General features: G+C 35.5%; 3 protein-coding genes and 1 long non-coding RNA gene across 5 annotated transcripts; 2 read left to right on the top strand and 2 right to left on the bottom strand.

Moving 5' to 3' along the window:
- Nucleotides 1–18,754: 18,754 nt before the first annotated feature.
- LOC145736504 (uncharacterized) lies at nt 18,755–22,820 on the top strand. 2 transcript variants are annotated; one of them, XM_081990950.1, is made up of 6 exons: nt 18,755–18,923; nt 18,987–19,129; nt 19,205–19,401; nt 21,562–21,915; nt 21,973–22,127; nt 22,182–22,820. In XM_081990950.1, exons 2-4 carry the CDS (start codon nt 19,002–19,004, stop codon nt 21,588–21,590), a joined length of 354 nt encoding a protein of 117 aa, XP_081847076.1. In that variant the 5' UTR covers nt 18,755–18,923; nt 18,987–19,001; the 3' UTR covers nt 21,591–21,915; nt 21,973–22,127; nt 22,182–22,820. The 2 variants fall into 2 exon arrangements, with proteins under 2 accessions (XP_081847076.1, XP_081847075.1); XM_081990949.1 differs by having other exon boundaries at nt 18,755–18,927.
- A 7,054-nt stretch (nt 22,821–29,874) lies between these two features.
- LOC145736507 (uncharacterized) lies at nt 29,875–31,897 on the top strand. The gene is made up of 3 exons (XR_014179986.1): nt 29,875–30,423; nt 30,829–30,915; nt 31,019–31,897. It is a non-coding gene; the product is annotated as an uncharacterized LOC145736507 (long non-coding RNA).
- A 19,012-nt stretch (nt 31,898–50,909) lies between these two features.
- LOC145736222 (uncharacterized) lies at nt 50,910–51,324 on the bottom strand. Its single transcript, XM_081990525.1, has 2 exons — nt 51,061–51,324; nt 50,910–50,996 (listed from the first exon to the last, which is right to left on the bottom strand). Exons 1-2 carry the CDS (start codon nt 51,322–51,324, stop codon nt 50,910–50,912), a joined length of 351 nt encoding a protein of 116 aa, XP_081846651.1.
- Nucleotides 51,325–56,482: 5,158 nt separating this feature from the next.
- Nucleotides 56,483–58,558, bottom strand: LOC145736608 (uncharacterized). Its single transcript, XM_081991039.1, has 3 exons — nt 57,606–58,558; nt 56,714–56,873; nt 56,483–56,650 (listed from the first exon to the last, which is right to left on the bottom strand). The coding sequence occupies exons 1-3, from the start codon at nt 57,702–57,704 to the stop codon at nt 56,532–56,534; spliced, it is 378 nt and encodes a 125-aa protein (XP_081847165.1). The 5' UTR covers nt 57,705–58,558; the 3' UTR covers nt 56,483–56,531.
- Between the last annotated feature and the right edge of the window lie 13,531 nt (nt 58,559–72,089).

Genomic DNA, 72,089 nt, shown 5'->3' with positions numbered 1-72,089 from the left:
TCCGTATCTAAGCTGGGATTCTAAATTTGCATAGTACATCATTTTCATAGTTGGCATCTTCACATATTTTGATACAATTCGAAAACTATAACATACTTTATGTAATTTTGTCACAACATAATCCACATGAGCATCCCATGACAATGTGTTATCCAGTATCATTCCAAGAAACTTAGTCGATTGTGTAATTTGAATTTTAACATTGTTAAGATTTATTGCCAGTGGAATGTCTAGATTTGACAAATTTGTCTGAAAAATTGTGACAGTTGTTTTTGAATTATTCAAAACAAGTTGATTTTTTGAAAACCATGTGTTAGCTTTTTCCAAGATTTTTTTAGTATCTCTGAAAACTGATGTGATGGAAGTGCCCATCAATAACAGGCTTGTGTCGTCGGCGTAGTTTGTGATTTCAAGTTTGATTCCTTCTTCTAGCAATTCTGTTATGTCATTTATGTAAACTAAAAACAGTAAAGGACCAAGTATACTCCCTTGTGGTACGCCTATTGACATTTCAAGCCTATCCGAAAGAACTCCACCAATCATCATTTGTTGCTGCCTGCCAGCCAAATAAGACCTTACCCATTCAAGTGCCGTATCCCTTATACCACAATTACTTAGTTTAGTAACTAAAATGTCATGATTCAATGTATCGTATGCTTTGGACAGATCCAAAGATACTCCCAGTGGTATGACTTTGTTTTCTAAGGAACCTAACACAGAATGTAGAAAGTGAAATACTGCGGTGTGTGTTGATTTGCCTTTTATGTAAGCATGCTGTGATTCATTGAATATGTTATGGTGAGAAAAAAAGTCGATAAATCTGTTAGATACTACTTTTTCAAAAATTTTGGAAAAACTTGTTAGCAAGCTGATTGGTCTATAGTTTTCGAACTGATCTTTGCTGCCTTTTTTGTGTATTGGAATTATTATTGCCAATTTTAACTGATGTGGAAATATGCCGAATCTAAGTGAATTATTGATTATGTAAGCTAGTGGTTTAACAATACTGGTTATTATGGTTTTGAGCAGATTTGTGGATATGTTGTCGTGACCGCTACTATATTTATTTTTTAAGGTCGCTACAGTGTTTAGGATTTCTATATCATCGACCATGTCAAGAGAGATGACTTCAGGATTTACAAGTTGTTCAGTTGTAAAAGAAATATTAGTGATGTCTTTTAAAAGATTTGTGGGCGCATTTGAAAGATATGCGTTGAATTCATTTGCTACTTCAAACTTCCGCTCGCTTTCCACGTTTATTTCTGACTTGCTGTTTTTATTTTTACCTAATATTTCATTCACAATGTTCCACGTTGTCTTAGACTTATTTTCCGATTTTTTAATAATGGTAGAGTAGTATGATGCCTTTTTGTTTTTCAATAAAGCATCATACTGCTTTTTTGTTCCGATATATCTATTGCTATATTCAATACTGATATTTTTTAAAACATATAGTTTGTCTAATTCTTTTTTACAATGAATTACTTCGGTGTCTCTGTGCAGACACTTGGCATTGCCTCGATTTCTAATTGGCATTTTTCTTAAAGGAAAACATGAATCAAAGCAGCCTGATATTATTTTGCCGAAGGAGTCCCATTGATTGTCAACTGCGCTGTTATGTAAGGAATACAATTTGTTAAAATTTTGTTCTGCAAGTAGCTTTTGGAAACGCAGTTTACTATCATCATTGAATATTCTTTTTTCAACATGGCTTTCAGTTATTTTTCCTTGCAATGGTAAGGATATTATTTGGGCAGAGTGGTCTGATATGTGATATTCTAAGATGGCTGTATTATAGTGACATTGTGCATTAGTGATAATGTTGTCTATGCATTTACTGGTATTACTTGTAACTCTAGTCCCCTTAGCAATCGCAAATTTGAAATTGTATGATGCCATGAGTGCTAAAACATCGAACGTTTTGCTTTCTTTATACAGAAAATCCACATTGAAATCACCAGCAATTATACAAGTTTTCTTTGCTTGCATGCAAATACTTAATACAGATTCAAATTTATTAACAAATACCTGATGGTCCCCATTCGGTGGTCTGTAGACACTCACTATTAGCATTTTTAAACTTTTGATTGATATCTCACAAGCACAGCACTCAAAGTTTTTTTCAACGCTCAAGCGATTCAAGTCTTTTCTTATAGTAGGTGACAAGGTGTTGCTGAGAAAAATGGCCGATCCTCCGTGAGTATTTTCGTGTTCCCGGCAGAAACTAGACGCTAATTGGAATCCTTCTAGTTGGTATTTTTCCAGTTGGAACGAAGTTTTCCAATATTCGGAGACGCACAATGCTTTGCAGGCTTTGTGATCATGAAGCATTTGTTCTAATTTTTCTATGGCATTGCCAATTGATCTTACGTTTTGATGTATAACGCTTATGGTTGATGTGTTACTTTCGATATCTACAGACGCAATACTGTCCTGTTTCTTTTGTGTTGACGCATATACATCTATAAAAAATCATTATATTTTACATTGTTTCTATATGGCAGTAGTTTGCGCTTGTAAATTTCGCAATTGTTTTGGTCCCTTGCGGAATGATTTCTATTGGCTATCTTCATTTTAGTACAATTTGGGCAGTTTAACGCTTCAATGCAATTGATTCCACTGTGTTTCCCACCACATTTAAAGCAGCACTCCTCTTGGCTCCAGTACTTGGAGACATGACCAAATCCGCAGCACTTAAAGCATTGAGCTAAATTCAAATGTTCCTGTACATGTACTGTCAGCAGATTAAAAAATATTCTTCCTTTTCTTAGGAACCATTTTGCTATCTCCGGTTTTGCTTGTAATATCCAGTTGCTTTTGGCGGGGTTTCTATAACATTTTCTCTTGGATATTACCTGAATTTTATCCTTCACAGTATATCCCAATTCTTCGACCACTTCGTTATTTAGTCTTTCCAATTCCTCTAGAAAAGTTTCATTAGTGAAACCGCAATCTTCGATACCAGTGAGCATAAACATTGGATCTGGTGTTAATGTCTCCTTCATAGTTAGGTTACTGTTCTCCACCAGGTTTGTTCTTAGTTTAGCTTGTTGTTCGGTATCAAAACTTTCAACAACAATTGCTCCTGTTTTCGTGTGCCGTATGTTTTTAAATCCTCTTCCTATATCCTTTCCCTCCAATTCCTTCTTGAACTCCGCTAGCGTATCTTTATAGTTATCTATGTCGTTGAAACGAATAACAGTTTCATGTCGTTTCTTTGTAGGTGGGGTGGTCCAAATTTCATAATCCATACCTGTATGTTGCCTACCGTCTTCTTCTTCTTGGTGATGTACAGTTTGGTCATCTTTTGATACTACGGCTTCCGCAAAACTTTTCTTTTTATGTGCAGTTTGTTTCGTCTCTTTCATCATTCTTAGTTTTAAATTTTCAATCTCCATCTTTCCTAATTTATAGACTAGTATAGTGAATTGGTTTTGTATCTGTGAGTGCGCCTTTCTCAGTTTTGCTTGCTCTTCCTGTCCGATTATGATGTTTCCATCAGGTGTCGTATCCATTTCTAGTATTGATGATATTGTAACATAGTAATTACACTATGTTCCGTACCTGCATTTGCTTCGGTCTCCCCCAATACCAGACTTATGTTAACCAGATCGGCGAATTGGGGTCATGATGTGGGTATAAATACAGCTTCAAAGCACGTACTAATCACGGAGCTCTGGGGTCTTCCCCAGAGGGAAGTCACTGACTGATCTCTGGGATAGTCTGGGATTACCATCTGTGTAGCTTTTAGTGGAACAGTTGGTAACCAAGTGCAAGCACCCGGTAATCAGCCTGTCAAAGGAAATAGCACGGGCGAGCAGCATTAGTTGCCGTACCGACTTATCTCCCTTTGACAGTACCAACGCGTCTTATTCGGCGTGGTGAATGCCCTGGGACACTAGTCTAGGGTTCTATTCACCCCCGGTAAGCGTGCGCCCTCCGCGAAACCCTTCAGACGCTCCTCACGTCATGATCCTCGCCTTCTTGGCAATCTGGGGGTAAGACCTTTTGTTGATTCATCTTAAATAAAAACGGCTTACCTGTATACCTGTGGTTTTCTTCGTCTGGGCAACCCCTTAACGTGACAATATAATACTCATTGATTGAAAAAAGTTTTCTATGATTTGTTCGGAACAGTTTGGTAATTCTTCATCTTTTGTATCAGATTCTTCTCCATTTCCATGCATATTCTTTGATTGCGACTCTATGATGTCCTCTTTCATCTGATTATTTGCGTGAATCCCGTCGCATAAACGTTTCTGCGATGTTTTTTCGGATGGACTTTCTTGTGATCTCAGCCTTTTATGAGCATCCTTTTCATAATTCTGAGAGCTTTGCATGATACAATTTTTTGGTAGGAAAGCATCATTATTAGATATACTATCGTTTGTGCTGATTTTGTTATTATCGCTTTGCCCTGGTATATTCGATGTTGGCGATTGTTTACAGTCTCTTATCGTGTTTTCGACCTTAGATGCATAGTTTGTCTGGTTTAACGCTTCTATGGTCGGTGTGTTTAACGAACCTATGGAATGACTTCTCATTTTTCTATCCGTTAATCTGGTTCGAGTTTCACCACTTTTTGTCAGTAGGCGATCATCACTGTTTTTCCTACTCATACGCGACACTACACACTAATCGATTTGCCCAAAAAACCAAAGAAAATTCGACTCAAACGCGCAGCACAGAAACTAACGTGTTGACTCTTCCACAATTTTATACTATAAAAAAGTGTGTGAGACAACAAGTGAGACCCATATAAAGATTTTGTGAATTTAAAAAGTTGTTTATAGGGGGGAATAAAGCTATAAAATTTAACACATGTAGTATGAATAAAAAAGGTTTAAAATTGAATAATTACCTGATTATGGAGAAAAAAATCTGACACTACATATTTAATCACAAAACTAAAACCTTAAATTAGACCCATTTTTAAGGGCTGGGTTAGATCCTATGGGGAGAGAAAAGATAACTTTAAATTTAATTCACCATCCACGGCAGAGGCGATCAAATAGGAAACCGCAATGATAAGCCGTTAATTCGAAGGCAGGGGGAGCGTTTAAGAGGGGTTACAATAAAATCAATAACCTAAGTGACGACAGGTAGATAGTTCTGCAACCCACAAATCAATCAAACATTAACAATAAAAAGGTTAAAGCCGCAACCATTCATACAACAAGATGCAAAGTTAAAATTAGACAAACAATGCACCAAACTAGCAAACAGGTGGCAAGTGGACAACGCAATGAGCAAGATGAGGGTAGCTAAGGGCTCAAATAAGGTGGTAAACTCCAGAAAAAGTGCGAACACCGGCCAACACGCTGTTGAGGGAGGGGATGGTATAAGAGGGGGTGCTGGGTTATTAACCTACCGAAGTACGATATCACGGAACACACTGCTTCGTTTTTCTTTTGCGAAATTAAAGCTTTGGTTTCATAATATAGCAACTAGCCTAATAATCTGTTAAAATAATTAACGCCGTGTACACGGTGATCATTTATAATGTTGTATTGTTTAATCTTCATTTAAACAATAGGTTATTGACATGACATGATTTAAGTGTTTAATTACTTTCAATATGGCTCAATCGAACTCATTAAGAAATAGTAAACATCCGCATAATGTGTTTGTACAAGCTATGGTATGTAGGACGATCAGTAGGCAGCATTTGCAACATCAGGTTTACAGCGACCACTAAACTGTTTTGTTTGTGAAACCAGTAAATATATTGTAACTTCTATTTGTACAACAGTTTGAACATCACTGGTAATACTGGTTAGTTTTAAGCGATTGTAGAAGTAGATAGAAAAAAAACTCAATTAAACACCCCCCCTCTAAACTTTTTTATTTTTCACATTAGAAAAAAATGATGAATAGAAAAGTTGTGAGATGATGTCAGCTATTTGCAGAATATATTGTTATTTATACAGCACGTTTCAGAAAGGCGTAACAAGTCAAAGTTATATTTTCAATTTTTTAGAATTATCAAACAATTCTGAATTTTTTTTTTATAATATGTCCTATACCTAAATGTAGTAGTTTTCGAAATATTCGCATTTTCACTAAGCGGCTACATTCGAAAAAAACAAGTTCTCGTTCTAGCTGTGAATAATTAGTGAATTGGTGAATTAGTCATCAATACGAGACCACTATTCATGACCTTTTTATAAAGAAAATATCAATGATTTTATTTTGGAGTGAAATTCAATATCTGAAACAACTATAGATATAATAATATATAATAAAGCATGTAGTTTTCACAAATCAAATTGCTCAACTGGGCCCCCGTTTTCTTCAATACATTTGATATACGTTCTTCGTAACCTTTCTAACGCGGAGTGACCGATTGGTTATAATCTTCATTCAGAATTTGAATTTCCATTCTAATAAGTTCTTTCAAATGTTCAGTATTTTCAATGCTATGTGCATTCACTCGATCTTTTAGCGTTCCCCATAAAAATGCATCAATCGAAGTCAGAGCTGTTAGGAGGCCATTTTATCGGTGCATCCCTCCCAATCCATTCATTGAACCGTTGACTTAGATGGTTTCTAACAGCTACGACACTGTGAGGTGGAGCGCCATCATGTTGGAAAACAATGTTTCTCTCTTGTTCCAATGGAAGCTCATCAAAAAAGTCCTCTACTGCTTGATGGAGAAAATTCAAATAAACATCTCCGTTCAAAGTAACGGTAAAGAAATGGGGACCTATTATTTTGTTATACAGGATAGCACACCAAACATTGACAGTTTGGCGACCTTGAAATTGAAATTCCCTGTAGCAGTGGGGATTTACTGTGGCCCACTGTCTGGTGTTTTTCCTGTTAATCATACCGCTGGTCGCAAATGATGACTCGTCGGTCCAGAATACATTTTTCAAATAATTGTTATTCAAGTTATTTCTTTCCAACATGGTTTGCCAAAATTCAACTCTTTTTTCCCTTTGTCTCGGCGTTAATTTTGTTCTGGGCCTTATTTTGAATGCTTTATATCCTGACTTCTTGAGAGTGTTTTGTATCCTCCCATAAGAGGTATTTTTTGAATCGCCATGCTCTTCTTCCAATCTCTTCGATATTTTTCTCAGAGAAATGTTTGGATTTTCTTCAACTTTTAGCAGAATATTCAAATCCATATTTTCATCTCTTTCCATTGTTATTTTTCGTCTCAATAGGCTGGATGTTCGTTGAAACTTTTCATAGATCCTATAAAATGTTTTCTTATCTGGAATATGCATCGGGGGTTAATTCTATGGAGTGCCCTTTGAGCAATTTTAACGTTATTATTTGTTTTGATAAATATTTGCAGAATAAATTGTTTTTCTCTTTCGGAATATATAAGGCATTTTAATAAAAATAATGTTATATTCCCGCAACGTGTAACTGTCACTACTGTTAGTAATAAACAAAGTTTTTGTTTTTTCGTGACCGCGTAATTCACCGCCACCTAGAACTGGAATCTATCAAATATTTTCTAGAATCTAGCAGCTTAGTGGAAATGCGAATATTTCGAAAACCATTACATTTAGGTATAGGACATATTATAAAAAAAAATTCAGACTTGTTTGATAATTGAAAATATATAGGGTGTTCCATTTGAAAAAATATAACTTTGACTTGTCACGCATTTCTGAAACGTCCTGTATAAATAACAATATATTCTGCAAATAGCTTGGATCATCTCGTACAACTTTTCTATTCATAAATTTTTTCTAATGTGAAAAATAAAAAAGTTGAGAGGGGGGACATTATAAATGACCACCGTGTACATATCACATTGTTCTCATTAACTAGGTATTAGTTTGTCCCACGAGGTGCTCTAAATTGACCAAATCCAACACTGCTCCTCCAAATCCACCTTTTTGGGAAAGCATACATGTGACTAATGTCCATTTATTGGTTTTAACATCAAACTCTTAGACCGAATTTAAACTGTCATGACGGTTATTAAAACCTGCAACAGCCAATAACCGACCATGCAATGATACTTGTAACGAAGTTACGAATATTTTTTTGCTTTGTTTACTAAGCCGTCCGTTAGTGCCGTTGGTTTTGCGGCGATATGCAGATAAGGGAACTATTAATAGAAGCCGTTTAGTAAAGTAACCAGTGCTAGTACTTTGCCAAAATACGAAAAGCCGTATTTTTAAGTTATTATATTTTCTCAGGATTGGCCAGTCCGATTTTTACCGTTCTTGTTGGAAACAATTGGTAGAATTACAGGGTTTACAACAACGCTGCAGTTGATAGCGCATAATAGGAAATTAGTGGTTTACGACATTCCTTGTAATTATAATTTGCGAGTTGACGTAGCCGGCTAGGTTGGCCGAAGCGTACCGTTTTCCTGCAGTACTGCGGTTCTGTACGCGTCACTCGAGTAGGGCCGTGTTTCCCACTACCCGAAAGTGGGGAATCGGACTGTCTATAAAACTGGCGTGCGCCGCCAGTTCGTTCTCTGTTGAGATCACTAGCTCTCCCCGAGCAACATCTCAACCTCCCAGAAGCACCGCCGCATCACAGTAAGTATACCTGTTTAGTGGCTAGCCCTCCTAGTGCACTGTGTACCTGTTATTTGAACACCGAGGCTCGCTAGACCGGGTGTTCGTTCCTTGTTTACTCCAACCCTGTACCGCCGTTTGTTGTAGCGTCGTGGTTCGCTAGACCTGGCGCTGCTTTAACGTTCACGTCACCAGTTTTCATTGCAAACGCTACATGGTTCGCTAGACCGGGCGTTTGCACCGTTAGTCCCAGCCCGGCCATTTTTCCTTCCCTTTTACTTCAGTAGCATCGTGGCTCGCTAGACCGGGTGCTACGCCATAGATCCGGCATTGTAGGTTTCTATACAAACACTACATGGTTCGCTAGACCGGGTGTTTGTATACTTTTTCCCGATAGGCCAATTTCCGGCCCTAGTTCACTCTGTAGCGTCGAGGTTCGCTAGACCGGGCGCTACACGATAGTTCCACCATCAACACAAACGCTACATGGTTTGCTAGACCGGGCGCTACACGATAGTTCCGTATTCAACACAAACGCTACATGGTTCGCTAGACCGGGCGTTTGTGTCATTTAGTAGTCCGGCCGCACTTCCTGGCCCTGTCTTTTGTTGACTACGCTACATGGCTCGCTAGACCGGGCGTAGGAGGCAAGTTTCTATTTCCTGTTGCCAACAAGAACCACTACAAGGCTCGTATAGACCGGGTGGTTCAGTAATACCCTTTTCCAACTCTTTTACCGACCCGTGAGACCGTAACTTTATTTGCACTAGGACGGTTAATTGCTTAGTTGTAAACATAGACCTGCTTTGTCCCTGTAATTAACTTGGAATCCGCTTGTATCTGTAACATTCATTGCATTGCATGGCTTTTTCACTTTTTGCATTATACCGTTGACCTGTCTGTCTTGCATCGCATCCGACCCGTACCGTAACTAAGTTGCACACTCCCACTCTTGTTCTTGTTTAATTAAGGGGAGGGGGGATTTAAGTTTATTTGCATAATTATTTGGTATAGTTAAGTTTGCTGGCATTTTAAGTTAAGCAATTAGAATATACGTTAGTTGATTGGTACTTTTGGCTTTTGTTAGCGTTGTCACCAACTGAACCACTGTTACCACAGATTGACGGGAACCTTGTCTCCAGCTGTTTAAAAGCTACCAAGGCATACGAATTGTGTTTCCTGGTTTACATTTCGAAAACTCTAAATACTTTCTTAAAACCAGGTCGCGCCCGAGGCAATTCTCATTAACTTTTGTTCTAGAACACACTTTAATTCGACCTCCCGAATAAATAGCGTCACATACTGTTACAAAGGCCTCATAGCCAGATTAAGATTTCCTGAAATTTAGGGAAAAACGAGGGGGTCACTATATAGAATTCCCCTAAATTTAGGGAAAAAGTGCACAACGTGGCAACACCGCATCCTAGTGGTGTCCCAAACTTACCCCCTAATACGAAGTCTCAACCCTCTAGGCCTTAAAATAAGGAAGTTACACATTTAACCCCATTTAAAATGCAAATCCACAAAACCGCTACTTTTGGACATATCTCGGTATCTTTAAACTTGGATCAGCGCATCGGATACAATAAACGTTTACTGGACGTATAGCGGGAACATTATGTGCATACAGGAACATTCGAGAATCGATCACCCACACATATACCAGGTGTCCAAGAGCACCCTGGACATAGGAGATTAACATGGGAAAACGGTTTTGATTTTTTTGCGCCTGTACGGTTGATTTGATTGAAAAATCGTATTAATGAAAGTTGTAGTACCTATCACGGACTAGTTTTCTGTATTTTTTTCAGATCTGTAACTTGAGCCCTTTCGTCGTAAAACACGAACAAAAATGAGAAAATGTAAACTTTTGGCCTGCACTGTATAGGCGGTTGTCGGGCAACGGGTAAACAGATCATTGTTGCTGGTACGGATGCTCGACAACCGCTTATACAGTGCAGGTAAAAAGTTAAAATTTTCGCACTTTTGTTCGTGTTTTACGACGAAAGGGCTCAAGTTACAGATCTGAAAAAAATACAGAAAACTAGTCCGTGATAGGTACTATAACTTTCATTAATACGATTTTTCAATCAAATCTACCGTACAGGCGCAAAAAAATCAAAACCGTTTTCCCATGTTAATCTCCTATGTCCAGGGTGCTCTTGGACACCTGGTATAAACGTACCGAGCCGACGGACAGTCAGTTGTGAGTTGTGAAGTAACAGTGGCGCGATAAAGCAAAGAGTGAAGTAGTGAAGTGGTAAAAGTGACTTTAGTGGTTTAAAAGTGATTTCTAGTGTTGTAAATTGTTGTGTAATTAGTAAATAAAGTTTGTTGAATTTATTCAAAGTCTCACTTATTAAAAAGAACCCAGTAAAGTGTAACAATACTAATTCATGATGGTACCTTATAGAAAGAAATATAATTAGGTTAAGATAAAATAAGTGTGCAATTTAGTTGTGCATGTAGTAAGTACCTTGCGGTGTGCATTGGGCGTAACAGGTACCCAACTCATAACCATTCCTGACACAGCAATCATGGTATCATTTGATGTTTTCAACCTCTTTCCTAGCATCCCACCACTCGATTGTTTAAACTTTGTCCGAGATCATTCACCATGGAATTAGAGTCATCCGATAAACTACTTTTCCTTGATATTTTGCTTTACAGGTCTTATAATCACATTGAGTTTTCCATTTATCACAAACCCACCAGTACTGACTGCATTATCCCCTTCCAATCCAATCATCCTCTCAATCAGAAGGTTGCGTCCCTAAACTGTTTCTTTAACCGCCTATTTAACATACCAATGTCTGAAACAAACTTTAGCTTAGAACTTTCTTGGATCAAAACAGTTGCAACCAACAATACATTTCCCAATACACTAGTCAATAAAATTTATTTTAACCATTTAAAAAAATTTGTTAAATGCGATGGCTCACAACAGCAAAAATATAAAGAAAAGTTCCAAAATAGCATAGACAGTGACGCAAACATCTTCCAGAGCTCATATGTGCCGCTGCGGCTCATATGCCACACTGATAATGGCCAAAAGTAGATTATTTGGCAAAACCCAGTAACTTCATCCACTAGATATTGCCGACCAATACGAATCCGCTTTGTCCAAGAAACTAAGGATATCAGAAATGAAGAAATCCGCTATGTGGATGATCAAATAAAAAACTTGAAGGAAACTGAAATACCGAAAGCTTCTGGTGGTGTACTTCAAATAAAACACATAATAGCCTTTACAATGATCGATGCAAAGGTTTGTAATGCTGCGACAAACAAAGCGTCGACTATGAGGTGCTATATATGTGGGCAAACTTCGAAAGATTTCAACATCTTAAGTAAAAAAAGCATAGAAAACCCCGATGCCCTTAAATTTGGACTCTCGGTACTACACGCAAGGATAAGATTTTTTGAATCCTTACTGCATCTGTCTTATAAAATACCACTAAAGAAGTGGCAAGCGTGGTCGCAAGAAGATAAAAAAATAGTGGCTAAGGAACCAGAATATTCAAAATGTATTTAAAGAGGAAATGGGTCTGCTGGTGGATATTCCCAAGGCAGGTTTCGGGAATACTAATGACGGGAATACATCAAGAAGATTTTTCGCAGATCCAGAAAGTTCTTTCCGTATCACTGGGTTGATATAAGTCTTATTAAAAAATGCAGTATAATTTTACAGGCTTTGTCAAGTGGACACAGGATAGATACTTTTGAAATTTGAAATGTTTGCAGAAGAAATCGCAAAGCAATATGTCGAATTATATGGATGGCATCCAATGACTCCAACAATGCATAAGGTTTTGAGACATGGTACCACAATAATTGACCACGCCATACTACCTATTGGCCAACTCACTGAAGAGGCAGCTGAGGCCAGAAATAAGCACTTCCGGACATATCGCCAAAATTATGCGCGAGAATTGAGCAACAGAGACATTTTGAACAGACTTTTGCTCAGTTCTGACCCTATTTTGAGCTGCTCAAGAAAAAGGCTTCAAAAAAAAAGTAAACCTTTCTGTAAGGAGACAATGGAACTTCTGCTACCAGAACCATTAGATGACGAAGAAATACATTAATAATAATAATAATTCATTTATTTCATTCTAGTAGTGAAGACGAGGACGAATCCACTGAAAACGAGTCTGATTAGTGAATTTAGATTTAATTTCAATCATTATTATTTCTTTTAATTATTTGATGCCTGACTGGTTGTTTTAAATACACTATAATACCTTGAAACAGTTTTTTATTTCATTTAAAATCCTTTATAAAAGCAAAATAATTTTGAGCAGCTTTTGAGGTAAAATACTCCTCTGTGCGTCGGTTACTTTTCGTTCGGGTCATAGCGATGTGTCGCGGAAAACCGCTAACTGATAATTACGTGGCTAATAAGTGTTACGCGGCCAAAGGTACAGCGGCCATAGTGCCGCAGTTAACCTGCAAGGTGTCCTGCCGGCACCCAGGGTGTGGCAGTGCGCGGTTCCGGTCCCCCATACATGGTACGTAGGTGAGTGGAGCATTGCAGGTGATAAAACTGGCCTGCACGTGGCAAACGGCCTCTTCCACCTGGGGTCAGCTCCCGAACCAGTCCACATGCTCTGACCAGAAAGCCGACTAGCAGTAAGTACCGTCAAACCGCTTATACCGGTACGGCATCTGTTTTGCTCCTATACCGCAACACCTGTCCGTTCCTTTTGGTACCCCGTAATATGTTCGTAAGACCCGACGGATTTCCCCAGTAGTTAGTACACCGTAGCTAGCCGTTGTGTGCTCGTAACGACCCGACGGATTTCCCAGTAATTAGTACACCGTAGCTAGCCGTTGTGTGCTCGTAAAGACCCGACGGATTTCCCAGTATTTAGTACACCGTAGCTAGCCGTTGTGTGCTCGTAAGGACCCGACGGATTCTCCTGGTTACGCGTAGCTAGTACCCAGAGTTCTCCTGTCCTTAACCACCAGGGCAGCTGCCGTAGACACCGTTAACGCGTACGCCTATTATTTGACCGCTTTTACTGGTGCGTTTAGCTGCTTTGTCACCCGCGTCCCGACTTACACGCTTCTGGTTGGAATAGATCGCTTATAACAAAGTTACACGCTCTCTTTCATCTTTCCGCTTGCATTTATTTCTGTTTAGGACTTAAAGAGACCGATAGGGTTCCGACATTTACTTTCCGATTGGTTCTGTGTTCGTTAACCACCGTAGGCCAGTAGACTTGAGTTATGTTCAATTGTTTAATGTGTTGATTTCTATTTAGTTCACTTGAAAACACGACCCGGTTAGATTGCAAATTAATTTCTGACTTTTATTGGGCCTGCCAGCATTAGAAAACCTTAGCGACAGTTTCCCTTCTTCGACTGTCTTAAAAGCTACCTCGGTAGGCGGAGCGTTTTCCTGGTTTACGCTCCGCGGTTATTTGAAACCAGGTGGCGCCCGAGGCAATTGACAGCAGACTAGTGTTAAAAGGGGCACTCGATTTGAATCCCCAACAAAAGAGCGTCACAACGTTTTCCAGTCACAACCATGGAAGGATGGCCCAACATCTGCTTCGTCCAACACGGACAACTGTATGGAATTGAAATCAAAACGTACGTGCCCGTGGTTAACAAAATCGTTTAGTCGTCCCGACGTGACACACGAAAGTGTAAGTTTGGGCGCACGCCATAAATTCCTCCCTTTACCTCTAAAACTCCCACATAAAATATAACAATATAATAACTAAATATAATCCCTGCGGTGTACCCTTGTGGTCACCCTAAAATAAAAATATCATTACTACTTCCTAAAATAAAATATAATAATATAATAATGTAACATAGTAATTACACTATGTTCCGTACCTGCATTTGCTTCGGTCTCCCCCAATACCAGACTTATGTAAACAAGATCGGCGAATTGGGGTCATGATGTGGGTATAAATACAGCTTCAAAGCACGTACTAATCACCGAACTCTGGGGTCTTCCCCAGAGGGAAGTCACTGACTGATCTCTGGGACAGTCTGGGTTTACCATCTGTGTAGCTTTTAGTGGAGCAGTTGGTAACCAAGTGCAAGCACCCGGAAATCAGCCTGTCAAAGGAAATAGCACGGGCGAGCAGCATTAGTTGCGGTACCGGCTTATCTCCCTTTAACAGTACCAAAGCGTCTTATTCGGCGTGGTGTATGCCCTGTGACACTAGTCTAGGGTTCTATTCACCCCCGGTAAGCGTGCGCCCTCCGCGAACCTTTACAGACGCTCCATACATCATGATCCTCGCCATCTTGGCAATCTGGGAGTAAGACCATTGTATCAATCATCTTGAATAAAAGTGGATTACCGGTACACCTGTGGTTTCCTTCCTCTGAGCTACCCCTTAACGTGACAATAACTAAAATAAATATAATCCCCGCGGTGTACCCTAGTGGTCACCCGAATATAATTCGGTCCCGTCCCGGCTCATCAGCAACCTACTGGAAACCTTCCAATCCAAAAGGATCGAGGGGCCATGATAATCTTCTCTGTGTCGCTCCAAGTTCTAGTATATGTGCCGCCGAAGTGAGTGACAGTAGCATGATGAACGTACAGGGTGATTGATTGAATTTTGACCACCCCCTTAACTTCCATAATTTTGATTTTAGCAAAAAACGTTAAATACAAAACTAGAAGATATTTAGGTCTACTTTATTTTTAGCTAAACAGTTATTATACAGGGTGTCCCAAATTTACGTAACGAACCAAACTTATGTTTTTTTAAATAGAATGACCAACTTTTTATCCGATATTTGAATTCTACGTCAAACTCTAGGCCTAATTGATGTAAAATGTCTTTATCGATATTCAACTGTTTCCGCAGTAGCGTCCTTGATTGATTGAATTTTGACCACCCCCTTAACTTCTTTAATTTTGATTTTAGCAAAAAACGTTAAATACAAAACTAGTAGATATTTAGGTCTACTTTACTCTTAGATAAAAAGTTATTATACAGGGTGTCCCAAATTTAAGTAGCAAACCAAACATGTTTTTTTTAAATACAATGACCAACTTTTTAATCGATATTTGAATTCTACGTCAAATTCTAGGCGTAATTGATGTAAAATGGTTGTATCGATATTAAAATGTTTCTGCAGCAGCGTCCTTGATTGATTGAATTTTAACCACCCCCTTAACTTCCGTATTTTTGATTTTAGTAAAAAAACTAGTTGTAGCAACAGTTATAGATATTTGGGTCTACTTTTACTCTTAGATGAACAGTTATTATACAGGCTGCCCCAAATTTGAGTAACTAACTTAACCCTTAATCACATAGTCCAGGAAACATTGTTAAAGTAACAGATGCTGCGGAAACAGTTGAATATCGATACAGACATTTCACATCAATTCCTAAAATTTGACGTAGAATTTTGTAGAAAAGTTGGTCATTGTGTTTAAAAAACATAAATTTGGTTCGTTACTAAAATTTGGGACACCCTGTATAATAACTGTTTATCTAAAAATAAAGTAGACCTAAATATCTTCTAGTTTTGTATTTAACGTTTTTTGCTAAAATCAAAATTAAAGAAGTTAAGGGGGTGGTCAAAATTCAACCAATCAAGGACGCTGCTGCGGAAACAGTTGAATATCGATACAGACATTTTACATCAATTAGGCCTAGAATTTGACGTAGAATTCAAATATTGGATAAAAAATTGGTCATCGTATTTAAAAAAACATAAGTTTGGTTTGTCACTCAAATTTGGGACGCTCTGTATAATAACTGTTGATCTAAAAATAAAGTAGACCTAAATATCTACTAGTTTTGTATTTAACGTTTTTTGCTAAAAGCAAAATTAAGAAAGTTAAGGGGGTGGTCAAAATTCAATCAATCATGACTTGCACAAGTGTCGCTCTAAATTCTAGTATATGTGCCGCCAAAGTGAGTGACAGTACCATGATGAACGTACACGACTTGCAAAAGGGTCGCTCCAAATTTTAGTATACCAGGTGTCCAAGAGCACCCTGGACATAGGAGATTAACATGGGAAAATGGTTTTGACTTTTTTGCGCCTGTACGGTTCATTTAATGGAAAAACGCTTTAGCTAAAAGTTGTAGAGCACATTTTCGGCTATCCACTCGTAATTTTTTCAATACCGTAGATTTGACCATTAAGATGAAAAACGGATCTAAAATTCGGAAATTTTAAATCTCCCGCCAAGCGGTCGTTAAGGAAAGGTTATATCCGGCCGTGCTACCAACCTTTCAAAATCATAACAAATCGCTGTCAGTCATTCTGTAATCACAACAAGTTTATTTAGTAATAATTTTGAGTTACTACCCACATAATGCAAAGAAAATAAAAATAAATCGTGATAAAAATACTTTATCAGTAGCCCAAAAATCTGATAAGTTGCGTTTATAACCTCATTCAATGTCTCTACTCAACTTATTTACTTTGTAGCAAAATTCTTTAACAAAACACTGGTTTTGCTTGCAAATATTTAATGAGGACGACCGAGGATCACCTATCTCAAGCCTCTTCATAACACTACCAAACGATTTAAAGTGATGAAAACAGTGGACAATGAAGCCAGATCTTTGAAGATAAGTTTCCTACTGTACAGGGACAACAACAAAGGGGCCAAATACTTCCTTCAAAAGTGGTGTGATTTAGCTTCAATGTGCTTAACTTCATGGACTATCATCAGCGAGGGTTTTCATCAGTGTTGCAACTAAAACTTAAAATAATTCAGTGTTGATATCTGACTTAAATCTCAAAATTTGATGTGCCTGTGAAATCTGAATAATCTTAAACTGGCTATAAAACCTCTGATAAACCCCTTCTAGGAACAGAATATGGACTTACACAGTCAAATTATCAGTCAGATGACAAAAGTTTTTGTATATGGGTAGGTATTGTCGAAAAAACCAACTTTTCAATTGAGTGACAGTACCATGATGGACGTACACGACTTGCACAAGTGTCGCTTCAAATTCTAGTATATGTGCCGCCGAAGTGAGTGACAGTACCTAGATGAACGTATACGATTTGCACAAGTGTTGCTCCAGATTTTAGTATATGTGCCGCCGAAGCGAGTGACAGCACCTAGATGAAAGTACACAGTACAGTGATTTGCACAAAATCTTTAAGAAAAGAAAAGTACATATGAAAGAAAAGAAAAAAAAGAAAAGAACAAATTTGTGCAAATCACTGTACTGTGTATAAATCTTTAGAAATCTTGGTTTAGTGCAGCCTTCAAAATCCGCGTTTAGTGCAGTGAAGTGCCGCGAAAAGAAGATAGAATCCCCAAACAAACAATAGTGCGCGGAATATTAGTGAATCGCGAGTGAAAAGTATTTTTTTGTTTTCAAAAATATTAAGTCTAAATAGAAAAAAAATGATGATAAAAACTATAATATTAAGCTCATGTTTAAACGCCCGCCGCCGATAACGTACTAAACTATCAACCAATCAGTGAAAAGAAATTATTTCCTTCTTGTGTGTGTGTGTGTGTTATGGTTACGATGGCCACTCGTCAGTGAGACGTTCAGCCAGTTTAACAACGCGATTACGCGATACACGATTACATAAGTTCCGCGGAAGAGGCACTTGCGTGCGTCTGAGAAACTCTCATCTCTCCCGCTTGCATAAATAAGACTAAATATCGCCTTAAGCGCACGATCCGAGTGAAAGATATAGTCATTCCTCGTGGAAACTATAACCGTCACATCCACGTGGTCTTGACCTAGATTTTCACCCTTTCCGCCTCTTGGAAGTGCACCGCACAAGACAATTCCCCGTAGACCTTTAGGAATCGACGTTTCCACTTAGAGGCCCCACATTTCCACTCGACCGGCTGCGGAATTCGGTCGTCAACTTCAAATTTCTCTGAACACCGTTTCAAGAAACGTGGTTTCTTAGCGACACAAAATGGCCCCCACGAAACAGACGTGCGATACGTTTCAAGTTGAAAATCGAAGTCCATTTCCTTCTTGAAAGACGCAGCACATTCTTTCAGTGTTGTCGTCTTGTGCAGCATTACCCTAAAAATAAGATTCAATAGATAAACTTGAAACCTATGAAACTGAATATGTTATTATCATTCTTGAAATAAGTTACGGTTAGTCATAACCACTAATTGATAAAGAAAATTTGTACTAAATTTGTACTATTTGTACTGTGTAAATTTGAACCAAATTTTATATCTGGATATTAAAAATATTATCTACTTATGTGATAACTTGGTCTTTTTTATTGCCATTTTTGGCAACATTGGTTCTAACCTAGAAACTAGAAAAGAGGTGCGGCGTGCGGCTGTTTTGTTTTGGTTTTCGCGTTTCGGCTTTGGAAAAGTTTTTGGGTTGTTTCATGTTTAATTTTCGTACCCCGTAACCTATTTTTGTTGTCTAATTTTCGTTACAGTTGTTTCGCTTGTATAGCGTTAACTAGTGTATTGCATATTGTTAGGTAGGTAAGTACTTCTTGTATCTTTACTTGCTTTGTACTTCTTAATTAACTTTTTTTTACTAGAGTTTAGTAGCCAGGATGGTTGATCAAGGTTTCATAAAAGGCTCCTCTGATAATTTACCTTATTTGGATGTGGACATGATAGATGAGTTTTATAGAACTAAAGTCACTCATCATGTTGAAATAAAGCACTCAAAAATTGAACGGTAATTTAAAATATTGTTAATATTCAATATTATATTACATTCATAATATGTAATTTGTATGTAATTTGATTTCAGTTCAACAAGGTCATCTTATGGAGACAATGCAATTGGCTATGTTCAAGTTAAAAGGGAACACAGTTTGTGCATTGTCAAAGCAAAAATTACCCTTGAACATAAGATACACAAGTCAAATTATGAAGTTATAGCAGTGATCAATGAAAAGATACAGTCTGTTGTCCAATGTGAATGTTTATCTTGTGCAGCATCTGCAGGTAGGTAATATTGTCACGTTTAGGGGGTAGCGCAGGAACAGAAACAACAAACGTAGTACAAGCATGACTTCTTTATTCGGCGCTGCATAACTCTTAGTATTGAACACTGTCCAAGAGGGGGTGTGTAGATGCGTGGGTGTGGGGGTATGGGCGTAAGGCCTTCTGAAGTGCCGCCAAGCGGTACCCGCTCGATACGAGCAGGGTGCCCCTATGTCCGACACGCCCAAAGGACTTACTTTAGGTACTGCAACAGGGTAACGAGCCGTCCGGGCACTAGGAAGTTCGGACTGTCGCTCGTGACCTCCCTCTGGGGATGACCCCAGAGTTCGGTGGTCGTCGATGGCTTGAGACGCCGATTAAATACTCGTCTCATGACCCCAATTTGCCGGTCTCGCTGATTCGGCAGTGCACTGGGGGAGACCGGGGCCAGACTAGGTACCGGAACATGGTGCAACTTATGTTATTCGTGACATCTCCCCCTTCCAACAAGTGTTCGCCCCGAACACTAAAATTCTATATTACAAAATAAATTTCTCGTCTTTCCTTTTTCCATATGAATCTTAAAATTAACCGATGTTGCTTATTTGCTAGAGAGGGTATGGGAAAAACTTTATTCCAAAAATATAAACACTTTTCTCTTAAAACTACTTCTAGATTCCTAGATAATGTTTTCAGCCACAAAAAAATTAATTCTTTCCTTGGGTCACCTTTCAACCTTGTGTTGCGTCTATCTTCTTGCTCTCCATTTTGGCCAAAATTTACGTCAACTGCACATTGTATTGTATACTCCTTTGGGCACCATCATCTAAGTGGAAACGCTTCACCTAGGCTTCATCTCGTAGTGCCGTCTCTTGGCACTGTATTCTCTAAGCGGCAAACTTCATCGCTTAGCTTCACTTCTTCCTACTGTGTCCTTTTGCGTGCTCCTTTAGCACACCTATCATTGGACATGTATACTTCTTCTTAATTAACGTGAGCACATTTGGAGATGCTTCTTCAGCTCGACTTATTAAAAGACTCTGGGTGCACACGGGTGTAAGTAGAACCGTCGTGGCGGGACCCATCTGAAGATGTCAGCTTCTCCAAGACTTGCTGCTTTACTTCCTTAAATGATATGGCAATGCGTTGATAGACGCAACAAGGTCGTCCGGTGGCCACTGAAATAAACAATATATATATATTTTTTAAATTAATAAACAAAGAATCCTATATCAAGTACTTGCACTTGACCTAGTTTTAAATAAACACACGATACTTGCACTATTTTGCTGTCTCAGCAAGGAACCTAGGTCACTGGCTTAGAAAATTGAGACAATGTTATTACTAAACTGCAACTATGCAAATTATATACTTATTTCTACTATACCCAATTACTCAGTTAAATTTTACCTTTACTAAATTAATATAAATTATACTTATTATTGTGCTCATCTGCACTGCATAGACTCTGTTGCTTTAGGGCGTCCTCCAGGTCGCTCTTTACTTTACCCTACTCGATTCGGGCAAATGCGAGTCTGTAAACTGGTCCTTCAAAATCTTCAACATCTTCATTTTTTGGGAGGGTCGTAGCGTCAGGGGTAGAGCTGGGGTGTGACTACTGATATGAAGATCAGTAGTCCGAGATCAAACGAGGCGCCTCCACCATGTCACGTTTAGGGGGTAGCGCAGGAACAGAAACAACAAACGTAGTACAAGCATGACTTCTTTATTCGGCGCTGCATAACTCTTAGTATTGAACACTGTCCAAGAGGGGGTGTGTAGATGCGTGGGTGTGGGGGTATGGGCGTAAGGCCTTCTGAAGTGCCGCCAAGCGGTACCCGCTCGATACGAGCAGGGTGCCCCTATGTCCGACACGCCCAAAGGACTTACTTTAGGTACTGCAACAGGGTAACGAGCCGTCCGGGCACTAGGAAGTTCGGACTGTCGCTCGTGACCTCCCTCTGGGGATGACCCCAGAGTTCGGTGGTCGTCGATGGCTTGAGACGCCGATTAAATACTCGTCTCATGACCCCAATTTGCCGGTCTCGCTGATTCGGCAGTGCACTGGGGGAGACCGGGGCCAGACTAGGTACCGGAACATGGTGCAACTTATGTTATTCGTGACAATATTGTTCTATTTAAATGTAAATGTACTCCACATTTTGGTATTTATTTTTCTAGATCACTGCAAGCATGCTGTTGCTTTTTGATTTTGGCTACATAGACGTAGTGAAGAGCCTTCTGTTACTGCCACTACATGCTATTGGAAAGAATCTGCTCTTTCAAAAGTTGGTCCAGGTACTAAATTTGATGTTGCCAGTCTACTCAACATAGAGAAGGAACAACCAACATTGACAAGTGAATGCATTTTCCGAGACACTTTAGTTGAGAGTTGTACAGATGCTGATGGAGGTGTTTTTGACATCTGTAAACCAAGCTACTTTCAAACTATGTATCTGCATTTACTAAGCTTGGATTTTGCATCAAATATTGAACTTGGAAAAGGACCAGCCAAATTTATTAGCTTTATTAGAGGTACATTTTAAGTCAATATTTATGTTTTATAATTAAATTAATCATAAAATTGTTCAGGAAAAATGACAAAAAATTTTTGCCTAAAAATCGAGAAATTGAGCAGGAATCAAAGTGATTCACCCCTGTGGGATGAAATGAGGTATGACCGCATAACTGCATCAAAAATATATGAATGTAGCCGATGTTCAACTACTGAAGGTTCACTTGTAGAGGTATCATTTTTTTAAGTATTATGGAAACTTTACTTCTAATTTTTATATTGTCAGAATATTCTAGGAGGTTCTAGTTTTAAAGGGTCTGTGGCAACTAGAAGAGGACTATCACTAGAACCAGAGATTTTAAAAGTTATTTCTGCTCGAAGACACATTAAAATAAACCAATGTGGTTTGTATGTGAATAGACAGTTTCCAGTTTTTGGAGCAAGCCCTGATGGCATTACTAATAAATATGTTATTGAAGTTAAGTGTCCCTCAAAGGAAAAATCAATTTTAAATTATATTAAAAATGGAAAAATTGTACCAAAATGTAATGCTCAAATGCAGCTGCAGATGCTATTTACCAAAAGAAGAAAACGTTTATTCTGTGTCGCAGATCATAGATTTGAAACAACCAAAGATGTTACTATCATAGATGTTAATTTTGAGAGTGATCTATGTGATGATTTATTAAGAGATGCGGGTTTATTTTGGGAAAAAAACATATATCCTGTGTTATTGAAATAAATCTATTTTGAGTTTTAAGTATTGTTTTATTGGTGTTCACAAAAAATATTCAAAATAAAAATGGATTTTTAAAAGCAAAATAATGTTTCTATCATTGTTTCTATACATATAAACACCTTATATTGCATTATTTTAGAATAAAAAATAATAAATATGTATATTTAAAAACAGTTATTTCTGATTCCACTTTCAAGAAAAGGCTGATGCAACCAGATTTTCTTTATTGGCCCATCATTAATATATAACTGAAAAAAGAAACTTAAGTAGCTACATAATATTTTTTTTAAATCCAATGAAGGGGCACATTGCAGACACATTCCTGTAAATATTTTCTAAGAAAGGTGTCTGTTGAAAAGTATAAACAACATAATAATAAATTGTTAATTTAGGACAAGTCAGTATAATATTTATTTTTTGCTTAATGGACCCTGTACATTGACAATACTACAAGCTATTACAACAATATTGTCTAATAGTGGCCAGAATGAATGGTGAAGACATGCATGTGGAGCTAACATTTTAAATTCTCTTAGTCTTCGTATGACCCTTTCAATGTGGACTCGTAGAGCTGCTATTTCTCTATTTTTTTTTTATTTCTGGCTTAGACAGTTTTTGTCCTTCACTAACACTTGGAGGTCGAATTAACTCACAACTTCTATGTGTAAGTAGAGCAGCAACATGCTTAAAACCCCTGTCAGCTAAAACTTGACTACCTATTGGTACAATATCTAAATAACCACTATTTTCAAACAATTGCTTGTCAGTGATTCTTCCTTCATATGATATTGAAATAAAATTAATCAAGCCTCCAGGAGTTGATGAAATAAGACATTTAAATGTGTTACACTTTTTATATTCCGACCAAGTTGCTGATTGAATAACTGGATTTGAAGGCTTCTCTATTTCAATATCAAAGCAGTCAATAATGGATTGTACACTTTTGTACCTGTAGCGAAAAGCTATTGGCAAAGTTTTTTTTTATTGCAACCGGCTCAGGCCAGAAAATTAATTGTTGGACAACATTAGCCATCTGAGGTATTGTTGAAGTAAACATTCTTTGTACATTTGAAGATGACCTAGAAAAGTCATCAGCCAAACGTTCATAAGCATCATTTTGCCTAATTTTTAAACATAATAAAATATCAACTTCAGGCACTTTACAATTATTTGAAAGTAATGTGACATAATTATATGTTTCTGGTGGAAGGCATAAATAAAATCTAATTTTTTTGCTCTAATAAAATCATAGTGCTCTTTTTTCTGTCCATTGTATGAACTTCAATTTTGCTTTGTCCTGAGTTGCCAGATTCGGATGGAACAAACTCATCACAGGTTGAATTCAGACTAAAAATTGAACTGTTTGAAGTCCAACTGCTCAAAGAAGGTTGAACTACTTCTTCAGCAACTTCTGGATCCAGTGGCTTACGTAGGGACCGATGTTTTGATCTCATAGGTGAAGTGGCAATGCTCCTGGACGTTGCTTTTACTAAAACTCCAACACTTGAACACTTTTTTTAATGTTAACTTGCACTGCACAGTTTTTTGTCACAACAGAGTTTTTTTCACTACACTCTGCAGGCTCTTCTGCTAACTCTATAAGCTCTTCTACACTTTCAGAAGGCTTAAACAATAGACGTTTTGCTGAATGTGGTTTTAGGTAGGCTTCAATGGCGTCTTGTTTTCTCTTTTTTGCGTTAGTTAATTGAGAAGATGTTGTACTCGATGTTGCATAACTGTCCATTTTCTTAGACAAATTTTTATGAGGCACAACATCTTTCTTCAAAACCAATGTTGTCCCAAACATTTTGAAGTAGCATCAGTTATCAGCATCACTTTCAAGCTGAAACATAAAAATGTTTCAATATCGGATACGAAATTATAATTATGAATTTAATCATTATGTACCTCAAAATGATCTTCACAAACATATAACCCTTGTTGAAGGAAGCATAAATGTTTATAATTTACTGCTGCAAACCATAACTTTCGGCGGTTTACCTCTTTTGGAACCGTAAGAAATAATTTAGTTGGTGCGATTTCGTTATTTAACTCGCACGAAGGAACGAAACACGACTTATAAACCATTTTTCTTAATTGAGGTAAAAAACACTGAAGAATAACAAAGGAACAAACACTATCAAATATTTTAAAGAGCAAACGACAGTGAAATGAGTCCACACGATGAGATTTTTGAGACAGCCAATAAAATCACTCAGAATTACGTACGTCACTAAGCGCGCCAAAACAGATTTTTTAAATATAATGGGCCAATTCAAACTAATGTAGAAAGATTTACAACCATGATTTTTTTTTCATGAATATGAAAAATTAGTTTTTTAACCCTATTCTTTCGATTCCAGTCATTAAAACAAAAATTTATGATATGTGGGATATGATATGCCCATTGTTCGGACAATGATCCAAGTGCTTAGACAAGCAATTAAGAAATTGAACTGACTAAGAGATCGCAATACCTTACACTAAATAGCAGAGAAATGTTGGAAAAAGGAGAGTTAGAAATTATCCGAATATCGAAAACTAAATGGTTTGGTCGCGAAAGTTAAGGGAATTCTACCCACACGTACCCTCGGTCCAAAATGGTTTGTGCATTTATTATCATGTAAGTACAAACCTGTAATTTATAAATAAGCAAACTTGTATCTGACAATGTGTTTAAATTCAGTCTTCAACTTTACTTGTTTCTCTCTATGAATAAACGTTGTTGTTTTTGTTATCCAATCTTTGAGTTTAACTTGACTACGACCCCAGCCTACACGTCCCCGCGTTACGACTAAAAATTAGATCGTCACAATATGTTTCAGTTTTTAGAGCAACTTAGTTGATATGGAAATTGGTGCATTAGTTAAACATATGCAGAATTTATTGCAATCCGTTTTAAGTATACCAGAGAATAAAATTCACTCGGTTATTGATTTGATTGAAATATAAAAGAAATATGCGTGTAATATTATTATATATTGTTATTAAGCCTTAAGTAACGCATTAATTAACCTTTGTTCTTGTTTTCATTACATGAAAAAACCGCTTGAGGGAGCCATAAGAAGCCAATATACTAAGGGGCGCTGTGCAAAGCCAATATTGGACGACCATTAAAGATGAAATTTAACCTTCTCACCAGAGCCAACCACATGATGTGAATAAAGCCTAAGCATAAAAAACTATGAAAAGGAGATTGCTAGACTTCAACTACTGTACTATTTGGTGACCAGTGAAAGACAATGGGTTAAGTAATTGACAGGGCAATTGATGATTGTGACAAGACATTTTTGTGCGAATAGTGGCGCAGTACAAGTCGTAAAATCAGAACCACTGATATTAGAGTAACATGCTGCGTATTTAAGGGCTACCCAAGATTTCCAATGTGTTATGTTAATTTAAGGGTTACTTTAGTGTTAGGATTACTATAATTTTAGGGTGCGAACCAGACGACCAGGTCTGGGAGTTTTTTAATTGGTGGAACCAGTGTTTGGAATGCTATTATTTATTCGTGTCAGAAGCATCATTATATAACAATAAATACTAGTTAATTAACACATTATATCAAATGTCTATATTATGTCTATGCTATAAGAAGGAAGTCATACCCTAGAGAGGGGTTCATTCCAGTCAGTCCAGTTTTAGTTTTAGTTTAGTTAGTAGGAAGTTAGCAACGTTTTTCTTGGATTAGGAAACCAGTTGTTTTATTAGTTAGTAAGTTGTGAGTTGTTTAGGTTAAGGAACTTATTTAATAGAACTTGATAGTTAGTTAGCGGTAGAGTTAACTATGTGTTTTATTTCAAGCTGAAACGAGATCCCAGGAAAATAAGTTGAAAATTAAATTCAACACGTCACGCTACTCGTGACATTATAAATACATAAATTGCAAAAGTGTTTCTAAAATTTAAATTGACTCATTAAACCTTTTAATAAATTGTTGTTTTGATCTGTTTTTCAAAATCTGGGTAATATGTTTGTCGTACCTAAAAAATTATAAAGCATCGGCTATATAAATGAAAATATGTAAATATATGAAAATATATGCACATTTTTAATGTTAAAGTAGGTAATTTGATAATAACAAGATGTGCTTGAGTCAAATCATATTTTGGAAAATAACAAACATCATTCTCTTGCTTATTTACAATCATTTCTAAAAAGTTCCGATTAGTAGCATTTCAATTAAGATCACTAATATTTCCAAGACATCCTAAAGCATTTTGCACTTATAACTTTTTCATATGGCTAAGAATATAATTTTCATTCATTATAGCAGGGTGGAGAAAATACCTAATATCCTTAAATGTGTGAAGTTTTTGAAGTTTAGTGAAGTAGTGGTATAGTGAAATTGACTGGCAAAAGTAATTATTATTTATCTGACTCCTGTCTCAAGAATAAAATAAGCATTTTTTGACACGTCCTGCTTTTTCAATTTCAGCTACATAATCCATAGAAATGAAAATAGCTCATTTAAATTTACCAACTGTTATTAATGACGATAAAAACTTCTGTTGAAAAACTAGAAGTATTGTTGCTTCTGGAATTTAAGTTTGGTTCACTGTTCTGAAAATCTCTAGTACGGTTCTGAACACAAGTCTCTAACCCGAAGTTTAGTTCCAATTCACGTCGCACTAAAGTCTGATCGCACTTCTGACACCAATTGTTACGTTTTTCGTGGGTTTACACAAAGTCAATTTAACTCAACAATTAATAAATTTATTTTTCGACGACTTACTTTGAAAGTACCTCATGTACGCTTCCATTTAGAAGCAGAAAGGGGTTATTTGCCGCGCGCGAGCAGAAAGAGAGATTTTCTGCTCTAGAGCGTTTTCGCTTTCTACTAACAATCTACTCACCAACTTTTTCGGCGTTTCCATAACAACGCTTGACATACCTGTTTGAAATAACCACATTCCGTCAAAGTGATTTATCGGTGACAATGAGTTCGAGCGACGAAAATGATGTGAGTTGTCCTTCTAATCCACCCCACAGCAGTCGTCGAAAAAATATCGTCTATATTTCGAGCCAAAAGTACTTTTGCCGCTTTTACATGATTGCAGCGTTCGGCTTCGCCTCAAGCTGCAAATTTCATGTGCAAGCGGCAAATATATACTTTCCGCTCTTAATATAGAATATACTATTACACTTCAAAACACTCCGTACTATAATTAATTCAGCTACTAAAAACACACACCACTGTGGCCTACTTTAACACGCGCCCGGTCAGATTTGATGATGATGAGATTGCGGCGCTTCGATTCCATCCCGAATCGAGTGCTCGTTCAGAAGTATCGAGCATAGTAGGCCCAAACCGTAACAATAATAATAATTTGAAACCAATAATTTTCCAAGAAGTCAGATTAACAAAAAAAATGTAAAAAGAAAATAAACCGTCTTTGTTATTGTAACAGTCCATAGAGTTCATTTTGAACAGCTGATTTTAATTTTTTTCAATTTTTTTAAGTAAAAGTTGTGGGACCTATAATTTTGAAAAGTATTTTTGGCATTTGTTTAAAAATAATTAAATATCAGTATGGCGTATGTTGCATGAAATATATTAAGAAATGTTTGTAGAATCCAAAACCTCCTTTAAAAATATATTTTTTAAAAATATATAATTTAGTTTGAGTTGTAACGAAGCGTTTAAATTCGTTACTAATATTCCACCGAACGGGTGAAACTGTGCACCGTAGATTATTGTAAATACGCTTCTGTGTACGGTTTGACGAAATTGTGGAGGGGGTAAGCCTCGAGCAACGTACCGATCGGAACTGTGGCGCTCCTGTGTTGAGCGGCGGCGGCCCCCCACCACCGACGCGTCATTATAGTGGGGGCCCTGCGATTAGTATAAATGTAGCTCCGTAGCACTAAGCCGGCAGTCTCGCACCACCTTCGCAAGACTCTCTCTGGTATACCGACCCGAACCGTTCCGTCCGTCCGTAACCGTAAGTACCGTGGCTTGGTGGCGTAGTGTCGCCGGACTTGCTCGTCATGTAGGCGCATGTCGCATGATGCCCCTTTTCCCTGTGTTCTGGCGTATGGTCGGAGCACGTCCTTCACCCTTCTTTCCCCCCTGTTGGCGTAGAGTCGCAGGGATACCTGGTCGTGTAGGCGCATGTCGCACGACGCTCCTTTACCCTGTGTTCTGGCGCATGGTCAGAACACATCCGTTCCCCTCCTGTCCCCCCTGTTGGCGTAGGGTCGCAGGGTTACCTGGTCGTGTTGGCGTAGTTCGCATGACATTTCCCCCACCGTAACACGTTTTGGCGTATGGTCGGACGTGGTCCTGTCCCGAACCAAGTATGGCGTAGTGTCGTACGGACGTTCGTCCTTTGGGTCCTGGCGTAGTGTCGGATTCCGTCTCCTGCTCTTTCTTAAGGTAGTTCTCACCAAAGCGAGACGGCCGCCGAACATTGCCGCGTTAGTGTTAGGCACCGTAGGTTAAGCACGCGTTCGCTAGGTTAAGGCCGGCAGTTTATGGTTAAGGGGTACTGTTAAGTTTCTTGCACCGTGCGGAGTTGTTAAGTTTGTTTTAAGTTTCACCGTATGGTTACTTTCCCGAATAAAGAAAGTTGTTTTGTTACCAGTTTATTTTACTCATCCTTGCGGAGCTCACAAACCCAGAAACTTCGTTCTCCACTGTTTAAAAGCTGCCCGAAGGCAATCGTGTTCCTACTGGCACGTAACGACTCAGTAGGTGGCGCCCGAGTTTAGAGCCGGTGATTAGAAGGATTTTAAAAACGCGTCACAGAGTATTAGTAGGTATTAGTATTCACTGTCAAAATGGAAGGTGGTTATAAATGATAAGTTTATGGAGGTTATTACATGCCATATAGACTGACAAGTGCCAGTACATAAATAGTAAATATTAAATAAATAAAAAGTTGTAGCTTGTAGCCACATATCACTTATAATATATGTGAAACTCCTATATACCAAACCTGTTAGTTAGGACCATACCCACTGCAAGGATTTGGCGCTGTATAAAAATCTACGTTTTGCATTCTAATAATAGATGTCACCATCATATCAAAAAATCCAGGAGGAAGGTAAGACAAAATTTTTGGTTAATTGGTATTTTGACTAGAGCTGCCATTATTTTGAAAAAGTGTCACGTTTAATTTGCAAACTTATTTGTTCCATATTTGTTATATATATTTATATTTTGGTTTTTATTTAAATAGTTTACTAATTAAATTTTGTTCATTATTTCGTTAATTTCGTTCAGTTCAGAGTTTTAGAAGTAAAATAAATATGGAGTGTTACCGTGTTCGTTATAAAAAGTGCGTCGTTCCGGAGTGTTTGGACGTTTTCTCAAAACGTCATACGTTCCCGAAAAAAAATCAAGAACTTTTTAAAAAATGGGTCAATTGCGTCCAAAATCCCATTCTCAAAAACAAAAGCAATGACCAAATTTACAAGTCCTACTGGGTTTGTGATGTTCACTTTAGCGATTTTGACAAAGTTCCTGGTACTCTAAGAGGGCTTCGAACAACGGCCATTCCCACGAAATTTTTGCCCCGATTGAAAGTACCATCCATACTGGGTAAGTAGGTACACAAATATATTTTTTTATCAATATTGGGTTTCATTTGGGACACGTAATAACAATAATGTGCTTACATGTTTTTCTTTATTCTATGAACAAGTAGTTCATCTCCGACCCTAAAAAATGACGATGAGAATAGATCAAATGAAGAATCTTATAATAACATTCGCATAAATAATGATTCTTCTGAAATCATCAATCCATCCGTCGATTTTAACGGACACAATAATTACAATTCATGTAAGCCATTTTTCGTTTACGGCGAATTTAACTTTCATATCAATAAGATTCAATACCGGATGATTAATTTTCTGTTTCCTTCACAAAAGGTGTAAAAAAATCTTAGTTTACAGATGCATATTAACAAAAATTCAAAAGGTATGTGAAAGAATAGAGGCTTAACAGGCTATATCAGCATAACGTCCCAAATTCGCTGGGGACATTCATTTCCATTTTTTTTTGCATTGTATTCTAGTTATTTGCAAAAGTATCGATCAGGAACATCACTCCATTTGTATTTTTTAGATAAAATAATAGCTTATCACTGAAATTGAGGATAAAATCAAAAATATCTGCAAAATTTTTAACACTGTCTTTGTTAATACCATACTGATATATGGATAATAATAGATTTTATTTGTATAGCATATGCGAGTGTAGCAGAAGATCGAGCATCAGATCATGAAGAGAACCTGAGTCGATCAAGTATCCATAACACCAATTCAGCTACAGGTAATCAGTCACTTTCTGTAACACCTAAAAGAAATCCTAAAAAAATATTTAAATTACGTTATTAAATTAATTGGAATTTTACTTATATGATTTTAATTTTTAGTCATGAAGAAAAGGAAACGAAAAGTTTTGAACAAAAGTGCAGTGACCAAACAGGTTCATTTAACGTCATCGGCTAGAATATTGTATAAAAGAGCATTACAGCTAACTCGGCAGATGTCAGTTTTAAAATCCCGAAACAAGCAATATAAAAAAAGACTGCAACTAGCAATAAAAGCAAGAAACTCCCTTCCAATTGGAAAAATTTTAGGACAACTAAATACACCTACATATAATTTTCTTTTATCACAAATTAAAAATCAAAACAAGTCAAAAAACGGGAGGCGCTTTTCTACTGATGCGAAAATATTAGCATTGTCGATGATGAAGTCAAGTGGAAAAGGTTATAAATTCTTGTCTAAAATATTTTCTTTGCCCTCAAGAAAAACTCTAACAACTCTATTACGCAAATTTCCTTTGACCGAAGGACTAAATGAACATTTATTGAAACATCTGGAAGGGTCTATAAGAAAAATGAATAAACAACAAAGATCTTGTATTGTCATGTTTGACGAGATGTCGCTCTGAACTGAATTGCATTATGACCCCAAAGAAGACAGAATTTGTGGCCTAACTCAAAATTTTGGAATAGTAGATCATGCAAATGTATTTATGGTGCAGGAAATTTATACAAAATGGAAGCAACCATTATGTTTCACATTTAGCGATGGGCCCATAAAAACATTTGAATTGAAAAACATGATTGTAGATATAATCAAGAATTGTCAAAAAATCGGACTTCATGTGATTGCCACAGTATGTGACCAAGGCGGTTCTAATCAAGCTGCAATTCATAGCTTATTGAAAGATACGCAAGAAAAGTTTAGTCGTCAAAACAAAGAAAACAGACTATTTGGGTTTGAGATTATGGGGCAAGAGATTGTTCCACTGTTTGACGTTCCACACATTTTTAAGGGAATCAGAAACAATTTACTTGAAAAAGAGTTACATTTTGAATATCAATCTCGCAAAATGATTGCTAAGTGGGAGCATATAAACTCACTATATGTTTTAGACGCAGGCGCAGATGAACAAATTTGTACAAAATTGACAGACTCGCACGTAAAAATAGGAAAGCTTAATAAAATGAAGGTGTCTTTATGTACTCAAGTATTCAGTCACCAAGTTGGATCATTATTAAAAGGAATTGCAAGATGGGGTAAGTGGTTTAAAATATATTTAATATCCTTCTACTTTGAAGGTTATTAGAAGGAAAAATACTTTATTGCTATAAATGTTTTTAGGAGACAAGGAGAAAACCGGACTACCGATGGAAGCTGAAGACACAGCACAGTTTTTGTTATTTATGGATGAATTATTTGACAGTTTGAATAACAATTCAAAAGTTGCTTCATCAAAAACAGGTAACAGAGACTAGCCAGCATGAAGTGTTTTGGACTAATGCGATACAAGTAATTTCATCCGTGAAATTTTTTAGTCATCGAAAATCTAGTTTTGTTTCGGTCCCATCCTTGCGAAATTTAATACATACAATTAAGGGTTTCATACATTTAAAAAAAGTATTAATTTCAAAATTTAAATATAAATACATTCTAACAAGATTTTTCAATCAAGATCCGTTAGAAATTTTTTTTAGTTATATCAGGAGTCATGGCGTAAGAAACGTAACGCCTGGGGCCAAACAATTTACATCATCTTTTAAAACATTAATTATTAATAATTTTATGTCCTATCATTCACCATATTCCAACTGCGAAATTGATGAATGTGAGGGCTTATTAGACAATATGAAATCCTTTTTAATGAAAAATTTTGACACCGAAAATGTGCCTAATATAAGCCCTATAGAAATGAGCATTCCCCATTTTATACCGTTATTTAAAAGAAATAAGGTAGCAAAATGCAGTATAACGTATTATGCTGGATATATTACAAAAAAAATACGTACAGTAGTAAGAAAATATAACTGCTTAACGTGTCTCAGTAATTTAGCTGCACGTCCCGCAACGTCCAATATTGACTTTATCGAAGCGAGGGAATATAAACCTAAAATGTTGGAAAGACCTGGAACATTCTTAACTTTTATTGTAAGCCAAGCGCTACCGTACTTATATTTTTTGATACTTCGATTAGGCAATCAAAAACATCTTTTTTTAAACCTTAAAGAAATTTTAAAACAAAAAATTGAGTTAAATCCGATAAACTGCAGAATACATAATTTGGCAGATAAAATTTTAAACCTTCTAATAAAGTGCGCAATTTATTTTTGGTGTAGGAAAATTAACAAAATAGTAAAGGGGCAAGATTCAAAATTTTTAAAATTTTATCATGAATTTCCAGATAAATCTTCAATTGATCCCATTAAGATCAAAGCCTATAAAAAATAGCAGTCTAAACGCAAGTTTAGAAAAACTTAAATACATGTATCGCTCGTTATATTTCAAACATTCCTATTTTTTTTTAAATTACGTAAACAGCGAGTTTTACATATGAAACTAATAAGAAATATATTATAGCTGATTACTAATTTTTTTATTAATATTATTAACTGAGTGAAGAGAGATGTAGCGGGTAAGGGACAAAGGAATTATAAATAACGATTTACCTACTAACTTTTAAGTTATCGTCTAGCTTTCTAAGCAAATATTATTAAAAGTTTGACGTGTTTAATAATTGTATGTTTATAGTGTCTTCTTATTATTGTAAAGTACACAAGCTCACATCATGCAGATAGTTTGCTATTGACAGCACCTCTTCAAAGTTCAAATGTACCTAGTATGTATCCATATTATTTATAAATAGCAAAAATAAAAATTTTATACGACTTTCTGAATGTGAGATATAATTTCTTGGTGATTTGTATAACTTTACCTACATTATTTTCCAGAATTTGCTGAGTGTGGAGTGTGCACAAGAGTTTTCAATATAGGGGGAGTTTACTTTCATTGGAACGATTAAGAATAATCGACCCATTATAACACATGTGGTTATCTAATAATAAAGGGTGATTCTTTTAACCTATACGCCTAAATTTAGGGAATGATACCTTATGAAAAATAATGATTAATAATGTGAAAAAAGTTTAGTAAAAGTGAAGTTTTTTTATTTACAGAGACAAATTTGAAAAAAATACATTACCGTGAATTCAAAATTATAATTGAAAATGCATTATTAACTAATATGATTGATACCAACTGTTCGAAGTTATTTCCGTCATTTTCTATAAATTGCTGAATCGATGAGACCTACTCGCACGGCCTAAACCGGGCAAAAACATTTTTACGATAACTGTGAATTGCATTGCAAATTCGAAATGTATGCACTGTATTATCGATTATCTTCATAAATAAAATACTTTTACTAAACTTTTTTCCATGATTACTCATTATTTTTTTATAAGGTATCATTCGCTAAGTTTATCCGTATAGATTAAGAATCGCCCTGTATGTAATATTCTAAAAATAACAATACCTTTTTATAACTTCCCCTGTATTGAAATGTATGACAGCCGGTAATATAGAAAACTTTAGTACAAACACTTCAAAAAGTTAGGACCATACCCACTGACAGCGCTGTAGTCAGCAGGTATACCCTGATTTTTCAACAATTGGTTAGCATGGTAGTTGCCCTTATATAGTAAGTGTTATGTGGTCTATATATCCAGATATCCAGCTTTGTTGGGTTGAAGTATGAATACTATTGTCAAAAAACTTAAATAAAATTCGAATTTGATTTTAAACAATTTTATACAATATTAATTAATTCCTTATTTATGTTTTTTGAGGAAAGTGTTAAAGATCTCAACTATCTTCTGAAGACTGAAATCGCCTTGACGGGCTCAATTTTACTCAACAATTGAGTAATATACTGTGTGTCCCATCGAAAACTAACCGCGGAAAAACTACTATAATTCATATTTGTATACCTTATGATAAAGGTGGTTGATTACCGTTTTGCTTATTTGTTGCAGTTTACTTTTTTAACTACTGTTTAACCTTCAAAAATGTCTTTCAAAGTTTTCATTCCTTTTATAAAGTAAAATAAACTATTTATGCTTTACATAGATTGTCATTTGTAGTCAGCTATAAAAAATTTATGCAGTGGTTGAATTTAGTAATAAAAAGGAATTTAGTATTGTTCCCCTTATATGGCTTTCTGATGACAAAACATGGTGTTATTGGCCAAAGAATGTGTTATCTGAAAAGCAGTTAAAGACATTGATTGAATCGTTGTCTCCGGCTAAAGAGACTTGGACCAAATACTCAATCAGACGGATTCACAGAACTGCAGGTATGTTTTTCTTTTTTTTTTCATTTATATTTACTTCTCGATTTACTTATAAACAATTAAATTTTATCATCATAAAATTTTACTCATGACATTTATGTCATGAGTCATATCTATGATTCAAGTTTTCTAAATTTCAAATTACTACATATAAATACATGATGTGTTTCAAAGTCTTTAAGTAAATCCATAAGTTTTTCGCATATATAATATATAACAGCTTTTGTTATTGATATAGTGTGTCTTACTTTGGTCATTAATCAAGTTATTTGCACTAGTGTGATTTAAAATCATTCAATTTTTGTACCTTAGGCACATAATTTTTGAACACAACTAAAATAACTGTGAAAGTTATTTTATACAATTGAAAATAAAAATAATTTTTTTATGTTTCTGGATACTAACAGAGTAAAGCAAAAATAGGGCGGCGCATTGATATCCTACTACATAAATAATAGGGTTCTGTTTTGACTATGCGATTATTAAAAGTAATAAATATAAGTAAACTACGTTTTATTTCAGAGACATACTCTGATGCCGAGACGACTTTGCAAATAGTATTAGCGGAAAGCAGTTCTAGCCCAACTACCGACCACAGTACAGACCAACGAATAATAACATTACGGGATCAAGTAATAGAAAAAAATGTACAAATACTCATCAATGGAAGTGATTTATGAAGTTCTGATGGCGAAATTATTTCTAATAGTCTCGAGCAAAGAGATAAAAAAAACATTCCAAGGTCGCTCCAGAAAATAACTGAAATTGATGGGTTAATCAGTGATTTGCCAGATTTGGAAAATAAACATGAAACACCACATGAGAAACCAATTAGCAAAAGAAAGCAGGCAGTGGTCAATTTTAGCAGCGACTCTGAAAATGAAGACTTGGAAACCTTTCGAAAGAATAGAAAGAAGATATCTTATGGTACACCTAAACATAAACATAATCACTCACAAGCAGTATTAAGGTAACCAAGTTATTTAACTGATTTATGATGAAGGAATTTAAATTGAATTTGTTTCAGTACTCCCTCTTTTACACAATCTAACAACTTGAGCCCAAGTTATGCAAATCCAAATATGCGGAGACATTTAACTGCTAACCAAAATGGGTATGTATTGTAACATAAAGATTACCCTAGGTGCCGTTACCCTAAGTTGCCCCGGTCTCCCCCAGTACAATGTTTGTGTCAGCAAGATTGGCGAATTGGGGTCATGATGTGGGTATAAATACTGCACCAAAAGCACGTACAGATTACCGAACTCTGGGGTCTCCCCAGAGGGAAGTCACTATCTGATCTCTGGGTTAGTCTGGGTATGCCTATTGTGTAACGTAACGTGGAGCAGTAGGTGACCAAGTGCCACACCCTAGATCAGCCCTAGCAAAGGAAATAGTGTGGGCGAGCAGCTTAAGTTGCCGTTCCTACTTACCTCCCTTTGCTAGGTTCTTCACGTCTTTACCGGCTCGGTGAATGCCCTCGGACCTAAGTCTAGGGTTCATTCATCACCGTTAAAGCGTCGCCCCCCGTGTTCCTTCTGCCCTATAACTTAATAAAAGTGGGTTACCTGTGGAATCCTGTGTATTCTTCCCCCTCAACCAACCCTTAACGTGACAGTATTTTGCATTAGATGATGACAATCAAACAAAAATAGGATGTCGTAATAATGATATACTTGCTTCAATTGTTCAGAATGTGGCGTTTGCGTCTTGTCACATTTGGCATAATACAGAACATATACAGCAGATATTTCATTGTTGCATCATCCCATTTTTTGATTGATTTTTTTTTCATAACAAGACTCAAATTTTATCGGACGAATTTTATCTGTAGGTACGAAATCAATGTTGCCTAGAAAAACCGAGCGTTTTAGCGCAAGATGTTTTTTTGTGGTGAAGTTGAGCACTTTTAGGACTAATGCTTTTTAGGAGTAATGCCGTTTTCTCACTGGGCCGCTCAGCGGCGCGAGACAAAATTTATCCGATAAAATATGAGGCCGAATATAACGGCTGGACAAATGCGTGGATAGTCATTGTGTCACAGGGTGATAGTGGACACTGCTTATAATCAAACTTGCCATATTTCGAAAACAACACTGATAAAAATTCTGATTTTTATCGCGATAAACACGCGTCAGTATAACACTTTTTTCTTTTGTCTTTTTTTTTAAACTGTCCTGTTTTGATAAAAATTCCACGTTTCTATGACACTGCATTTGTCATGCTCAAGTATTTTTGGAATTAATATATTTCTTGTTATTATTATATTTTTTAGAGATTCTAGAAATAGTTTACTGAATACTCCTAGGAGTGTAGAATCTCCTTATGGTGTGAATTCGTCTGGGTCAGCTTCCTATATGGAAAATAGTGAATGGGGCCGGATGGTCACAAGAGATTTGGCAAGAAGTCCAAGATCAAAATTCGTCTTTATTGGCTCAAATCTGGCAAACTTTACAAGTGCAGAACATCAAAGCTTTAGAGCGACCATCTGATGTACCAAACTTTCCAATTGAACGAAAAAGAGATTTCGGCAACCTAGAAAATTGGCTTGAAAACGAACAGAATTTCTGTTATATGGTAATACAATAAATACCTAGAGGATAAGAATGAGATACTTTGGTAGTATAATTAAGGATATTTGTTTCCCTTTCCTAATAAAATGCACTTATAGAAAACACACAAATCAAAAAATGTTGCACCAGGTTCAAACAGTGGCGGCTCGTAATAAATTTGAAAGGTAGTGCACAAAACAAGGGCCAATTAGCCAATTAAAAATTTTTTGAGACCACGCCCAAAATTCCTACAATTTTAAAATATGTAATTGTTTTCAAATATTGCACACTAACGTTAGGAAATACTCGAGGCATTTTAAAAAGTCGCGAAGAAAAATAACACGTGACTGATAAGAAAAACCCCGAGTGCACGATCTAAGGCAAGGCGCAAATTGAGGCACGTATAGCACGTGTGAGGTGACGTGACACGAGAGACACAGCGCGTGCATGTCACACGTGCTGCGTGGTGATCCGCATATTGAGACGCAGTTTCTACCTACACTCGCAACCGCCACATTAAAAAATGTCTGAGGACGAACAAAGCAATTGTTACTATTAAACTTAAGTTCTGAATCAGAATCAGATGATGCTGAAGAGGAAATTTTGTTGTATTTCTTGATAAAAAAGAAATTTAAATCCCCTAATAAGTACATTCTATCAGAGAGAAAAAGGAGCGGACAGTTCAAAATTACAACTATGATGAGTGATGCTGATTTTACCAATTACTTCCGCATGAATCGCAATCAGTTTTTTGAAGTTCATGGGATGATTCGACAACACATTGACTCAAATGGATGTAATGCTCAAAGGCCGATAACAAGTGAAGAAAAACTTGCAGTTTTCTTGAGGTAAGTAACATATTGCCAAATTCATAGTAAAGTTATTTATTTCATTTTACTTTTACAATCTGTTATGAGAATCAATGTCCTCCAAATCGGCTTACATAGTCTGCCAAACCCGAAAAGCCAGGCTGATCTTGCAGGTTTCCATCTTCTTGTTGTTGAGAACCGTGGATGTGTCTGACTTTGGGAATCTGACCAATCATGGGGCGACGGATAAGGAGAGCTTACAACTGAGTAATGAGAAGAAGTTAATGTCGAAGGTGGTCGGCTTGGGATGTTCATAATTTCCCCTTCTGCTTTTGACACAGCCTGGAAAAGTTGGGTCCTCACCCTATGCTGATAATTGGGGGGCATTTTTCTTGTTAGTTGGTACATAGAAATGAAAAAATTATATAGAGGGTCGTCTGTAAGATTATCCCTTGATTCCAATTTTCTTCTTTCTTCCTCCCGTTTTTTGGTTCTCTCATCTCGCTGCTGTAGAGCTCGCTTCAGTAGACTTTGCATATCGTCCTGCTTTCTTTTTTTTGACTGTTTGCTGCTGGCCACTGGAGTTTGAACTAATGTACCTGACGTTTTTCTAGTGGATTCTTCAATGTTGTCTCTATCAACATCAGCATTGTTGAATTGTTCATGCGTTACACTTTCGTGTGAATTATCCCCATCTACATTTTCGGAGTCCAAAATTTCATTGCTTATGGGTAGCGCAGATGGAAGTTGTGAATCGTCATCGCTATCGTTTACGTTTCCTTCACGGTGTCCAGAGGACATAAAACGTTCAAGAAACGTCATTTGCTTCTGAAATCGCCAAAGCCTAATGTTTTCAGGAGCAGCACCACTTTTAATACATTTCATTTGTCGCCGTCGTGCATCTCGATAGGAGTTTCTCAATTTAAGCCACATAGTTTTCGCCTCTTCCCCTGAAACAAATATCATCCAACTAAAGAAATGAATAAGAGAAAAATTAATTTTAAATAATTTTTTTTTTAACTTTTATTTTATTTATAAGAATTGTTGTTTGAGGAATCGCTATTTCACAATATAATATTTATTAATCAATTTCGTTTTGTTTCAGATATTTGGCTTCTGGAGACAGCTACAAAAGTATTGCTTATAACTACCTGTTGGGAGATCGCACAGTGTCTAATATTGTCCAAGAAGTAGCTGTCGCTATATGGAATAATATGCAATCGATATATTTACCCGAACAAACAACAGAAACATGGAAATCTATAGCTTCACGGTTTGAGCAAAGATGGCAATTTCCACACTGCGTTGGTGCAGTCGACGGAAAACATATTGTTATTAAAAAACCTGGCAAAAGCGGATCGTCATACTTTAACTATAAACATACATTCTCTATTATTCTAATGGCAACAGTTGACGCGGATTACAAATTTATCACCGTTGATATTGGAGCTATGGGAAGATTTAGCGATGGAAATGTATTTGCAAGTAGTGGCTTGGGCAAGAAAATGATGAGACACACTTTACAACTTCCCAATCCTGATCAAATACCTACGATTGCTGAGTCGCTGCCGTACGTTTTTGTAGGAGATGAGGCTTTTCCTTTATCGGAAAATCTAATGAGACCATATCCAAGGAGGCAAGTAACTGGAAATTATGAACACCAAGTTTTTAACGCCCGACTTTCTCGAGCTCGGCAAACAGTGGAATGTGCCTTCGGTATACTGTCTTCCCGGTTTCGCGTATTCCGGAGACCATTTGAAAGTAAAGTGGACACTGTAAGAAATGTTGTGAAAGCCGCTTGTGTTTTGCACAACTACTTATGACCCTCAGTTTCGGTAGAAGATGTAACTGATATCGAACAGCTGCCACAAACTCAGTTGTTACATGTTCAAGGAAACAGGGTCAGAACTTCATCACCTGCGTTTAGAGTCAGGGAGAATTTTACAGCATATTTTAACAATTGGGGAGCAGTTCCGTGGCAAAATCAATCCGTTACGCTTGGAAAATATTGAAAATATAGTGCTTTTCATTTGTACATTTTTTTGTGCAGGTACGAATAAAAACATTTTCAAGAAAAATATATTTTTTGATGTACGCATAGGAATAATTTTGAGACTATATGTACAAGTATTTCAAAATATGTATAAACTTACCGTCTTTTAAATTTAAATCATTAGCAATATCCTCCCAAATCCGGTTCTTCAGTTTTGTCTTCATATAATTCTCATCTTTTGTGTCGTAAAGCTCCTTGTGTTCCCTTACCGCCTCTATCAACTTCTCTTCTGCCATTTTTTTTATCCAAAAAAGGGAAAACAACTTGTGGCTTTCCACACACACGTGGCGGCCCGGCACGAGAAACTGTGTCTCGACCACTGTGCCGCACGATCGACAGACAGCGCTGATCACGCCACCTCACGTCATGTCATCAACGTGCGCTGTCTCATTGGATCCTGTAGGTTACAAAAACACGCGCTGCGCTGTGTAGTGCCACACGTGCTATACGTGCCTCAATTTGCGCCTTGCCTTATTGAGGAGCCGCCACTGGGTTCAAAGATATCTCATTATTCTCCTCTACTTGTGATATATCGTTATTTCTAACTACGAAATTTTATAGAGAACACGTTTATCCTCAATTGGAGGTAACACGGTCCGCAATGCCGTTATGAATATGTTAAAATATGTTTTATCAAATAAAGTAGGAATGGGATTCAATTGGGCTGGGAGTGCTCCGAAATTAGCAAACCAACCAAGAAAGCATGCTTTTAAAGACACAAAGATGTACAAAGCACTTAATAGTAAGTTCACTGTCTAGTTTGTATACGGGGTGGCTTAATATTGCGAGTAAAACGTTCTGGTTTTTGGTACCACAGAAAGCTGATTTCAAAAGAAGAGTTTTTAACCTTATTTACAACGGCGATAATAACGGCACTATAGGTAGTCAAAGTCGAAAAATTAAAATCATTATTTTGAAATACTTAAGAAACTATTTGCACAACTTAACAAAAGCAACGACTTAATGAAATTAACGATCGGGATTTTTGTGTGACAAAAAATGATAATTATTGATACCCGTTTCAACACGGGACTTAAAGGAGGCTCTACAAACCTGGAAGCCTAAAAATTTTAATTATGAAACACCTCTCATTTCATGAAAGAACTTAGCAAAAATACAAAAAACGGATTTTTTTTTTCATTTTGAACCTGCTGGCGTTATTATTAACGTTTGGATTAATGTAAGATTTGAGGTAAGTTAAGTAGGAATAAATTGTCTTATTTTGGACCCTACTCTTTGTGGTAGAACGTTGAACACACAATATTGATACAATAAGTACCAATTTAAAAATTCAATTTATGATCTATTTACAGAGGCTGCCAAAATTACTTTCCAAAGTAAGGGCTTGGGAATAGAATCAACCGATAAAGTCATTGGTTTGGCATGCCAGGACTGGTTGAAATTGTCGAAGCAGAGATATGAAAACTCAAGAAAACAAATAAATAAATAAATCATGAAAAAAATTCCCAGAATATTTTTAATAATAATTTGGATAATAACTGCCAATATGTAAATCATAAAAGAATAAAAAAAATTATTTTATGATGTATGTATTTTAATTTTAGAAACCTCAAAAGCGTTCAACAAAACAAATTCAGATATTTATTTAATGAGCTAGGTCTGCTTTAGAATTTGATTCAAATTGCAACGGTACAAATGTGACTTATACAGGGTGTTTCCAAAATAGATCAGGCAACTCGGGACGTATGAGATTTTTTTTACACTTGACTTGTCAGAATCAAATAAAAATGTAGTCTAGAGTGGCTTTAAATATTTTACCATATAGATTTGTTATAGGTATGTAAATTATCTCCCCAATCTTCCTAAACCATCGATTTTGGAAACACGGTCATATACAGGGTGTCCCAACTCTAATTAAGACACTTACGCGGCGATTTAATGATACATTCGAAAATTCGTTTTTTTCTTCACAAAATACTGTATATATTGCACCTTTTCAAACCATAAACTTTTTATCTCAAACTTGTAATGTACAGGAGGGGAGATATTTAGTGTCTAAATAGAGTTGGGACACCCTGTATAGCAAGTGGAGTTGTTAGAAAACATCATATAAACATATTTTAAAAAGTCAAATATTTAATATTAATTATGATATTTTTAGACGTAAATTTGTTTACCCTCATAGACGTATTATATCTACCAAACTATTTTGGGGCTTATAGTCGTTATTATATGGTATATCATATTGCTATATATCTACGTTAATTATGAACTTTTTACAAACGTGACATATAACGTGTTTCAAACGTATATATAAACGATTATATTTCATTTATCAATATACTATAAATCAACCTATTTTAGGCGGACATTTTAACGTACATCAGACGTTTTCTCTAAATCATTCATGTACTACTAGAGTATACAAAAATTAAACGTATAATAGACAAATTTGTGTTGCTTGGGCATTCAGCTGTTCCCAAAGCCATCATGTATGCATACTACAACGGTAATTCACGCTTACACTCGGACGATATTTTGGCTATTCAAAGTTTATATGGATTTAAAACTCCTCCAAATACTACTACTACTACTACTGTGCCATCTCGCACCGTCTATAAACCTACTCTGACTACTACCGTGCACACACCCTATACACAGCCGCCCTTACCGTACAAGCCTGAAATTAAGCCGCAACTTCGAATATGTGATGTAAATCCAAGTGATTTGTTTTTCTTAATAATGCATTACAACTTATATATCCTACATTCAGATCAAATATGGATTATGGATTTACAGATTAAGAAAATGTCTAGAAAGAGTATTTCTATCTACTCTGTATTTCCTTTTTTACCTAAAATAGAAAAAATTACGCCCGCCTATCAAAGACCTAATAATGAATGAGTTTTAATTGTAAATAAGGAAATCTATGTTATAAACGATAAAAATTTTAAGCTAAGTAGAAAACTTTATTAATCAGATCTACAGATTCCCTTTGAAAACGATTTGATTGGGGCAATCAACACCTATAGCGGGAAAACCATATATTTTTTTAGCGATAATTATTATTGTATAATCAATGAATGTTCCTTCACTGTAGAAAGCTATGGGTATATTTCGAAAGACTTTAACGGAATTCCTCCAGCTATAAATGGAGCTTTCCGTTATACCAATGGGTTGTTGTATTTTTTCCAAAATCAGCGCTATTTTGAATATGATGAATTTTCAAATGCTTTAAAAAAATCTGATCAGTTAAGTTTAAGCATCTTTGACATTCCCTGTCCAAATTTGTCTTTGTATGAACAACTTAAAATACTACTTACTCATATAACAAAGGTTGTAAATAAATAAAAAACATGTATAAAGTACATAATTAGCAGGTTTATTACAGACCCCACAAAGCACACCTATTTCATGTAATCTAGCTACATGATTACAATGCTTACAAAAATAAAAATTCATTATTTCAGGACATCGTAGGGAATTGAGAAAGTCCACCTGCCCCTTCGCCTCCTCGTTTTCGTGTGGCGCGAGTAACAGCTCTTCAAACGGAAGGGGTGGTATTGGGAATAACAATTCTTTAAAACAGCAATTTTCTGCATCCAAAACGGTTTTACTCGACACCTGATCCGTTTCAAACACCGTCATTTTTGGTACACTTTAACGACTCCAACCAAACAACAGAAACCATGTCTTCCCAAACTAACTAAAATAAAATAGAATTTTACTGTAACCTCGCCACAAATGCATATATAATCACTTGCATGGGGAATGCAGTTGATATGTAAAAGCTCGGCTTACACAAGTCAATTAAATTAATAATATAAACACTTGCATGGGAATTAGTTCATATGCAAATAGTATATTACACACCGAGGTGGGAAGAGTTTCATTACTGTCGAGAGATTAGTTAGATAGCCGAGACGCGAAGCGTCGAGGTTTAGCTAGGATCTCGAGACAGGAATGAAACTTCCTACCGAGGTTTGTATACTATTTTATTTACAACCATCATATTTCTATCAAAATTTACAAATCATTGTTTCATTCTGAACATATCTAGAATATTACATTTAACAAAAAACTACCAAGCAGTCATTTTTCTATATGCTTTTCTTCTGCTTTTCTGTTATGCTGTCCCAACGTGCCATGTCTTCTGAAGCTGTTGCAAGTAGTTCACAAACCTCAGTCATTCAGCAGCAAATTAATTTGTCGACCAAAGAGACAACTGTTGGAGACGCCAGTGCTGGTACTGGCCTAAATATTTCTATAAACACTTATAATAATTCAAATGTAACCATTAATTTCAATAAGTAGTTTGTTTTAGTTTAGATCATGTTAATTTTAGTATTGTAATGTATTATAGGCATTATAACCGTTTGAATGCATACAATTCGAGTTGTAATCCAGGACATTTTTCTCAATTTATTATTTGCGAACTGAATATCGATCCGACTTTATCTGACATTTAAAAAATTTGATTCAATCATCTTTTTTTTTTAAAAAAAAGATACTTCCTAACCTTCAATGACGTTAGTAATGACAGCATTACATATATGGTTGTAAATAAACACACAAATCCATGTCACATCTACGGGGCGCGGTGCAAATTTAATAGAACTTTAATATTAGTTTTTTTTTTTAATATAAGAAGTCGAAATTGAATAAAATACTGTATAAAACACGTGACTTAAACTGGTTTATTCACTCGAACAAATATGAATGAATAAAAAATGGTTTAATTCACTTGCTGTATAAATAACTATAAACTTGACATAACATTATAAAAAATTGAAATTTGGCAAAAAATGAAGTTCCTAAAATGATGATCTTTCTCTTGGAAACATAAATGAGCTGTTTAAGTTAGGTTAGGTTAGTTGACTTGCTTTAATGATCGTCCGAATTAACGTGTTTGACAAGTACTGTCAAAAATAATGACATTTTATAAAACGGCCCATTAACTCAAAGCCTATAACTAAAGTAAAAATAGTTTTTATTGAATTATTTTGTCATTTATCAAGCAAATCATAAGTTATTATACATCACTAAAATTAGAATAAAACGTACTATTTGGTGGGCTAAAAATCCAGTATGGCGCCCATAAGAAAAAATAAAGTTGATGATTACTGACAAAAAACGAGACGTCGTGTGGCAAATTTGAATCCATCATCGAATAGCTAGGAAAAAGTGGAAATGAAAAGATGATTTTAGTTTTGGGGTATCTCTTCAAATAAGGTTTGAAATAAGTACTCGGAAAATCGAATTTGGTTGAGCTTTAAATTGCGCAACTTTGCCCCAATTTAAACTTTCTCGTATCTCTTATGGTTTCTGAGATCCCAATGGTGAGGGTCGAATTTGAATTACCCTGTATACAAGGTGTTACAAATTCGATGCATTAGCATTGCCATCTCAGAAATTATTGTTGATAGAGCTTTAGTTAAATGGAGGCAAAGTTGCGCATTTTATTGCTAAATAATTTGGTAAAAAAAAATACATTTTTTTATTACATCCGGGGTAAATTCCAAAATAATCATAGGTTATATCCCGAGGCGTTCAGGTTTTATCGGGTAAACTGTTCATAGGTAGTTTTTTTGCAAAATTTAGTCGCAACCAATTACCTAAATGAAAAATTTCGCAAAAAACTACCTATGCACATTTTACGTGATAAAACGTGAACGCCGAAGGGTAGAGTTAAGATTATTTCCCGAAATCCCACATTTTAGTTTATTAACAAGAAAACACCTTAGTTAGAACACAAATACTAAACTAAACGTGATGAAATTAGTGGTAATATTGAACCCACCCTAGCAGACGACATAAATTCGTTCAGCCATGTATATTTTTGTTTACATTTCAGATTGACAATCATACGTCAAAATATTTTAATTTATGTAATTATTTAATGGAAACTATGTTATAGTGATTTATTAATTGTTAATATTGAAGAAAATAGCTTTAATTTTATGTGTCTAAATCCCGTTTTGTTTAATATCAAATGTTCTTCAAAAAACGTATTCGAAAAAGGTAGGAGGTTTTATCTTTAATAAAGAGGTAAAAAACAAATAGAAATTTGACTTTTTCGGTTTGTGTCGGATATCTCCGGATGTAATGAAAAATGTTTGATTTTATTTAGATATTCAGCTGAAATCGGTTAAAACACATTGACGTTTTTTATATTCTTGTCGTAATATTATTTTATTTGTTTCAGATATTCTCCCGGTGAAGCGAGATGCATAAAAAGTCGTACAGGGGAATGCTGGAATTCTTATTTATTTTACTAATAAACTAAAGATTGGGGCGCGGGGTTTTGGGTAGTTTTATTTGCTATTTCGATTTGCTGTTATGTCATATGCAGCATTTTTATTTAATGTCCGACTAAATGGTAATGTATTAGAAAAATTGTCATTCCTTTAAATGTCAACCTACGCATGGCGAACTGAGTAACTGTGCAGAAGTTGACATTGGAATGGAACCAGACCAGCAATCAGTCATTAATATCTATCAAACGTACAATTTATTTTCCAACTGATTAACATATCCTACTGCAAAATGAACTATTTGTGCCTGCCCATCTCCGATTACTATCGAAAAATCAACTCTTTATCACGTGTGTTTTCTAAGAAGGAGCCAGAATGTTTATTAACAGAACTTCAAAAAAAACGCGTTTTTTAATGTTTACACAAACTTAGAACGTGTTTGAAACACTCTTTGAGAAAAAAATATAAAATCAATCTTTTTCACATGACTTGAGGCATTATCCGATATTGGTAAGGACTTTAAAACTCAAATTTTTACACTCAAAAGTTTACACATTTTTTTTTAATTTTGTACCTTCCTTGCGATTAATCTCTTGAGTAAAACTTATTTTCTTTGCTACTACGCCTTTTTCTAAAATTTCAGTTTGATGTTTATGAGATATCAAATATTTTACGATGAATTTTTTGAAATCTGTGATCGAGATGGTTTCTTGTTCATTTTCTTTGTACAATATATATGCATTCGCCATAGATGTGGTCAAAAGTAACTTACACCCTACCTACTGAGTATCTGAATCGATTAATCGCATAGCTAAAGGAATGCTAGTCTACAGGGTGTCCCATTTTCGACACTTTGGTATGGTATCTCACCTATTTTTAAAGATACGGGGTAGCGGATTTCGCGACAGTGTGTTACTTTTTTGTGAAATTTAACATGGCGTCAGCAGAATTGTAGAGCAACCGTATCAGAAACAATGACCTGTTTATCCGTTGCTCGACAACCGCTTATACAGTGCAGGCTAAAAGTTTAAATTTTCTCATTTTTGTTTGAGTTTTACGACGATAGGGCTCAAGTTAGAGATCTGAAAAAAATACAGAAAACTAGCCCGTGATAGGTACTACAACTTTAATTAATACGATTTTTCAATCGAATCAACCGTACAGGCGCAACAAAATCATACCGTTTTTCCATGTTAATCTCTTATGTCCAGGGTGCTCTTGGACACCTGGTATATGTTTATACACGGTGGTGCAAAAAGATGGAAACTTTTGAAGAAAGAAAAAAAAAGGAAAGAGTTATTGAAACATTTATTTAGGGTAAACGACAACATTGGAAATTAAAGAAAAAATCAATTCTTGAAGATTACATCGCAAAGATGATGTTCGTTTTGCCGGATGCATTCAGCAAGTCGATTTTGAACATTGTGCATGACCTGGTGCTAAGTGTCAGGCGTTATTGCTTCGATCTCCTCTGTAATTCTTGTTTTGAGTGCGAGTAGGGTTTTGGGATGTGTATTGTAAACCCTTACTCTCCGGCGTCTAGCCGGAGACCAACATTTTTCAAGCCTAGCCAATAAAAATGATTTTAGGCGTAAACTGTCATTACTGTCGTAAAACTCGTAAACAGCTGAGCTGATTGAAGTGAAGTTCGAACTGTAATAATACGACTTGTCGTCGCAATAATACGACTTGTCGTATTATTACGATTTTCTAACATAATTTACTAAACCTAACAACTTTTGTAATTCCTGTTTACAAGTGGGAGGTTTTAGGTCACTAATGGCTTTAATCTTATCATTATCAATTTTTACACCTTCACTATTAAAAACATGACCTAGATAACTTCTTGTTGCCTAAACTGAAGTTTTTCCTCATTAAATTTAACCCCTTTTTCCCTTGCTCTCTGTAACACTTTCATTAGAGTTTTATCATGTTCTTCTATGGTCTCACAAGCAATTAACAAATCATCAAAGTATATTATGACATTTTGTATATCACCGAAAATTTCTCATTCATTTTCTGAAAATATTCTGGTGCAAGGTTCAAACCAAATGGCAGCCTGAGGAACTTGTAACAGCCAAATGGCGTAGCAAATGTTGTTAGATCACTAGATTTCTCATTAAGTTTAATCTGGTAAAACCCGTCTTTGAAATCCATAACAGTATAATACATTTTTCCTGCTAGTTTAGATCTAATATCATCTATACTAGGTATTTCATAAAATTCTCTTTTAATACACTTGTTCAGTTCTTGTGGATCAAGGCATAATCGTAATGACTTATTAGGTTTTTCAATAATAACCAGATTGTTAACCCACTCATTTGCCCTATTTACTTTAGCTATTATTTTTTGCATTTCAAGTTTATCTAATTTTTCTTTAAGTCTATCCCTTATAGCTAAAGGCACCCGCCTAGCTGGCTTAGCAATAGGAATACTATTCTTTTTTGAATCTCAAGTATTTCAGAAAACAACCCTACACCCTTAAATATGTCTCGATTCTCACTTATAAATTTTTCCTTGTTAAACTCTCGGTTAAACTTAGTTTCATCTACCTCTAAACTTTCAGACCTTTTAATATAACCTAAAGTATAACAAGCAGGCAACCCAATTATAGGTTTAACATTTAAATCAACAATAAGAAATTCTAAAAGTATCAAATTTTTATCTAACCTTGAGCACTGCAGTTGCACTTTTCCACAGGGTTTCAACCTGGCACCACCATATGCCTCCAACACTACACTGGTTTGCTCCAACTTAGGACCCTTTATGTTTGCACCTCTGCCTGCATGTAACTTCTGCCAGAGCCATTTAGGAATAATATTTACTATAAGTTAATGGTTCTATTATGCACCTTAATATTTTCAGTCTACATTTTTGCACCACTGCCTTTAATTTCCCCTATCTCCCTCAGGGAATGCACAAACAAATATTCTTCACTGTCACAACTATCTTCACTGCTCTTTTTAGTGATTTCTCTAACTTTTTTAACTACTCCTTGACTTTCATTAAAGCAAACATTACTAAAGTGATTGGGTTTTCCACATTTAAAGCATTTCTTTCCAAAAGCTGGACATTTTCCATAACCATGAAGACCATTGCACTTCTGGCACCGAGATTTTGACAGCTTCTCCTGCTTTGCTTCAACCCTTCTGGTCCTTCTTAACTGAAGTTCATCCACTGATTGATTCATCGCATCTGTGCTTCTTACTGCAGACAGCTGCTTCTTTGTTACCTCTGAGGTTCGACAAATTTCAATTGCTCTATCCAATTTCAGGTTTTGTATGTTTAGCAGTTTCTCTTGAACGCTCACATCATTTATTCCCAGAACAATACGATCTATTAGTATACTGTCCTCTTGTGAATCATATTCACAGCTTTGGATTAGTTTTTTGACATCACTTAAAAAATGGTCAAAGGGCTCATCTTTGCTTTGATTTCTGCTATTGAAAATAAACCTTTCATAGGTTTTATTCCTTCTAGGTGCACAGTACTTTTTAAATTCTGCCACTACACTATCATAGCTACCATTATTTGGTACTTTTAATATATTATATATCTCAATCCCTACAGGGCCTATTAAGTTTAACAATAAAGCATTTTACTTTATCAGGCTTGGTGTCTTTTTCTGTAGCTATTAAGTAAGTCTCAAAGGCTTGGAAAAATTTATTGAAATTCCCATTCAAGTTTCCATCACCAACCATTGGATCAGGTAATCTGCCTTCCATTTTCTAAAGTTCAGTATTCCAGCTTCTGACACTTTTCACACGTTGTGCGATAATAGGTTCAACTTCTCGACTGCGCCATGTAATAATACGACTTGTATCTCAGTGAGTGGCTTTATTACAAACTCACTGATACCTTTTTATATAACATGAACTCCTAAACTAAACTTACTTATTCTATGATAACAACATGTCAACAACCTCAACAACCTAAAGGCCGTCTGACACGATAGTAATTTTTGACAATAAATGGTAAATAAATTACTAAACAAAATATGTTTGAGAAATTACCCAAATTACCCATTATCCAAAGTGCTTCGTACCTCAATATGCTCTAACAAAAACATCATGCTTTGGTAATACCATATACTAGGCACGTAAACCTAAAGCAACATAAACTTATGTGTTAAGTTATATGATATAAACCTACTAAAATATTACTGCTACCTCCTCTTCTCCAGCACCACTAGTTTGACTATTCATGCACTTCCTGTGTTCAGTCATAAAATTACCTCTTAAGCCACTAAGCTTCTGTTTGATTTCACTTATGGTGACGAGCGGTTTAAGCTGCTTTAAACATTTGGCGATAGATTCGAAAGCTGCGGCTCTGGCATGTTTATTCCTATAGCTTAATGATTTAACAGCGTATAAGCAAGGGTGTTTTTGATATTCGTCGATTAATAACTCGCACTGATCTCTGGACCAAGACATTTTTCGTAACTCACTATTGGTTCCAATTATTATAAAAAAAGAAATTAACTAGATTTGGCGGCACTTTCCAAGTTTTCAAAAAACGCACATAACCAAAATCAACAAAATATGAAGTTAAAAATACAGGCGTCACGAAACTTGACAAAATGCATTTGTCATAAATATTGAAATGACAAACAAAAATGCAGTGCGCATGTAATAAAAATTATCAATTTTTAGAACAAATTCTATAAAATTTGTCAATGAATTTTTTTAACGCTAAATTTGATACTAAATCTTGTATGACACGACGACTATTTTTTCGTCACAAATTTGTCCACAATTTTATTACAAAAATTACTATCGTGTCAGACGGCCTTAACCCCATTCTTCTACCTCTTTCTAGTTATGTCTGTACTAGAGCTGAGCTAGCATCAACCATTACTACACGAACAATAATTGAAACTTGAAAGCCATTTGAAACTATGAAAGTAAAAAATAAAAGAAAGAAAATTCAGGATTCAGGGACGTTCTTCTTTCTTCTGTTTTTGATTTAAATTGTGCAAAGGCGTTTTAGTTTTCCTGTTATTGATTTTACACTATGATTTTCTCTCACTGGGCTAATTAATGATGCTGATGCTGCTATAGGTTCAGCTATGTGGTGAAATGTAATAACAGAATAGATGACCAAAACCAAATAATTTTTAATACTCTTTTTTGTAAGGTTTTGAACATTAAACATAATTTGGATACTTCAAATTCATTTAAAATTAGGGGTTTGGTTTTTTGAAAATAAGCTGCTACACATCGATATTTATTTTTGTCTGCGGTTTTTTTTTTATGGGAAATGTATGTATACGGGCGGGCCAAAAATAAGTTACTACCATCAATTTCATTTTTTCAAATGGAATTACCTATTTTTAATTTCATATTTGAATTGTGCATCAAATTCTAAGTAGGAATAAAATAAACTAAAAAATAATATTTTTTTATTAAAATTAACTTATTTTTGGGCCGCTAATTCTATACATGCATTTACGATAAAAAACTGCATACAAAAATAAAAATCGACATGTACGTAAATTTTAATAAAAAAATATACATTTTTATTAAGAAAAAAATTAAATTATTTTTTTATTTAATTTTTTTCCTACTTAGAATTTGATGCACAATTCAAAAATAAAATTAAAAATAGGTAAATCCATTTGAAAAAATGAAGTTGATGGTAGTAACTTATTTTTGGGCCGCCCTGTATACATGCATTTACCACAAAAAAAACCGCAGACAAAAATAAATATTGACGTTTAGAAGCATATTTCCAAAAAACCAAACCCTTAATTTTAAATGAATTTGTTCCAACCTGCGCGTCCTCTCTGCGTAATGATGACATAACCGTGCTATAGGATACTGTTCTTTGTTTTCAGGGATACTATAAAGTTTTAAAATAAAATTTAGTTTTCACTTTTGCCAGCTTTTTATTTTGTGAAAAGTAGGGTTTATAGATAATGCGGTATTGAACTTCAAAGAACATTTCTATCTTAATTTTTCAGGAACTATGTCAAAATGCCTTTTGTGATTTTCTTCAGATAAAAAAATGTTTTAGGAATTTTTCACTTGAGAATTTTGAAAAATGTATAAAAAAATTCTCTACTTTAAATTCAAATTGTCATTATTAAATAGTTTACGAAAAACTAAGATAGGAATGTGCAAGCCATTTTCCTCAAGTTCAATGCATTAAGTTTTATGAATTTCAAAATTTTAAAAATTTGTTACTATAGGTATCCAAAAATGCAACCAAATAGTGTTTCCATTTAAAAATTACAACTATCATGTCACAATTTAATCTTAATTTAATGAAATATACAATTTTGTTAACATAAGGTCAATTTTATACTAAGATAATAAAACTAATTCTATTTTAGATTATTACCTACTTGGCTGTTATTACTCAAAATCATTCAAGGTGATTCTCATTTTGACGGCCATTATTGGCTTAATTACTTCTTTGAGGTAATATATGTAGGGTTTACTTTTTTGTGATGTGGAAAAGGATCACTCGTTATCTTTAAGTTTCACTACTTTATAAGGACCTAAAAACTTTGTATGGACTTTGAGCCCACCACCAAACTGAGTCCTCTTAATAGCGACTAGGTCTCCTTCTTTATAACCGCTTGGTTTAATCCGTCGTAAATTATATCCCTTTCGATTTCGAGTTCTTCTTGAACCTTCAATAGATGTTCTTTACTATGTTTTCCAAACTTCTCTCTATCTTCACAAAATTCTTTTTTGATTTCTTCTTCTATAAGTTGATTAATCAAAATGTCCTCTTTTCGTTTCATCTTCACTCCTATTAGCACTTTAAAAGGCGTCAAATCAATACTGCGTTGATAAGTAGAATTTAAAGCTCTCTGGACTCGATCAAGGTATTTATACCATTTTGTTGGATCTTCAACACTAAGCTTGGTAAGTACGGGTATAACAGTTCGATGAACGCGTTCAATTTGTCCATTTCCTCGCGGAACTCCTGTGGTGATTGTTACATGCTTAATGCCTTCCCCTTGGCAATAGTCTTGAAATTAATTTGCAGTAAATGCTGTTCCCTTGTCAGACACAATCCTACAGGGATTACCAAACGTCTTTTGCTGTCTTACAAAGCATTCAATGGTTTCTCTTGCAGTAGTGCTTTTAGTCGGATACAGCCACGTAAACTTAGAATAGTCATATCAATTATCGCCAAAATGTGTGATTGGTTGAGATTTAAATTGCGCAACTTTGCCCCAATTTAAACTTTCTCGTATCTCTTATGGTTTCTGGGATCCTAATGGTGAGGGTCGAATTTGAATTACCCTTTATATTTGATCATCATCAGCATACAAATGATATTTATAGAAAGAAAGGGTATTTGTAAAATTAAAAGTATAAATGCTGTACAAAAGAGGTCCCAAGATGATCCCCTGCGGCACTCTACTCAAAACTGTGTAAGTTTTCAGAGACCTTATCACTTATTTGAACTGTTTGATGTCTATCAACAAGGAAAGATGCGAGAAGAGACAATGCTCTTTCTCCAAACCCTATAAACTTTAAAATTGCAATCATAGTTTTATGATCTATCATGTCGAATGCTCTAGTATAATCGAGCAATATGAGAACAATAGCTAAATTTTTATCCTGAGCATCAACAATGTCGTCCACTATATCAGATAACGCGGTAGTACACGAGTAACTTTTACGAAAATCAGATTGCTTAGGGGGTATTACACCACAAGTTGTCACAAACTCAGCTATTTGGTAATACATCGCTTTTTCAAGAATTTTTGAAAATACTGGTAGTATTGATATCGACCTCAAGTCACTCATTTCTGTTGGATTATTTTTCTTTGGCAGAGGAATAACCTTAGCGTGTTTCCAATTTTTTGGAAAGTACGTTTTCTTTAAACAAGAATTTATACTGTGTGTTAAGAAGGGTAATATTGTGGGACAACAGAAGTTTATAAGGGTGATTGATATTCAAGTCATCTGTTCCAACCGATTTTGATTTGAGTGAAAACAAAACTCAAAGTCGATCTCCACAATACTTTATTTCGACCTTCAAAGGGTAAGGCCTGCTCTACTAGTTTCGGACATATAAATGGCCATCTTCAGGTGCTACAAGAATAACTTACTCTACTTATGTGTAACAGATGTTTAAGAAACGAGAAAACCTACCTCAACTCGACAATCAATGCGCCGGCTGTCTTTTTAGAAATGGAGAGACAGTGAGACCCATGTTATAAAGATTTTGTGAATTTAAAGTTGTTTAAAGGGGGGAATAAAGCTATAAAATTTAACACATGCAGTATGAATAAAAAAGGTTTAAAATTGAATAATTACCTGATTATGGAGAAAAAAACCTGACACTACATATTTAATCACAAAACTAAAACCTTAAATTAGACCCATTTTTAAGGGCTGGGTTAGACCCTATGGGGAGAGAAAAGATAACTTTAGATTTAATTCACCATCCACGGCAGAGGCGATCAAACAGGAAACAAAATGGAGATGCTAAATTTTTTTGAAAAAACCGCAATGATAAGCCGTTTCAGAAGGGATTACAATAAAATCAATGACCTAAGTGACGACAGGTAGATAGTTCTGCAACACACAAATCAATCAAAGGTTAACAATAAAAAGGTTAAAGCCGCAACCATTCATACAACAAGATATAAAGTTAAAATTAGACAAACAATGCACCAAACTAGCAAACAGGTGGCAAGTGGACAACGCAATGAGCAAGATGAGGGTAGCTAAGGGCTCAAATAAGGTGGTAAACCCCAGAAAAAGTGCGAACACCGGCCAACACGCTGTTGAGAGAGGGGATGGTGGAAGAGGGGGTGCTGGGTTATTAACCTACCGAAGTACGATATCACGGAACACACTGCTTCGTTTTTCTTTTGCAAAATTAAAGCTTTGGTTTTGTAATATAGCAACTAGCCTAATAATCTGTTAAAATAATTAACGCCGTGTACACGGTGATTATTTATAATGTCCCCCCCTCTCAACTTTTTTATTTTTCACATTAGAAAAAAATGATGAATAGAAAAGTTGTACGAGATGATGCCAGCTATTTGTAGAATATATTGTTATTTATACAGGACGTTTCAGGAATGCGTGACAAGTCAAAGTTATATTTTCAATTTTCTAGAATTATCCCACACAACATTTAGATATACTTGGTATATTCTTAGAACTTCACTTTTAAGAATAAGTACATTCTTAGAAAATGCGTTATTTTCATTGCGCACCAGAAAAGAAGATTCTAAGAATATGTTACCAAGCGCCCGAATCGCCTTCTACGAATGTTCTAAGTAAGTGCGTGGGTATATTTGACGAACAAAGTCAGTATTTACTTAGAAACATCTTTCTAAGTATCTTCTAAAGTTCTACTGGCAATATACGGACGAACGTATTTAGTAAATACTTGGTAATTTCTTATTAGTATATTTGTAGCAGGGCTTAAAAATTAGCTTTTTTTCTGCACTTTTTAAGATAGAAGTGGAGTGAGGTTACACTCACTTAAATATTCATCATTATGTGAACAAGGAACTATTTGAACTGCTGGTTACAGTTTAATAATTTACGCATAAGCCAAAAGGGTAAGTACAGAAAATATGAGTATCAAACCTTATTATTAATATTATAATATATAATTCATTATAATATATATTATAATACTTATGTACTTATATACTCTATTGCGTATTTGCTTTGGTATGGTTGGTAATTCTCTCCTTGGCCTTTCCTAACCAGTACCTGATAACAGCAACAATGTCAGACTCTGTTGTTTCTAGATACGGAGACTTCATGGCTTCTAAAATAAAAAATATATTTTGAGTTGAAGGTAAGTAGTGTATTATAGAGGGTTTACATTTACCTAGAAGAGCTTTTCCTATTCTTAAGTTTTTAAATGGCTGCTTGGCTTTGGCTCCATCCCAAGAGTAATGTAATGCCACCTCATCTGTCAAAATCTTATAAAGGCACTTTCTTGTATGCTGTGCGCAAGAATGTCCGCCTACCCTTTTTATTTCTGATACCTAAATAATTATAATTATTGCTTTATAAAGCACATTGAAATGTTTTATCTACTTAAGTACCTATAGAGAAATTTTAGTGTTTAGTGTTACATCACCACTGCCAAAATTACTTTTCCCATATAACAGCCATTTCCATAACAATGCCTGTTCTGACGTAAAGGTGGATTCATAGTTCTATTTTCGTAAGACATAATTACATGAAACGTTAAACATAAAAATAAGAGTTCCAATTCATAACACAAACTTCTTAAAACTCCTACCAAACTCAATACTCAAAAATTTGAACGCACATTTGGGCTCCGCTCGTTTTGACGCTTCATAGAGCGAGCAGAGCGAATATGACGCCACGATGACGTCATTTAACAGTTGGTACAATTTTCGTTTTGCCAAATTGCGTGATCGGACGTCATATTTGTCCTGCTCGCTCCATGGAGCTTCAATTCAAATATGGCTTAGAATTATTTTCCTGTTTTTTGACATGACGTTATTCATAAAAACGCAAGAAAATTAGCATAAGAAATGAAAATGGTTCATTCCTTGTGTTTTACGAAATTGTGTTTATGTTTACGTTTCAAACTCTGAATGGGAACACTGAAAATCCATGTTGTAATTTTACGTTTTTATATTTTACGTTATGTTTTACGGAAACAGAACTATGAATCCACCTTAACACTCGACACTCAATAATTTCACTTTACATACTTCACGCTACCCAACTTTCCCAGTACTTACCAAAATTTTATAATTGTCATCATGGCTCAATGGCTTCTTCAAAATTTTCCAAATCCTCACCATTTTTGAGAGGAATTTTTGTGTACAGATTCTGCACATTGTCTACCAGCTTTAAATTTGTGGCATTAATGTTGACACGCTGGACATTTATCAGTGTGTTTACTTTCTCTCCAAAAGAATCTAATTTCAAATTTATAACAGATAACTCATCAATAACTGCTTTTTTAAAATCTAAAATTAAATAAAAATTATTAGAAAGTTAAATGAAGTAAAAAAGTACTTACAATGTTTGACTATTTAGCATAAAACACTTTTAGGATAAGTACATCACCAAATAAAAGAAAACAAGCATACATTCAACGTTTCTCCGTAATTAAATCAATACCTGCATATTCAGTTACTTCATGTTGAACATTAAACTTATAAGTATATGCCTACTTGTTTTCTTTAAGTTTGACCATACAGTTGTGTCTGTTTATTACCTTCATCACTCATGACTCCTCCCACTTGTTGTGTGGTCAATCTACTATTAGTATGGCTGACGACATCTTTTTGAAATATACCTGACACCAAAATACCTATAAGATTAAGCTAGACATTAATACTTTATGATACTACCATTGTACTCATCACTGTGATTATTTTGCATATGAAAATTATTTCCTTCACTTGGCAGTGACGGTTCCTCGTCTGTTTCATCATTTTGATGTCTTAAATGTCTACTTGTCGAAACGCCTAAAAATGTATACAAATTCAGTAAGTGTGTCACATTTCCACCATAACATCAATACAAATAATGTACTTACTTCCTGAAGGTCTTGCAGTTGGCTTACTCTTATTGACAACCAGGTTTAATTCTGAAATGAGCTCCAGTTATATAACTTATTTACCAAGTTAGTTTAAAACATTTTAGAAATTTATGCATAAAAAACTAGAAGTGTACCGGTTAAGTACTGGAACCAGCGCCACAGTTGACATTGAAGCGATGTTTCGTATTGTAAAATATGTGCTTTACATAGTTATCAATGGTCCAAAAATTTTATTAAAAAACACAAATAGCTCTGAGAAAGTTTTTGCATTTTTCAAATTAAAATTTAACATATAACAAAGACTTTTTCGACTATAGTAGTTTATAAATAATAAAAAAAGATTTATTTAAGTGTCCATTAAGAATGGCCATTCTGAGACTACTAAAAATGAGCAACTAATGACATATTTTATTATTTTGAGTCAACAATATAGGTACATACTTGGTACGAGGTTATACTAGACTTTTTCAAAACTGGATACACATTGTCATCTGATGAGTTACTAGCAATAGAAGAGCTTGATTCTTCTGCATACTTTCGATTTTTAATTTGAAGTCTGTGACCCCGACCCAAATAGTTATGCCCTTTTCTGGAGCCACTTGAGTGTTTAGTACTGTCTGCAGAAGACAAATCAGACGTTTTGGTGGCCTTATTAGCTTCTATCTAAAACCAAAAACAAATTCCTGTGATTAACAATGCTCAACTATAACTGCCAGACTGTAACATATTATTTTAAATATATTTTTCAGTTTTTTTCTATACATATGCCTTCTTTTCAAAACGAGACACTTTATAGATATAAAGATTACTAATCGCAAAAATATATGGTTTTGAAAAAAAATCACATCAATTTATATATCAGGGGAGACACTTAAATTGAAGCACAAACAGCAACTTGAGGGCAAATATTTCTGTTTTTTACATTTAATTTACAATAATTTGGTTATTTACATGGAAAACAACTATTTAAATTTTAGGTCTTATTGGTGTGTCTAAACAGAGATTTAGTCCTTTAATACAGAGTACTGCTTTCATCGACAGATTGTGGAATTTAAAAATTTTAAGATGAGATGAGTAACATGGGTATTTAAAATTTTAATTTAAATATCTTTCCTGATATCTATCTGTTTTTATACCAGGTGTATCGTAATAATGAAAGTTGTAGTACCTATCACGGACTAGTTTTCTGTATTTTTTTCAGTTCTCTAACTTGAGCCCTTTCGTCGTAAAACACGAACAAAAATGCGAAAATTTTAACTTTTTACCTGCACTGTATAAGCGGTTGTCGAGCAACCGTACCAGCAACAATGATCTGTTTACTTGTTTAATATTTATAATTTTCTAGAATTATATCATACCTAAATGAAATAGTTTTCGAAATATTCGCATTTCCACTAAGCGGCTAAATTCGAAAAAAAACAAGTTTTCGTTCTTGTAGCTGTGAATAATTAGTGAATTGGTGGTGAATTAGTCATCAATACGAGACCATTTTTCATCACCTTTTTATAAAGAAAATATCAATGATTTTATTTTCGAGTGAAATTCAATATCTGAAACAACTATAGATATAATAATATATAATAAAGCATGTAGTTTTCACAAATCAAATTGCTCAACTGGGGCCCCATTTTCTTCAATAAATTTGATATACGTTCTTCGTAACCTTTCTAACGCGGAGTGAGCGAATGGTTATAATCTTCATTCAGAATTTGAATTTCCATTCTAATAAGTTCTTTCAAATGTTCAGTATTTTCAATGCTATGTGCATTCACTCGATCTTTTAGCGTTCCCCATAAAAATGCATCAATCGGCGTCAAGTCAGGGCTGTTAGGAGGCCATTTTATTTTAGATGGGTTCTAACAGCTACGACACTGTGAGGAAGCTCATCAAAAACGTCCTCTAGTTCTTGATGGAGAAAATTCAAATAAACATCTCCGTTTAAAGTAACGGTAAAGAAATGGGGACCTATTATTTTGTTATACAGGATAGCACACCAAACATTGACAGTTTGGCGACCTTGAAATTGAAATTCCCTGTACCAGTGGGGATTTACTGTGGCCCACTGTCTGGTGTTTTTCCTGTTTCCTGTTAATCACGACCGCTGGTCGCAAATGATAACTCGTCGGTCCAGAATACATTTTTCAAATAATTGTTATTCAAGTTATTTTTTTCCAACATGGTTTGGCAAAATTCAACTCTTTTTTCTCTTTGTCTCGGCGTTAATTTTGTTGTGGGCCTTATTTTGAATGCTTTATATCCTGATTTCTTGTTAGTGTTTTGTATCCTCCCATAAGAGGTATTTTTTGAATCGCCATACTCTTTTCCAAACTCTTCGATATTTTTCTCAGAGAAATGTTTGGATTTTCCTCAATTTTTTCAAAAATCAAATTCAAATCCATATTTTCATCTCTTTCCATTGTTCTTTTTCGTCTCAATAGGCTGGATGGTCGTTGAAACTTTTCATAGATCCTATAAAATGTTTTCTTATCTGGAATATGCATCCGGGGGTTAATTCTATGGAGTGCCCTTTGAGCAATTTTAACGTTATTATTTGTTTTAATAAATATTTGCAGAATAAATTGTTTTCTCTTTCGGAATAAGGCATTTTAATAAAAATAATGTTATATTCCCGCAACGTGTAACTGTCACTACTGTCAGTAATAAACAAAGTTTTTGTTTTTTCGTGACCGCGTAATTCACCGCCACCTAGAACTGGAATCTATCGAATATTGTCACGTTTAGGGGGTAGCGTAGGAAGAGAAACAAGATCGTAGCTCAAGTATGTCTTTATTTGGCACTGTATAACTCTTAGCATCGAACACCGTCCAAGAGGGGGTGTGTATGTGTAGGTGTAGGTGCGTAAGCCCTCCTGAAGTGTCGCCTAGCGAAACCCGCTCGATACGAGCAGGGAGCCCCTATGACCGACACGCCCAAAGGACTTACTTAAGGTACTGATAGGGTCAAGAGTTCGGACGGTCACCTCGTGGTATGCGTAAGAACTCTTGTCTTTTCAGCCTGGGCTTCCAAGGTAACGAGCCGTCCGGGCACTAGAAAGTTCGCACTGTTGCTCGAAGACCGACCTAGAGACCAGTGACCTGGGGATGACCCCAGAGTTCGGTGTCTTAGCCGAGCTACGGTGCATCTTTTATACTCGTCAGCGACCTCATTACGCTAACCTTGCTGACTATGGTGGTTACTGGGTGTGCACCGTAACTATTAACACGGGTGTGACATCTCCCCATTCCAACAAGTGTTCGCCCCGAACACTAAAAGTCTATGTTTACTAGAACAACTTACTTATTCTCTATTCTTACTTTATAAAGCAGGTGGGGATGTACTTTATTCAAACCAACAATTATTACTTCTTAAAACTAACACATGTTACTTATTTGCTAAAAAAGGTGTGGGGAAAGCTTTATTGAAAAAATATCTTAACTACTTCTCGATTTTTAGACGTTGCCATGTTTGCATACTCAAAAAACAATTATTCCTTTCATTGGGTCACCTTTCAACCTTGTTGTTGCGTCCATCTTCTTGCCTTCTCATTTAAGCGTAAATTGTCCCCTCCAACCATCTTCTAGTACCTTCTCTCGGCACTACATTGTCTAAGCGGAAATCCATCGCTTAGCTTCGACATCTTTGGTCCATTGCGTGCTCTCTTTTTAGCACACGTTGCTTTGGACTACTATACATCGTCATTTCTAAACCCATCTGGAGAACCTTCTTCAGCCCTTTATTTAAGGGACTCTGGGTGCACGTGGGTGTAGAACCGACGGTGCGGAATCCATCCGAAGATGCTGGTTTCTCCTAGGCTTGCTCCTCTTCTTCTTGCTTCTTTAATCAGGCCAATTTGTCGATAGACGCAACGAGGTAATTAGGTGGCCCCTAAAGTAAATAATTAATAAGCAAACAAGCCCGACTCCAATAACATAAACAGACATAACATGTATTAGCATTTGACCTTATTATAAACAAAACACCTGATACTTGCGCGATTTTGCTACCTCAGCAAAGTACCTAGGTCGGGAATTGTGTCACTGGCCTAGAAATCGAGATATTGTTATTTCATTAACTATACATACACTTATTTTATGAAACCTAGTCATCAAAAAATTTAGTTTTATCTTACCCAATAAAATACAAAACTAATATGTGCTCCTATGCACTAAAAATGTTTAGGGCAACCTACAGGCCGCTCTTGATATTTTGCCCTACTCAGTTCAAGCAACTGCGGACCTGCAGGCTGGTCCTTCAAAACTCGTCTTGATTCTTCTGGGGTGGGCATTGTTGTGTCGTCTTCCTGATGTCTCTTTCTTTCTCTCTCTTCTTTCTTCTTTATTCCTTCATCGTTTTCCTGTGACTTAATTGGCTTCAATTTGCGAGGGTGTGTCTATCAATATGAAGATTAATAGACGGGGATTGAACGGAGCGCCTCCACCATGTCACGTTTAGGGGATAGCGTAGGAAGAGAAACAAGATCGTAGCTCAAGTATGTCTTCTTTATTTGGCACTGTATAACTCTTAGCATCGAACACCGTCCAAGAGGGGGTGTGTGTGTGTGTATGTGTAGGTGTAGGTGCGTAAGCCCTCCTGAAGTGTAGCCTAGCGAAACCCACTCGATACGAGCAGGGAGCCCCTATGACCGACACGCCCAAAGGACTTACTTAAGGTACTGATAGGGTCAAGAGTTCGGACGGTCACCTCGTGGTATGCGTAAGAACTCTTGTCTTTTCAGCCTGGGCTTCCAAGAAGGTAACGAGCCGGCCGGGCACTAGAAAGTTCGGACTGTTGCTCGAAGACCGACCTAGAGACCAGTGACCTCCCTCTGGGGATGACCCCAGAGTTCGGTGTCTTAGCCGAGCTACGGTGCATCTTTTATACTCGTCAGCGACCTCATTACGCTAACCTTGCTGACTATGGTGGTTACTGGGTGTGCACCGTAACTATTAACACGGGTGTGACAATATTTTCTAGAATCTAGCAGCTTAGTGGAAATGCGAATATTTCGAGAACCATTGCATTTAGGTATAGGACATATTATAAAAAAAATGTTCAGAATTGTTTGATAATTCTAGAAAATTGAAAATATATAGGGTGTTCCATTTTAAAAAATATAACTTTGACTTGTCACGCATTTCTGAAACGTCCTGTATAAATAACAATATATCCTGCAAATAGCTTGCATCATCTCGTACAACTTTTCTATTCATAATTTTTTTCTAATGTGAAAAATAAAAAAGTTGAGAGGGGGGACATTATAAATGATCACCGTGTACATATCATATTGTTCTCATTAACTAGGTATTAGTTTGTCCCACGAGGTGCTCTAAATTGACCAAATCCAACACTGCTCCTCCAAATCCACCTTTTTGGGAAAGCATACATGTGACTAATGTCCATTTATTGGTTTTAACATCAAACTCTTACACCGAATTTAAACTGTCATGACGGTTATTAAAACCTCCAACATCCTAGGGGTGTCCCAAACTTACCCCCCTAATACGAAGTCTCAACCCTCTAGGCCTTAAAATAAGGAAGTTACCCATTTAACCCCATGTAAAATGCAAATACACAAAACAGCTACTTTTGGACATGTCCCGGTATCTTTAAACTTGGATCGGCGCATCGGATGGAATGTTCGCGAATTAAATGAGAAGTCAGACGGAGTAACTTTTAAAAAAGACTTTATTTGTTGAAATAGGACGTTCACTAAACTAAAAACTTAAAATTATGGTGAACAATTAAGCCGAACAGCCTGAAGCTTTGACACGGTCTTAATGATTACGGTTGCAGCGTTACAATCGCCTTTATAAAACTTAATACTAGCGTCAGCAGAAATATTGGGTGCATCAGCATAAATACTAGGTGCATATATGGAATTATGTCCCTTCTTGTTAAAATATGTGAGGCATTTCACTTTTTTTTGCATGTTGAATTTGTATTAGCGTCATCCAACAAATTACAATAAGCTACAAATAAAAACATTTTAAGACAAGTTAATTATACAGTGTGCTGCACCTGAAATCCCTCGGATGCATACGGATTTATGTCTTGCCGAATTGAAAAAAATAAGTGTCGGTTGGAACAGGCTGTCCCAGAAAATTGTGGTATAGAAAAGATTTGCTTTAAAATTGAACACCCTGTATACTAAGGTAATCATTCTTATATGTGGCACTCTGAAGATAAAATGCAAACATTTAATAATACAGTTTTAAATTATTATGTTTTTAAACAAATTGTATGCACTAGTTATTTGCCATAGCCTTTTTTATCGACCTATGTAGTAGTTTTTTTTTTATAAAAGGTTCGACAACAAATTTATAACTTTTATTTATTTTGAAGTGTGTTTATCCCTTACATAAATATGCCCAATTTGCTAAAAGATGACATGCGTTTTAAGCAATAGACAACATGCTCTACTAAAAGATGGCATGGCCCAAAGTTACATTGGTACTCAGTTTCTTCCAAACATAGCTAATTCTCTATCTCTTCACACTGATTTCCGGCTGCCATACTCTAAATAAATTTTGGTCCATATTTATGGCAGGTAGTACATCAGTTTCATTGGGAATAACTTGTTTTTGGACAAACTATACTGATTTAAATTTTCTCAAATATTTTGACCCTTTGTCTGGGGGTTCATTTTTAAGTTTTTTAGACTTTCTATAGGTCGTCATCTATTGGTACTTTTACCTTATTACATTTTGTGAATAGTTTTATTTCTTTATAAGAAGGATTAGTTATATGCTGTATTAAATTTAAATTTAAAGCAGACATTTTATTCCAAATTTTGTTTAAAAAAATGTTACCCGAAATGGATCATAAAAGGCATTTTGACATAGTTTATGTCATATAAATGAAAAAGTTCAAGTCAAATTCCTTGACGTTCACTACTTCTAATTTCTTTTTTGGTTTTCGGATTTGCAACATGGAAATTTTTAACTCTTGCACGTTTTTTTCTGAAAAAACTGTGCTCGCTAGATGTGTTATTCATTTAACGTTCGTTCTTACAAACAATAGAATTATTTAAATAAATGTAATATAAGGCATTTAAAAAAATGCAACTTTACCACATCAAATTTCTGCGGCACTCTGTAAATTTGACAATGAATTCCACGGATTATAGTTATATGATGGTGTTTTTAGGCACATATTAGACAGTTATTGGTAAGGTTACGTTTTTAAACTTTTTCTTTATATTGGCACACGAATATATGTATTAGACTCAGCAAATAGTTTTTGTCTACAAGCATAAAATAATAATGAATTTTTTTTACTTTGGTATTATGAAAATTAGATTTGTGGCAAGTTGATTTTTTTGTAACAAATCAGTTGACAGACTGAAAATACGAAAATTTTAGTTTATAGACTAAAATTACTTATTAAATTACTTGGTCGTCAAACAAAAATGACAGGCATTTTTAATATTTAGTTATAAGCGTTATAAGTTTTTTAATTTGCCACCCTAAAAACTGTAATTTGTTTCCCCCAAAAAACTAGAATTTAAAGTTTTAAACAAGCAATAGGAAAAATTTCTTTTTAACGACCTATTGAAAAATTGAGGGCACTAAAAATGACCCAACTCAATAAACATTGTTAATCTAAGGAATAAATCACGTATATAAAATAAAAAACAATAGTGATTTTAGATACTCAACGACTGGTATTATAATTAAAATGACATAGTCTAGAAATGCAAGTCAAAGTGAAAAACATAATAAATTTATAAACGATTTATAATTATATTGCAATGTTTGACAAAACTTGTTCAGCCATTTATTTTATCAATTTGCTTGATTAATGAAGTATTAAAAAAGAAACAAAAATATTGATGTCATTATATTCAGTTATTGTCAGACATGTGTCTAATATTAGAATGAATAACGCAGAAACTCTACGATCAGTATATAATATAGAACACCAAAAACTGTCTAATGTGGAGGAACGAAAATACGGCTGGCCTGAATATTAAAATAAGTTTCCTGTTCCAAGAAACCTATTTTTATCTGTCAAGGTCAAATCAGTCGGCGAACCAGACAGATAAAATTGGCAACTGTGTCGGTAACGCCTGCGTCGGTTCCACATGGCGCTGTATATTGCGCGGAGGCCAGTAAACCGCAGCATCGTGGAGGCCGGTTACATTTAAACCGATACCGTATATACAACTTTTTTCCTTATAGTTTTTCCTTACCCCTCTGCTGTGCCCATGAAAGACCTTGAATTATGAAGCGTAATCATGCAAAATACACTCCCGTAACTATGGCGGTAATAGTGGAAGCTTAGGCGCCTGTGTTATGTATGGAGGCGACAAAGATAGAAATGCATGTATTATATACAGGGTGCATTTTGCTTTTCGCTTTTGATGCGAAAATGTAAAATGTACCATAGAGGACCTTATGGCAGCAAAGCCAAACGCAATTGACGTCGCCCGCTTCTAGGCACAAAGTGTTTAGCTCACGTCTGTGATTATAGACATTTGATATAATGTGTTAATTAACTAGTATTTATTGTTATATAATGATGCTTCTGACACGAATAAATAAATATATACAGGGTAATTCAAATTCGACCCTCACCATTGGGATCTCAGAAACCATAAGAGATACGAGAAAGTTTAAATTGGGGCAAAGTTGCGCAATTTAAAGCTCAACCAAATGCTGTTTTAAAATTTTTGATTTTCCGAGTACTTCCGAAGATATCCGAAAAAAACCGAAAATTTGATTTTTTGTTTTTATTTATTTCTAACCTTATTTGAAGAGATATTCCAAAACTAAAAGCGATTTTTCATTGCCACTTTTTCCTAGCTATTCGATGGACGACGTTTCGTTTTCTGTCAGTCATCATCAACTTTCTTTTTTCTTATGGGCGCCATATTGGATTTTTAGCCCACCAAATAGTACGTTTTATTCTGATTTTAGTGATGTATATTAACTTATGATTTGCTTCATAAATAACAAAATAATTCAATAAAAACTAGTTTTACTTTAGTTATTGGCTTTGAGTTAATGGGCCGTTTTAAAAAATGTCATTATTTGACAGTACTTGTCAAACACGATAATTCGGATGATCAATCATAGTTAAAAATGTATCTAGAAAAGAAACCCCCGCAGAAAATGTTATTATTATACAAGCATTGCTGAACTATTTAGGTTAATCAGAAAAACAGATTTGTTAGCATTATCTCTAACTTAAAAGGCTTATTTATGTTTCCAAGAGAAAGATCATCATTTTAAGAACTTCATTTTTTGCCAAATTTCAATTTTGTATAATGTTAAGTGCAAGTTTATAGTTATTTATACAGTAAGTGACAAACCATTTTTTATTCATTCATATTTATTTGAGTGAATAAACCGGTTTAAGTCACGTGTCTTATACAGTATTTTATTAAATTTCGACTTCTTATATTAAAAAAAAAACTCAAATTACAGTTCTATTACATCTGCACCGCGCCCCGTAGATGTAACATTGATGTTTGTTTGTTTACATCTGTAAATAGGCGAATGTCATTCAGAGTGATTTAATAGTTATATATACAGCAAATGCAAATGAACGGTAAAATACTTAACAACATACGCTACGCAGATGACACTGTCATCTTCGCAGACACTTCAGAAGGCTTACAGGGGCTAGTAGACAAGATTGTGAAATCAGGTGACCAACACGGCCTGAAAATAAATACAGCAAAAACCAAAACGATGGTCGTCAGCAGAAATCAAAATCTACAAGCCAATATACGAATATATGGTACTTCAATAGAAGAAGTGAGAAAATTCAGGTATCTCGGTTGCTGGGTTACCAAAGACCTGGATCCAGAGACCGAAATTCGAGCTCGAATTGAAAACGCAAGAGCCACGTTCGTGAGAATGAAGACAGTTCCAACGAATACCACCCTGTCGCTCGATACTCGATACCGTTTCGTGAAGTCATATATTTATTCCGTCCTCTTATATGGCACGGAATCCTGGACAATGGGAAAGAGGATAATGCAGCGACTGGAAGCATTTGAAATGTGGATCTTCCGCAGACTTTTGAAGATACCATGGACCCGAAGAATAACAAATGAAAATGTTTTAAGAATGATGGGAACAGACAGGGAACTTTTACAACATGTGAAACAGCGCAAAACTGGTTATCTGGGACATGTATACAGAGGAGAAAAATATCAACTTTTGAGACTGCTTATGGAAGGAAAGATAGAAGGCCGAAGAGGACTCGGAAGACGAAAATGCTCATGGCTTAAAAATATAAGAGAGTGGACAGGATTAGACACATGCACCCTATTGAGAGCAGCAAGAAATAGAGAGGAGTTTGCTGGTATTGTCGCCAACCTTCAGTAATGAAGAAGGCACTTGAAGAAGATATACAGCAAGTGACTTAAACCATTGTTTATTCACGAAAAGAACAACTAGGTCCACAAGCGTAGCGAGTGGCCTAAGCTCTTCGAGTGAATAAACCGGTTTAAGTCAAGTCACGTGTACACCTTTGTGACTAAGTATGTTCAGGCCAATTGCGTGTGACAAGTACTACCAAGTAATCTTCATAAAACGTCTCATTAACAAAGCTAACTAAGGTAAAATCTCTAAAAGACCTAATGATCTTCCGAATTATCGTGTTTGACAAGTACTGTCAAATAATGACATTTTATAAAACGGCCCATTAACTCAAAGCCAATAACTAAAGTAAAAATAGTTTTTATTGAATTATTTTGTTATTTATGAAGCAAATCATAAATTATTATACATCACTAAAATCAGAATAAAACGTACTATTTGGTGGGCTAAAAATCCAATATGGCGCCCATAAGAAAAAAGAAAGTTGATGATGGCTGCCAAAAAACGAAACGTCGTGGGGAAAATTTGAATCCATCATCGAATAGCTGAGAAAAAGTGGCAATGAAAAGGTGCTTTTAGTTTTGGAATATCTCTTCAAATAAGATTAGAAATAAATAAAAACAAAAAATCAAATTTTCAGTTTTTTTCGGATATCTTCGGAAGTACTCGGAAAATCGAAATTTTTAAAACTGCATTTGGTTGAGCTTTACATTGCGCAACTTTGCCCCAATTTAAACTTTCTCGTATCTCTTATAGTTTCCGAGATCCCAATGGTGAGGGTCGAATTTGAATTACCCTGTATATATACAACAGTGTGACCCATTTAGAATGGAAACACCCCTATAAAATTTTAGGTTATTAACCGATTTCAATGATTTTTTTTTTTAAATAATTAGGAATGAAATGTCTTTTAAGGGAGAAAATTTTAAATATTTATTTCAGTTTTCAGGTCATATTACGATACTTTTTCTTGATAGAAAATGGAGAATTTTTATTAGCGATTTTTTTATTGAAAAAATTACTACGCCACTGGATCTATAGTGCTTTCAAATAGCTGTGACCAAAATTTCATGAAAATCCATTCATTAATAACAAAGTTATGACAAATTAAAATTCAAAAATCCTCTAAGCTAACGGTCACAAAAGAACACCCTGCATCAACTGTTGCCATAGAAATGGTGTTACTATTTACTTGTTTATTATTAATTATTAATTGATTAATTTCTAAAAAAAAAAAAAAAAAAAAATTAAAAATAAAAAAAAAAAAAAATTTGGTCACAGCTATTTGAAAGCACTATAGATCCAGTGGCGTAGTAATTTTTTCAATAAAAAAATCGCTAATAAAAATTCTCCATTTTCTATCAAGAAAAAGTAGATTTAGATTTATTTATTTGACAACATTATACATGAAATGTATGTGCAGCAAGTCAACAATTACAATAGCCCAAAATATAACATTAGCACTCATAAAACTTATACATCACACATATACCAATACAAAATTACATTCTCACTTTTTTTTAAAAAACATAATTAAAATATTCCTGTTCCGAATAAAACGAAGCGTCAATAAAAACCTGCTTGACCGCCCTCTCAAAAGCACAACCCTCCAAGGCTTTAAAGCGATCAGGAAGCTTATTGTAAAATTTCAAGTTAGGGAAATTTTTAGCGGAAACTTGAAGTCGCCGGCGAGGTAAACGCAACAAACCAGCATTTCTGGTATTAAAGGAATGCACACATATTCAGATGGAAATGATAAGATTTTTAAATCTTTAAAATGTTGTCTACAAGATTCTCTAGGTCCAAGCCTCAACATAGTTCGGATCGCTCTTTTTTGGAGCCGGAAAATTACAATAAAATGGGGAGAGCCACCCCAAAGAGTTATCCCATACTGCATTTTAGAGTGAAACAACGCGAAATATACACTTCTTAAAACATTTAGCTCCAATGTGTCCCTCAGACGTCGCAACATAAATATGACGGTAGAAAGCTTCTTGGAAAGGCATTCAATATGCACATTCCAACTCAAACGATCATCAATAGTGATTCCCAACAATGTAACGCTACTACCCTTAATCACGACGTCCGAAGTAGACACAATCAACTCTTGAGTTTTACTGTGATTCAAGATTAATTTATTATTAGAAAACCAAGACTCGACTCTTGTTTGCACCTCCCCAGAACGAGACAACAGCTCCGAGAGCGTAGCTCCGCCAGACATAACGGTCGTGTCGTCAGCGAACAGATAGCAGCTGGCTGGCCTTACATACTCTGAAAAATCATTGATGTAGATTATGAAAAGAATTCATTCATTTTCTATCAAGAAAAAGTATCGTAATATGACCTGAAAACTGAAATAAATATTTAAAATTTTCTCCCGTAATAGACATTTCATTCCTAATTATTTCAAAAAAAAAATCATTGAAATCGGTTAATAACCTAAAATTTTATAGGGGTGTTTCCATTCTAAATGGGTCACACTGTATATGTATATATTATTTATCTGCCTCGATCCCTTAAATTTTTAATATTTCCGACGTTTTTTAAACGTTTTCTCAAATTACTCATTAATTTTCCATTAACAACTAAAGAAATGCCTTTGTTTTTTCTACCAACTTAAAGTTTCTTTTAAAATTAATTGCATGATGTTGTGTCTGTGCGAACTTGCGTCAATACTACCAAGCAATCGTGGTAGAATAATCGGTCAAAAAACGGTAGTTTTTAAAGTTAAGTTTTCAAAAGAAAGTTCAATCCGGAATGCACTAACATTTTAAAGAAAAAACTAAATCAATTAATTTACGTAAAACTTGGTAGCTTGACTCGGGACTTTTTCTTAATTAAGGAACCACGTGGCTGTTGAGGTCGGCTCTTTCACTTACAAGGGCAGTTGGCCTTAAAGTTGTGTCCCTAAAGTGTCAACAGACGTATTATTAGACTATTATTAGAGTGCGCCGGTCGGAAAACCCCAAGATACTCCGGGTTGACAACTCTCAGATTTTGGGTCAAGCCGAATACAAAAAAGTGTATTGAAAAATCAGGCCAATACAAAAATTTTGGTCAACTTTCTTTTATTTCAACTTTGTAATTTTTTGTTATTAAGGAGAGGTTTACACATACATAGATTTACTTGCGCCCTTAGAAACTGCTATGCCAGTAAATTCAATTTTGCCCGTGTAAACATCAACTTGCATGCAAATTGAATCTTTGCGTGCATTTAACTTGCATGCAAGTCGATGTTTACACGTGCAGAATTGAGTTTATTTGCACACCAGTTTTTACTGGCGCATGTAAATCTGTGCAAGGGTAAGCTCTCCTTTATGTAAATATTGTAGAATATGTAATAT

The sequence above is a fragment of the Ips typographus genome, linkage group LG12, assembly GCF_016097725.1.
Source record: "Ips typographus isolate SLU linkage group LG12, UJ_Ityp_2.0, whole genome shotgun sequence".
Lineage (NCBI taxonomy): Eukaryota > Metazoa > Arthropoda > Insecta > Coleoptera > Curculionidae > Ips > Ips typographus.
The sequence above is the reverse complement of the archived record's forward strand: the minus strand, read 5'-3'. Positions and strand labels throughout refer to the sequence as shown.

Bases quoted from the DNA above. Each gene is read 5' to 3' on its own strand.
- LOC145736504 (XM_081990950.1), top strand. From the start codon at position 19,002: ATGGTTGATCAAGGTTTCATAAAAGGCTCCTCTGATAATTTACCTTAT. The intron at 19,130-19,204 runs GTAATTTAAAAT...ATTTGATTTCAG, and splicing joins AAGCACTCAAAAATTGAACG to TTCAACAAGGTCATCTTATG. The intron at 19,402-21,561 runs GTAGGTAATATT...TTATTTTTCTAG, and splicing joins ATCTTGTGCAGCATCTGCAG to ATCACTGCAAGCATGCTGTT.
- LOC145736608 (XM_081991039.1), bottom strand. From the start codon at position 57,704: ATGTGCAGAATCTGTACACAAAAATTCCTCTCAAAAATGGTGAGGATT. The intron at 56,874-57,605 runs GTAAGTACTGGG...ATAATTATTTAG, and splicing joins ATGACAATTATAAAATTTTG to GTATCAGAAATAAAAAGGGT. The intron at 56,651-56,713 runs GTAAATGTAAAC...TTTTTATTTTAG, and splicing joins AATAGGAAAAGCTCTTCTAG to AAGCCATGAAGTCTCCGTAT.
- LOC145736222 (XM_081990525.1), bottom strand. From the start codon at position 51,324: ATGTCTTGGTCCAGAGATCAGTGCGAGTTATTAATCGACGAATATCAA. The intron at 50,997-51,060 runs GTAGCAGTAATA...ATGTTGCTTTAG, and splicing joins GTGGTGCTGGAGAAGAGGAG to GTTTACGTGCCTAGTATATG.